This window comes from Anomaloglossus baeobatrachus, chromosome 4 (genome assembly GCF_048569485.1).
Source record: "Anomaloglossus baeobatrachus isolate aAnoBae1 chromosome 4, aAnoBae1.hap1, whole genome shotgun sequence".
Taxonomy (NCBI): Eukaryota; Metazoa; Chordata; class Amphibia; order Anura; family Aromobatidae; genus Anomaloglossus; species Anomaloglossus baeobatrachus.
This window is the reverse complement of record NC_134356.1, coordinates 110,126,793-110,198,881: the sequence shown is the minus strand read 5'-3', so window position 1 is coordinate 110,198,881 and position 72,089 is coordinate 110,126,793. Positions and strand designations below refer to the sequence as shown.

Here is a 72,089-nt window from a genome sequence, read left to right as displayed (position 1 = left end):
ACTATGTGTGCGGTACCGAAGGGTAAGGTGTAGAATGGTCGGCGAGACTCCTCTGTTGTTGGTTCGGTCAGAAGTTTTCCCTCTATTAACAGGTGTGTGTATGGTAATAAACATTGAGGTCTAGACTAGAGATGAGCAATGTTCGATTTGAACCATTCGGCAATTTCAAATTCGAGTGATGTTGGGCGGTGTTCGAGTCATTCGACGAACTCGAACGATTTGCTTCAAGTTCGGCCGTTCGAGTTACTGTTCAATAACGGCTTGATCAGCAAAAGCGTGGCTTTTTATAGTAAGGCTATGTGCGCACGTTGTGTATCTGCATGCGTACTGCGTCCCCAGCACAATCCCTCTCTCTCTTTCCTACTCACCGATCAGCTGCATGGCTGTCACAAAGCTCCGGCGGCTTTTCCTCTTTTGAAAATGGCTGCCGCTCATTATTCAATCTGGTATTATCTGCTTTCCCCGCCCACCGGCGCCCATGATTGGTTGCAGTCCCCACACTGAGTGACGGCTGTCTCACTGCAACCAATCACAGCCACCGGCGGGCAGCTCTATATCGTGCAGTAAAATAAATAAATAAATAATTAAAAAAAGAAAAAACCTGCGGTTCCCCCCAATTTTTATACCAGCCAAGATAAAGCCACACGGCTGGAGGCTGGTATTGTCAGGATGGGGAGCGCCACATTATGGGGAGCCCACCACCCTAACAATATCAGCCAGCAGCCGCCCGGAATTGCCGCATCCATTAGATGCGACAGTCCCGGGACTCTACCCGGCTCATCCCGAATTGCCCTAGTGCGGTGGCAATCGGGGTAATAAGGTTAGGTTAATCATGACAGACGTCTCCCCGAGATACCTTCCATGATTAACGTGTAAGTGAAAGTAAATAAACACACACAACGAAAAATCCTTTATTTGGAATAAAAGACAAAAAGAAAAAACTCATTTACCACTTTAATCCCCAAACACCCATCCAGGTCCAAAGTAATCCACACAACGCTTTCAGCTCTGCTACATGAAGCTGACGGAGCGCCGTAGAACACGACAGCTCTGTGTCAGCTCCACGCAACAACTGACGTGAGCCACACTGTCACCGGAGACTTCACCCAGGTAGTGCCTACGTGTCTCTCTCTCCTCTCTCTCTCGCTTTCTCTCTCTCTCTTTTTCTCTTTCTCTTATTCTCTCTCTCTCTTTTTCTCTCTTTTTCTCTCTCTCTTTTTCTCTCTTTTTCTCTCACTTTTTCTTTCTTTTTCTCTCTCTTTTTCTCTTTCTCTCTCTTTCTCTCTTTTTCTCTCTCTCTTTTTCTCTCTCTCTTTCTCTCTCTCTCTCTCTTTTTCTCTCTTTTTCTCTATTTCTCTCTCTCTCTTTCTCTCTCTTTTTCTCTCTTTTTCTCTCTCTCTCTTTTTCTCTCTCTCTTTTTTTCTCTCTCTCTTTTTCTCTCTCTCTCTTTTTCTCTCTTTTTCTCTCTCTCTTTTTCTCTCTTTATCCCTATCTCTCTTTTTCCCTCTTTATACCTCTCTCTCTTTTTCTCTCTTTCTCTCTCTTTCTTTTTCTCTCTTTTTCCCTCTCTCTTCTGTTTGTAGCTGAATAATCCACTTCTGGATTCTCTACTGCAATACAGAGGTCAAGATTACCAAATCTTCCTATGCTTTTCATTAGAAGCTGTGGTTCAATGGGTAGAGCTACTGCCTAAGGAAAAATTAGTTCACAAGTTCGAGTCCCGGCCGTCCTGGTAAAGAATTTAATTTACTTTTAATTTTTAAATTATAATTATTATTTATTTATAATTATAATTTAATTTAATTATGCACTGAGAGGAGGAGCCGGACATCAACTGTGAGCCGCAGGATACACCTCTAAAATCAGAGTAGTTCACGGAATGAGACTGCATTGCTCTCTCCTCTCTCCTCTCTTTTCTCTCTCTCTTCTCTCTCTCCTCTCTCTCTCTCTTCTCTCTCTCTCTTCTCTCCTCTTCTCTCCTCTTCTCTCTCTCTTCACTCTCCTTTCTCTCCTCTCTCTTCTCTCTCTCTCTCTCCCTCTCTCTTCTCTCTCCTCTGTCTCTTCTGTCTCTCTTCTGTCTCTCTTCTCTCTCTCTTCTCTCTTTCCTCTCTCTCTCCTCCCTCTCCTCTCTCTCTCTTTCTCTCTCTTTTTCTCTCTTTTTCTCTCTCTCTCTTTCTCTCTCTTTTTCTCTCTCTCTTTTTCTCTCTTTTTTTCTCTCTCTCTTTTTCTCTCTTTTTCTCTCTCTCTCTTTTTCTCTCTTTATCCCTATCTCTCTTTTTCTCTCTTTATACCTCTCTCTCTTTTTCTCTCTTTCTCTCTCTTTCTTTTTCTCTCTTTTTCCCTCTCTCTCCTCTTTGTAGCTGAATAATCCACTTCTGGATTCTCTACTGCAATACAGAGGTCAAGATTACCAAATCTTCCTATGCTTTTCATTAGAGGCAGTGGCTCAATGCGTAGAGCTACTGCCTAAGGAAACATTAGTTCACGAGTTTGAGTCCCGGCCATCCCGGTAAAGAATTTAATTTAATTTACTTGTAATTTTAAATTATAATTATTATTTATTTATAATTATAATTTAATTTAATTATGCACTGAGAGGAGGAGCCGGACATCAACTGTGAGCTGCAGGACACACCTCTAAAATCAGAGCAGTTCACGGAATGAGACTGCATTGCTCTCTCCTCTCTCCTCTCTTTTCTCTCTCTCTTCTCTCTCTCCTCTCTCTCTCTCTTCTCTCTCTCTCTTCTCTCCTCTCCTCTTCTCTCTCTCTTCACTCTCCTTTCTCTCCTCTCTCTTCTCTCTCTCTCTCCCTCTTCTCTCTCCTCTGTCTCTTCTGTCTATCTTCTGTCTCTCTTCTCTCTCTCTCTTCTCTCTCTCCTCTCTATCTCTCTCCTTCTCTCTCTTCTCTTTTCTCTCTCTTCTCTCTCTCTTCTCTCTCTCTTTTCTCTCTCTCAGACCTGGCAGAATCAGCTGACACTATAAGTCGAGCGGTGAGGCCGGCTTTTTACCGCCCGGCCGGCTGAACTATCAGCTGATCTTGTTGGACAGGAGTCTGCACAGAAGTGTGTAGTTTTTTTTTTTTTTGCACTGATGCATCAGCTGATTGTATAAATGCCATTTATACAATCAGCTGCTATGTCATGTAATTCAGGCCCTTGAATCTGACACATCATCTGATCGCAACAGGCAGTTTGGTAGGTCGTCAGTTGGTTTGGAAGGGGAAACAAGTACGTGTGTACAGCTCTCTCAGCCATCGATAGCACCAACGTTGGATGAAGGCAACATCATGTCTACGCCTGCACTTTCCTCACAAACCTGCATTTTTCCAGGGACACCCTACTCACCACCGTCTCCACACAGCAGCCAGATCTCTGTCCCTCAGATGTGGACAAATAAAAGGCCATTTCCTGTGACCCATGACAAAGCTAAGAGGTTGACTTTATCCCTCTGTCAGCTCTTGGCTACCGAAATGCTGCCTTTCCGCCTGGTGGACACACAGGATTTTAGAGACCTTATGTCTGTCGCTGTGCCCCAGTACCAGATGCCCAGTCGCCACTACTTCTCTAAGAAAGGTGTGCCTGCGCTACACCAGCATGTCGCACACAACATCACCGCTTCCTTGAGAAACTCTGTGTGTGAACGGGTGCATTTCACCACCAGTGGACCAGTAAGCATGGACATGTCGCTGACTGGGCACAGGGTAACTATGGTTATAGATGGTGAAGGGTCTGCTGCACAAGTCTTGCCGTCCCCACGACTTGGGCGTCAATCCTCTGACTGTGCAAGTTCCTCCACTGCTTCTGCCTCCTCAACCTCGTCTGGGTCCTCCACCTCCGCCCCAAGCCTGCCTGGTCAGGCCACCAGCGTTGGAACTGCGCAGAAGGAATCACGCACCCCTCATTACAATGCTGGCAGCAGAGCGCAATGGCATCAGGCGGTCTTTGAAATGTCTTTGAACTATGAGTCACACAGCGGCTGAGTTGTGGGCAGCTCTGGAGACTGAGTTTGGTAAATGGTTGTCTCCACTCAACCTACAGCCTGGTAAGGCCGTGTGCGACAATTCTGCAAACCTGGGTGCGGCCCTTCGCCTGGGCAAGGTGACACACGTGCCTTGTATGGCTCACGTGTTGAACCTTGTTGTCCAGCAATTTTTAACACACTATACTGGCCTAGATGGACTTCTGAACAGGGCACGAAAACTGTCTGCTCACTTCCACCGTTCAACCGCCGCAGCTGAGCGACTTGCATCGCTCCAGAAGTCTTTCGGCCTGCCGGTCATCGCCTGAAATGCAATGTGCCGACACACTGGAATTCGACTTTCCACATGTTACAGCGACTGTGGCAGCACCGCCGAGCCCTGGTGCAATACGTCATGACATATAGCCTGGGCCAACGAGATGCAGAGGTGGGGAGGATCACCCTGATTGAGTGGTCTCAGATCAAGGACCTATGCACCCTTCTGCACAGTTTCGACATGGCGACGAATATGTTTAGCGCTGACAATGCCATTATCAGCATGACAATTCTAGTCATTTACATGCTGGAGCACACGCTAAACACTATTCATTTACATGCTGGAGCACACGCTAAACACTATTATGTTTAGCGCTGACAATGCCATTATCAGCATGACAATTCTAGTCATTTACATGCTGGAGCACACGCTAAACACTATTCAGACTCAGGGGGTGGGACAACAGGAAGGGGAGGAACTACAGGAGGATTCATATGCGCAAGAGACAACAATATCACCAAGGACCAGATGTTCATCATCACCAATGCGGCAGGCATGGGACCATGTGGGACAGTGATCAACAAGGGCGCATGGTAGCAGGCGAAATGTTGAGTGAGGTGCAGGAGAACATGAAGAAATGGAGGACAAACTGTCCATGGACATGGAAGACTCAGCGGATGAGGGAGACCTTGGTCAAATTTCAGTTGAAAGAGGTTGGGGGGAGATGTCAGAGGAAGAAAGAACGGTTAGCACCTCTATGCCTCAAACACAGCGTGGACTTGGTCTGCATGGCTGCGCCAGACACATGAGCGCCTTCTTGCTGCACTACCTCCAACATGACCCTCGTATTGTCAAAATTAGAAGGAATGATGAGTGCCACACTATTAGATCCCCGGTACAAGTCCAAATTTTGTGACATGATTCCAGCCATAGAAAGGGACACACGTATGCAGGAGTATCAGCAAAAGCTGTTACTCGATCTTAACTCGGCTTTTCCACAAAACACCCGTGGTGCACGGAGTGAATCTCCCAGGAGTATCTCCAAATGAACATCGATGCCATGACTTTGCAACTGGAGCCTTGCTCATTTTGGGCTTCAAGTCTTGAAAAATGGCCAGAGCTCTCCACTTACGCCTTGGAGATCTTGTCGTGTCCAGCTGCCAGCGTTGTCTCTGAACGTGTCTTCAGTGCTGCTGGGTGTGTGCTGACAGATAAGCGCACGCGCCTGTCCAGTGACAATGTGGACAGACTAACGTTCATCAAAATGAACAAGTCATGGATCCACAAGGAATTTACTACCCCTGTGTCATCCTGGGGAGAGTAAATGCTTGTGTATTTTGAATGTGCTTTATGCTAATCTACCTGTGACGTGTACAACTGGGGCACAAGTGCTGCCACTGAAGGGGTGGGTGTCTGTGTGGCCCAATTTTTGGAAAAAAGGGAGACTCCGCTTGGAGTAACCCTTAATGTGTTTTTTAAAAAGGAGCCAAGATGAACAAGTCATGGTTCAGCAAAGACTTTGCTACCTACCCCGGTGTCATCCTGGGGATGGTTAAGGATGGCGTATTTTGAATGTGCTTGATGTAAATCTACCTGTGAAGTGTACAACTGGGGCACAAGTGCTGCCACTGAAGGGGTGGGTGTCTGTGTGGCCCAATTTTTGGAAAAAAGGGAGACTCCGCTTGGAGTAACGCTTCCTTGCTGTGTTTTTAAAAAGGAGCCAAGATGAACAAGTCATGGTTCAGCAGAGACTTTGCTACCTACCCCCGGTGTCATCCTGGGATCAGTTAAGGATGGCGTATTTTTGAATGTGCTTGATGCAAATCTACCTGTGAAGTGTACAACTGGGGCACAAGTGCTGCCACTGAAGGGGTGGGTGTCTGTGTGGCCCAATTTTTTTTTAAAAAAGGGAGACTCCGCTTGGAGTAACCCTTGCTGTGTTTTTAAAAAGGAGCCAAGATGAACAAGTAATGGTTCAGCAAAGACTTTGCTACCTACCCCGGTGTCATCCTGGGGACAGTTAAGGATGGCATATTTTGAATGTGCTTGATGTAAATCTACCTGTGAAGTGTACAACTGGGGCACAAGTGCTGCCACTGAAGGGGTGGGTGTCTGTGTGGCCCAATTTTTGGAAAAAAGGGAGACTCTGCTTCGAGTAACCCTTGCTTGCTGTGATTTTTAAAAAGGAGCCAAGATGAACAAGTCATGGTTCAGCAAAGACTTAGTTACCTACCCCGGTGTCATCCTGGGGACGGTTAAGGATGGCGCATTTTTGAATGTGCTTGATGAAAATCTACCTGTGAAGTGTACAACTGGGGCACAACTGCTGCCACTGAAGGAGTGGGTGTCTGTGTGGCCCAACTTTTGGAAAAAAGGGAGACTCCGCTTGGAATAACTCTTGCTTGCTGTGTTTTTAAAAAGGAGCCAAGATGAACAAGTCATGGTTCAGCAAAGACTTTGCTACCTACCCCGGTGTCATCCTGGGGATGGTTAAGAATGGCGTATTTTAGAATGTGCTTGATGCAAATCTACCTGTGAAGTGTACAACTGGGGCACAAGTGCTGCCACTGAAGGGGTGGGTGTCTGTGTGGCCCAATTTTTGGAAAAAAGGGAGACTCCGCTTGGAGTAACCCTTGCTTGCTGTGTTTTTAAAAAGGAGCCAAGATGAACAAGTCATGGTTCAGCAAAGACTTTGCTACCTACCCCGGTGTCATCCTGGGGACGGTTAGGGATGGCGTATTTTTGAATGTGCTTGATGAAAATCTACCTGTGAAGTGTACAACTGGGGCACAAGTGCTGCCACTGAAGGGGTGAGTGTCTGTGTGGCCCACTTTTTGGAAAAAAGGGAGACTCCGCTTGGAGTAACCCTTGCTTGCTGTGTTTTTAAAAATGATCCAAGATGAACAGATCTGGGATCAGTAAAGACTTTGCTACCAACCCCGGTGTCATCCTGGGGACAGTTAAGGATGGCGTATTTTTGAATGTGCTTGATGCAAATCTAGCTGTGAAGTGTACAACTGGGGCACAAGTGCTGCCACTGAAGGGGTGGGTGTCTGTGTGGCCCAATTTTTGGAAAAAAGGGAGACTCCGCTTGGAGTAACCCTTGCTGAGTTTTTAAAAAGGAGCCAAGATGAAAAAGTCATGGTTCAGCAAAGACTTTGCTACCTACCCCGGTGTCATCCTGGGGACGGTTAAGGATAGCGTATTTTTAAATGTGCTTGATGCAAATCTACCTGTGAAGTGTACAACTGGGGCACAAGTGCTGCCACTGAAGGGGTGGGTGTCTGTGTGGCCCAATTTTTTTTAAAAAGGGAGACTCCGCTTGGAGTAACTCTTGCTGTGTTTTTAAAAAGGAACCAAGATCAACAAGTCATGGTTCAGCAAAGACTTTGCTACCTACCCCGGTGTCATTCTGGGGACAGTTAAGGATGGCGTATTTTTGAATGTGCTTGATGCAAATCTACCTGTGAAGTGTACAACTGGGGCACAAGTGCTGCCACTGAAGGGGTGGGTGTCTGTGTGGCCCAATTTTTAGAAAAAAGGGAGACTCCGCTTGGAGTAACCCTTGCTGTGTTTTTAAAACGGAGCCAAGATGAACAAGTCACGGTTCAGCAAATACTTTGCTACCTACCCCGGTGTCATCCTGGGGACGGTTAAGGATGGCGTATTTTTGAATGTGCTTGATGCAAATCTACCTGTGAAGTGTACAACTGGGGCACAAGTGCTGCCACTGAAGGGGTGGGTGTCTGTGTGGCACAATTTTTTTAAAAAAGGGAGACTCCGCTTGGAGTCACTTTGCGGTGTTTTAGATGATTTTAGAAGGGCATGCCATGCCTATATCTGTGTCTCGTCCTCTTTATCCTCGTAACGCTGTTTTGTTTTCGCATGAGAATTTGTTCTTGTCACTTTCCCATGTGTTTGTGTTGTGTTGTGAGTTGTTTGTCACCTTTTGGACACCTTTGAGGGTGTTTTCTAGGTGTTTTTATGTGTTTGTGATTGCCTCCCATTGTTTCCTATGGGGTTCGAGTGGTTCGCCAAACCGAATTTTAAAGAGACCTCCGTTCGGCGAACCGAACTCGAGCCGAACCATGACCGGTTCGCTCATCTCTAGTTTTTTGCTGCGCTTTTTCTTATCTATGAAGATCCATATTAGAGATCTTTAGCTGAGTCTAAAATCCATTCACTCCTCCAGGTTAATTGGCCGGTGGAGAATTTTTAGGCTTATTTCCGGCGCTGGTCTGTGGACACTCAGTGGAATGACCCTGCACTCAAAAAAACAGTTGTTTTCATGTTGTGTCCGAGAGGCTTAAGGAGGCATTGGTAATGTATAAAAATCTGCTGTCTCTTGAGTGCGCCATGTCTCTTGTAATCTGTATAGATCACATTTCTGACAGGAGCCTCATAATACCAAGACTCTCTGGGAAAGTGTTACTGTTCCAACATTACCTCCCGAGGCCTCACCCGAGCCCATGAAGCATGGAGGGATGTCCCATGAGAGAAGGAACTCCTTTACTCCTAAAAGGGAAGGAGTTTGTTTTTATTATTATAAAAAGGGACATTTTATTAGCATGAAGGAAAAACTTATTCAGCTAACTCCAATGACTGCGCTCCAGGACTTGTGCATGCGGTCCAGAATGAGAAGTCAGGAGAAGAGGGAGGAAGGACCCAGCACCAAGTCATAGGTGCTTGACGCGTTTCGGACTAGATAAATAAAAACACATTATGATTAAGGACTGTGTTTTTATTTATCTAGTCTGAAACGCGTCAAGCACCTATGCTTTGGCGTTCATCATGGAACTTTTTGTAATATAGTTTTTAAATGACCAAACAAAGTTTTGGATTTTATTACATTGGAATTGGTGCTGGGTCCTTCCTCCCTCTTGTCCTGACTCCTGACATTTTATTAGCACCTGTCTCTTGATGCTCAAGAAAAATCGGCGGTCAGAAAAGTCATATATCCAGGTGTGTTACATCTTGTGGCTCTCCTGAGGCAAGGACTGAGGCAGTCTCCCATTCCTTGCCTGCCACGAGCACTCCTGCTCAGCAGCGCCGAAGGTCTGCCAGACTGCGCAGTGTGCAGGAGATACCTTCTCAGAGAGGCAGCAGAAGGGTGACACCTAGTGGTTCTCCTGTTACAGGGAGTGAAGCGGTCTCCCATTCCTGGCCTGCCGCAGACTGTCCTGCTCAGCGGCCCCGAAGGTCTGCGAGGCTGCGCAATGTGCAGAGGTTTACTGCTCAGGGAAGCAGTGAGATTCCCGTTATCTCTCCACATTGTGAGACCGAGGATCCCGCCTCTATTTCCCAGAGGCAGGAGGGTGAGCATGTGCAATGCGTGGTGGGTCCTGATTCGCTCACTGACGTCACATGGCTTGATGACAAAGCTGGTGACGTGGTGAATCCTGACTGGCCAGTCTGGGACGTCGTGGACCCTGATTGGGTCAAGTCCGTCATCTCTGCCTCGCGCCCGCCCTCGGGTGGAGCTGCACCTCCTTAAAAGCTCCCCCTGCCATCATGGCGGCGCGCGACCGTCCTTCTATGTTTGGATGTCTGGCAGCGTGCTGCCACGCCACTGCTCAGGCATTACTGTCTCTTGTGGGCTTGGCCCTTGATGCTACGGCAGTACCTCGTTTGCAGGCCGTGTTCCTGCCTTGCTGCTCCGGCAGTACCCCCGTCAACAGGCCGTGTTCCTGTCCCAGGTGAGCTCCTCAAGTCTCCATTGGACTCACCTGGTTATTGAAAGCACACGTGCGTGGGCACCTCTGTGCTACCCTCGTGCCATATTCTCGTGACTTCCACTGGCACACGTGCGTGGGCATCTCTGTGCTTCCCCGTGCAACAGGTACACCGAGCCGTGAGATCTGTGCCATACAACCCTCACGGGTTAGGGCAGATCGGTGTACATAGATCGTCTGTGACATTCCAGACGATCGCTAGCAGCAACCCGCTCACTCTTCACCCACCATAGCGGCGGTCCCTTACACCGCACAGTGGACCTTGACCGGCGGAAGCAGTCCATTTCCCATCTTGGCACGCTTCCCCGGGTCCCCCTCGTAACATTACGGTCGCGCCAAAGGTCTGGCTATGGCTGAAGAGCAGCAGCAGTTGCTGCGTTATGTGCAGCAGTTGGAGTCACGATTGGCAGCAGTGGAGCAGTCTTCCTCCGATAAGACTACTCTGACGACAGTCGCCACCCAGGCGGCTACCCAGGCTGTGCTATTGGGCGGAAGGTCTCCTCTCCTTGCGCTTCCAGAGCGCTTTAGCGGCAACAGCTCTGAGTGCCGTGGTTTTATAAACCAGGTTACCACCTACTTAGAGCTGTCCGCGACTCTTTACGCTACCGAGAAGGCGAAGGTAGCCTTCGTCCAGTCCCTGCTCACAGCGAGAGCGCTGAAGTGGTCCACGCCGTTGTGGGAGCGCGGAGATCGTGTGGTGAATAACTTAGCAGCTTATCTTGGGGCCATGAGAATGGTGTTCCTCGGGCCTCAAGTCACCCACGATTCCGCGCTGCACCTCCTACGACTTCGGCAAGGGTCTGCTTCAGTTGGGGACTTTGCTGTACACTTTAGGACACTGGCCGCAGAGCTGGACTGGCCGGATAAGGTCCTTGTCCCTGTGTTTTGGGAGGGCCTGGCAGGGTTTGTCAAAGACGCACTGGCCACACGTGAGGTGCCTGCCACTTTAGAGTCCTTGATTCAGGTTGCCTCTCGCATAGACATCCGCCAGGCGGAGCGAAGGCTCGACGTCTCTTCAGCACCCACGCCTTCTCGGCCTAAAAAGCGCCTGACTCCCGTCTTCCATCAGACAGGTCCCTCAGCCAGTCCTGTAGGCGACTCCGTGGAGTCAATGGAGGTGTCCAAGGTGGTCTCCTCTGCCCCAGGTTCTCGGTCTTGTGTCATCTGCTTTTCCTGTGGGCAGAGGGGACACATAGCTACCCTATGTCCCAAACCGTCGGGAAAAGACAGCGTCTAGTTTCTATCAGAGGGGGGACTCTAGACGCTACTTCTCCCTCTAGGTTGACTATCAGCGCCCAGTTGCAGTTCGGCACTACTCTCTTCTCTGCCCTGGCTTGCTTGGACTCAGGCGCTGAAGGCACTTTCATCTCGACCTCCCTGGCAACCCGATACTCAGTTCCCCTGGTTCTGTTGCCCAAGCCACTCAGGGTCCGGGTAGTCGACGGGTCCATACTACTCGATCCTATCACCCAGATCACCATCCCTCTCAGGATGGATGTACCACCGGGACACCATGAGCAGGTGTCCTTCCTGGTGCTTCCAGGGGGGACGGATGAGATCCTACTGGGCCTTCCCTGGTTGAGACAGCATGCTCCTATACTCAACTGGGCAACAGGGGAGATCTCATCCTGGGCAGGATCCTGTAGAGAGCACCTCGTGACTACCGAACCACCCGCTACCATTAGGTCGGTTGGGTCCTCAGGGAATACTGAGGGGCCGGGTTTACCGACACCTTATGAGGCCTACAGGGATGTCTTTTCCAAAAGGGCCGCAGATACTCTTCCTCCCCACCGGCCATATGATTGCCGAATAGACCTGAAGCCAGGCTCCGAGCCCCCTAGGGGCAGAGTGTATCCACTCTCTGCTCCAGAGACGGAGGCTATGTCCAAATATATTCAGGACAGCCTGGCGAAGGGGTTCATTCGCAAGTCTATTTCACCGGCTGGTGCAGGGTTCTTTTTTGTGCAGAAGAAGGAAGGGGATCTGCGCCCCTGTATCGATTACAGGGGATTAAATGCAATCACAATCAAGAACAAATACCCTTTGCCCCTCATTACTGAGCTATTTGATCGATTCCGCGGGGCAAAGGTCTTCACAAAGCTGGATCTACACGGGGCGTATAATCTAGTGCGAGTCCGAAAGGGCGATGAGTGGAAGACCGCCTTTAACACCAGGGACGGTAACTACGAGTATCTAGTAATGCCCTTCGGACTCTGCAATGCCCCCGCCGTATTTCAAGACTTTGTGAATGACATTTTCCGGGATTTGTATCTTTCCGTGGTTGCATACCTGGATGACATTCTTATCTTCTCCCCCGATCTTACCACCCATCGGAGGGATGTCATCCGAGTACTTAAGAGGCTCCGCACCCATTCGTTATATGCTAAGCTGGAAAAGTGCGTTTTTGAACAGGAATCCTTGCCGTTCCTGGGGTACATAGTGTCCAGTCAGGGGTTAGCAATGGATCCGGGGAAGTTGGAGACAGTGATGAACTGGCCTGAGCCCCGCTCGCTGAAGGCGATCCAGCGATTCTTGGGGTTTATCAATTATTATCGCCAGTTCATTCCCAACTTCTCGACGGTGGCAGCACCCATCATTGCCCTTACCCGCAAGGGCGCTAATCCCAAAGCATGGACACGGGAAACGGTAGAGGCATTTCACACTCTCAAAACTCACTTCTCCAGAGCTCCCATCCTTCATCGTCCAGACATCTCCAAACCCTTCCTACTGGAGGTAGACGCCTCTTCGGTCGGTGCAGGTGCAGTCCTGTACCAGAAAAACGAACGAGGAAGGAAACATCCGTGTTTCTTTTTCTCCAAGACCTTTTCTCCGGCCGAGAGGAACTACTCCATAGGAGATAGGGAGTTACTGGCGATGAAACTAGCATTCCAGGAATGGCGGCATCTCCTGGAGGGTGCGAAGCATCCATTTGAGGTTTTTTCTGACCACAAAAACCTCACATACCTCCAGACAGCACAACGCCTGAACCCAAGGCAGGCCCGTTGGTCTTTATTCTTCTCCCGGTTCCGCTTTATTATCCGCCACCTGGCCGGTGAGAAGAACGTACGGGCCGATGCCTTGTCACGTTGTATGGTTGTGTTGGAGGAGGACGAGGAGGAGCCTCGTCTTATACTACCCCCGGACAGCTTGAGGATGGTCACTCCCACTTCTTTGGACCAGGTGCCACCTGGCAAAACCCTCGTTCCCCCTGAACTACGGAACGAGGTGCTATCGTGGGCCCATGCCTCCAAGGTCGGGGGTCACTTCGGGGTCAAAAGGACCAGAGACCTGGTGACCAGGCATTATTGGTGGCCGAGACTACCCCAGGACATACAGGAATATGTGGGAGCCTGTATGTCGTGTGCTCGGAATAAGCCGTCCCGGCAGAGACCGGCAGGTCTTCTTCACCCACTGCCAGTGCCGGATCGTCCCTGGGAAGTGGTGGGGATGGACTTCCTGGGAGATCTGCCCAAGTCAGCAGGGCACAGGGTCGTATAGGTCATCATGGACCACTTCTCTAAAATGGTCCACTTGGTGCCTCTCCCACGACTCCCGACGTCACGTGCTCTCGCCACCTTGTTCATTCGGCATGTATTTAGGTTGCATGGCATGCCTGACAAGGTGGTGAGCGACCGGGGTCCCCAGTTCGCGTCTCGCTTCTGGAGAGAGCTCTGTAAGCTCCTGCAGATAGAGCTGAACATCTCCTCCGCATACCATCCCGAGACCAATGGACTAGTGGAGAGGACTAATCAGACCTTGGTAACTTACCTCCGCCATTTTATATCCGCGCACCACGACAACTGGGCTAACCTCCTTCCTTGGGCCGAATTTGCCATTAACAATTCGGTCCATGAATCCTCTGGCCAGACTCCGTTCCTACTCAATAACGGACAACATCCCAGAATCCCGGTTCCGATGCCCATTACGTCACCCGATACTAGAGTGGAGGATTGGGCGACCAAGGCCCGGGAGATCTGGGATGACACCCAAGAGGCTCTTAAAAGGGCTAAAGACCGGATGGTGACAACGGCTGATGTTCGCCGCCGCCCTGCACCATCCTTCGCCACTGGTGACCTAGTATGGCTGTCCTCTAAGAATGTTAACCTACGGGTACAGGCAGCCAAATTCGCCCCTAGGTATCTGGGTCCGTTTAAAGTACTACAGCAGGTAAACCCGGTGGCATATCGACTCCAGCTCCCTCCACGCTGGGCTATAGCCAACACCTTTCACGTGTCCCTCCTGAAACCCGTACGACTTAATAAATTCTCGGGGTCCCTGCCGGCTCAAACCGACTCCCCGTCCGACGACCCTGAGGTGGCAAAACTTGTGGAGACAAAAGTCATACAGGGCAAAAGGTACTACCTCGTGGAGTGGGCCGGCCGTGGTCCGGAGCATAGATCCTGGGAGTTGGAGGATCATATCCGCGCCCCGGGTTTGATAGCGGCCTTCGAGCACGGACAGGGGGGGCCTAGACGGGGGGGTAATGTTACATCTCGTGGCTCTCCTGAGGCAAGGACTGAGGCAGTCTCCCATTCCTTGCCTGCCACGAGCACTCCTGCTCAGCAGCGCCGAAGGTCTGCCAGACTGCGCAGTGTGCAGGAGATACCTTCTCAGAGAGGCAGCAGAAGGGTGACACCTAGTGGTTCTCCTGTTACAGGGAGTGAAGCGGTCTCCCATTCCTGGCCTGCCGCAGACTCTCCTGCTCAGCGGCCCCGAAGGTCTGCGAGGCTGCGCAATGTGCAGAGGTTTACTGCTCAGGGAAGCAGTGAGATTCCCGTTATCTCTCCACATTGTGAGACCGAGGATCCCGCCTCTATTTCCCAGAGGCAGGAGGGTGAGCATGTACAATGCGTGGTGGGTCCTGATTCGCTCACTGACGTCACACGGCTTGATGACAAAGCTGGTGACGTGGTGAATCCTGACTGGCCAGGCTGGGACGTCGTGGACCCTGATTGGGTCAAGTCCGTCATCTCCGCCTCGCGCCCGCCCTCGGGTGGAGCTGCACCTCCTTAAAAGCTCCCCCTGCCATCATGGCGGCGCGCGACCGTCCTTCTATGTTTGGATGTCTGGCAGCGTGCTGCCACGCCACTGCTCAGGCATTACTGTCTCTTGTGGGCTTGGCCCTTGCTGCTCCGGCAGTACCCCCGTCAACAGGCCGTGTTCCTGTCCCAGGTGAGCTCCTCAAGTCTCCATTGGACTCACCTGGTTATTGAAAGCACACGTGCGTGGGCACCTCTGTGCTACCCTCGTGCCATATTCTCGTGACTTCCACTGGCACACGTGCGTGGGCACCTCTGTGCTTCCCCGTGCAACAGGTACACCGAGCCGTGAGATCTGTGCCATACAACCCTCACGGGTTAGGGCAGATCGGTGTACATAGATCGTCTGTGACATTCCAGACGATCGCTAGCAGCAACCCGCTCACTCTTCACCCACCATAGCGGCGGTCCCTTACACCGCACAGTGGACCTTGACCGGCGGAAGCAGTCCATTTCCCATCTTGGCACGCTTCCCCGGGTCCCCCTCGTAACACAGGTGGGTTGGGGATTTCAATCTGGGCCTACATATTTCCTCCATGATGGTGTCTCAGTGTATAATGCCCGCCAGGGTTAAAATAAGGGGCCAGGACATCCGTATAAAGGTATTTCTAGATTGTGATTCTGGGGCAAACATAATTGTCTAACAGTTTGTTTTTTTTCAAGAGTGTCATATATCTCCTAACATTGTTCATATGCTCATTTTCCAAATAATGAAGGCTATCATGAGGGTGAAATAAGGTAAACTGCAATTCTCTAAAGATGTCATTAAGATCATTTTGAAATAGAAAAAAAAAATCCTCTGTCCTTGTCTAAATACAAAAAAAAAAAAATCAATGTATCACTGTCTCACAAACTGGAAGAGGCTGCATGAGGTTTCATCAGGAGTTTTTCCAGAACCAGGGATTAAGATAGAAACCTCTAACATATGTGATCAGAGCACAGGATAAATGTGAACTTAGCCTTTTACTGATTTTTGAGAATCAGAATAATAAACGGTATTTCAAGATATTTTTGTTTTTACGCCAAATCCTGTGTGTTATGCCCGCTTTACACGCTTCAATAAATCTTTCAATCCGTCGTCGGGGTCAAGTTGTAAGTGACGCACATCCGGCATCGTTCGTGACGTATTTGTGTGTGACACCTACGTGCAATCAAGATTGAACGCAAATCCGGTGATCGCATACACGTCGTTTATTCCTCATACATTGGACGTTTTGTTGTACGAACCTAGTCAATTGAAACGTGTGACATCCCTCATACGATTTTGATGTCTGAGGCTATGTGCGCAGGTGTGCGCTCTGCACCGCAGCTTAAAAAAGGTCCGCTTCAGAGCGCAGCTGAAAAGCTGCGTTTTGAAGCACCTCACAATGTCTGTCATTCACTAATCTCTGTCAGTCGGTCACTATCTCTGTCCCTCTCTCTCTGTCCATGTCAGTCTATCCCTCTTACACCCTCTCTCATACTCACCGATCCCCGATCCCCGGCGCGGCGCTGCACGGCATTCACACTGCTCCGGCGGCTTTTACTATTTTGAAAAAGCCCATTAAACAATCTCGTATTCCCTGCTTTCCCCGCCCACTGGCACCTATGATTGGTTGCAGTGAGACACGCCGCCACGGTGAGTGACAGGTGTCTCACTGCACCCAATCACAGCAGCCGGTGGGCGTGTCTATACTGTGCAGTGAAATAAATAATTAAAAAAACACGGCGTGCGGTCCCCCCCAATTTTAAAACCAGCCAGATAAAGCCATACAGCTGAAGGCTGGTATTCTCAGGATGGGGAGCTCCACGTTATGGGAAGCCCCCCAGCCTAACAATATCAGCCAGCAGCCGCCCAGAATTGTCGCATACATTAGATGCGACAGTTCTGGGACTGTACCCGTCTCTTCCCGATTTGCCCTGGTGCGTTGGCAAATCGGGGTAATAAGGAGTTAATGGCAGCCCATAGTTGCCAATAAGTCCTAGATTAATCATGTCAGGCGTCTCCCCGAGATACCTTCCATGATTAATCTGTAAGTGACAGTAAATAAACACACACACACCCGAAAAAATCCTTTATTAGAAATAAAAAACACAAACATATACCCTGGTTCACCACTTTAATAAGCCCGAAAAAGCCCTCCATGTCCGGCGTAATCCACAGACCTCCAGCGTCGCATCCAGCTCTGCTGCATGAAGGTGACAGGAGCTGCAGAAGACACCGCCGCTCCTGTCAGCTCCACGCAGCAAATGAGGTGAGTAGCGCGATTAGCTGAGCTGTCACTGAGGTTACCCGCGGCCACCGCTGTATCCAGTGACAGCGGGTAACTTTAGTGACAGCTCAGCTTATCGCGCGGCTGTCTTCAGTTGCTGCGTGGAGGTGACAGGAGCGGCGGTGTCTTCAGCAGCTCCTGTCACCTTCATGCAGCAGAGCTGGATGTGACGCTGGAGGTCCGTGGATTACGCCGGACATGGAGGGCTTTTCCGGGCTTATTAAAGTGGTGAACCAGGGTATATGTTTGTGTTTTTTATTTCTAATAAAGGATTTTTTCGTGTGTGTGTGTTTATTTACTGTCACATACAGATTAATCATAGAAGGAATCTCAGGGAGATGCCTGACATGATTAATCTAGGATTTAGTGGCAGCTATGGGCTGCCATTAACTCCTTATTACCCCGATTTGCCAACGCACCAGGGCAAATCGGGAAGAGCCGGGTACAGTCCCAGAACTGTCGCATCTAATTTATGCGGCAATTCTGGGCGGCTGCTAGCTGATATTTTTAGGCTGGGGGGCTCCCCATAACGTGGAGCTCCCCATCCTGAGAATACCAGCCTTCAGCCGTATGGCTTTATCTGGCTGGATTTAAAATTGGGGGGGACCGCTCGCTGTTTTTTTTTAATTATTTAATTATTTATTTCACTACACAGTATAGACACGCCCACCGGCTGCTGTGATTGGGTGCAGTGAGACACCTGTCACTCAGCGTGGGGGTGTGTCTCACTGCAACCAATCATAGGCGCCGGTGGGCGGGGAAAGCAGGGAATACGAGATTGTTTAATGAGCGTCCGGCTTTTTCAAAATAGTAAAAGCCGCCGGAGCAGTGTGAATGCCGTGCAGCGCCGCGCCGGGGATCGGTGAGTATATGAGAGAGGGCTGCTCAATTCAGTTACTCAGGAGCTTAGCGGTCACCGGTGAGTCCTTCACTGGTGACCGCTAATCAGGACGCGGCACAGACAGAGCCGCGGTATGACAATGAAGTCGGGTTAAGTTAATCCGAGTTCATTCTGATCGTGCGGCTTTGTCTGTGTCTGCTGTCATCTGCCATTCAGCTCTGCTACATGGCTGTCTGTGTTTGCTGTTAGTGGCCATGTAGCAGAGCTGAATGGCAGATGACATAGTAAAAACGCATCCCTACTAGTGTTGAGCGAGTATGCTTGTCACTACTCGGTACTCGCACGAGTATCACTGTACTCGGGCTACTCGGCGGGGACCGAGTAATTTCACGATACTCGTGCTGTACTCGTGGTCTTCATGTTGGCGCTCTTTTTAGAGCCAGCCCTTATGCAGGGATTGGCTGGCAGACCAATGCAATGCCACAGCCCTGTTGTGGAATTGCAGTGATTGGCCGGCCCTCACAGAATGACCGTGCCTTTAGCCCGACACTTCCCCGCTCGGCTACGGCCCCTCCCGCACTCCACTCCGCGTGTATATTTCTATGCACGCTTACACACACACACGCACGTTTTTTTTATTAATTTACAGTTTTATGGTTTCTACATGCTGCCGGTGGTCATTTCACAAAAATACTCGGGTCTCCCATAGGATAACATTGGGCTCGTTGCTCGGGCTGAGTACACGAGTATCTTGGGAGGCTCGGCCCGAGCCTCGAGCACCCGAGCTTTTTAGTACTCGCTCATCACTAATCCCTACACATTACACACGCTTGGCAAGTCAATAAATAAAAAAAAGGGTGCCCAATGCATACGTCACAGAACACATGATCTAAAGGATCGCACACAAAATTGATCAATCTAACATAGACTACTAACGCACGTGTGACAGCAAATGAACGACCTATATGCGATCTGATTAAATCGCATATGCGACCTGGGTGTGTCACATCACATATGAGATTGCACACCTAATTGTAAGATGTAAAGCTGGCTTTAAGCGGGCTTTACACGCTACAACAAATCTAACGATGTGTCGGCGGGGTCACGTCGTAAGTGATGCACATCCGGCATCGTTAGTGTTGTTGTAGCATGTGACAGCTACGTGCGATTGCGATTGAATGGTAAAACCGTTCATCGCATGCACGTCGTTCAAAACCTAAAAATTGAACATCGGATTGTTCAATGTTCCCGAGGCAGCACAAATCGCAGTGTGTGACACCCCGGGAATGATGAACAGATCTTACCTGCGTCCCGCAGCTCCCGCCAGCAATGCAGAAGGAAGGAGGTGGGTGGGATGTTACGTCCCGCTCATCTCCGCCCCTCCGCTTCTATTGGCCGGCTGCCGTGTGACGTCGCTGTGACGCCGAACGTCCCTCCCACTCCAAGAAGTGGACGTTCGCCGCCCACAGCGAGGTCGTATGGAAGGGTAAGAAAATGTGACAGCAATTAATCGTTTGTGCGACACGGTCAACAAATTGAACTTGTCGCACATACAATGGGGGCGGGTCACATCGCATACGGTATCGTATGCAGAATTGAAAGGTGTAAAGCAGGCTTTAGAAGTGATCATCCTCCAAATTTATTCTTGGGGTCAGAATGAATTCAATAATTCAAGATTTGTGCCATTTTTTCTGAATGTTTTACTACTTTTGCACACTACAAACCTCAAAATTTTGTTAATATATTCTGTCAACTATATCAATTTTTCAGCTGACAGAGCTGTAATAAAAATGTTTTTTTTTTGTGGGATAAGTTAACATTTTAATTCAAACTATTTTGGGGAACATAACATTTTATAATTGCTTTTTACTCATATTTTTCAGACTTTTTCTGTTATTGGATAATAATGTGACATTTTTATAGTTCTCGTCATTATAATTCTGTATATATTTTTTGTTTCTGCGCAATAGTTATATTTTTTGGTGTTGAAATACTTTTTCCAAACTTTTATGCTTTTTTAATTTTTTTTATATTTTATTTAACTTTTATTTTAACATTTACTTGGACCTTCTAGGAGTCTCGAATATGTTTTACTTTATACACTGTTCTCAAACACAATAGTGTTCCTGTATTGAAGTGTATGAGATCTTTCGGTGTAAGGCCCTGTGCGCACGCTGTGGATTTTGCAGCGGATTTGCCGCAGAATTGCTGCAAAAAATGTGTCTACCATTGCTGCAGTCATTCCTCAGCAAATCCTATGGGTTTTAAAAAATGCTGTGCGCACACTCCGTTTTTTTATACCCGCGGATTTACCCGTGGATTTTCCGCTGCGGAATTAATAAGCATGTCACTTCTTTTCCGCAGGTACCTGCGGTTTTTGCCATAGATAATGGTAAAAACCGCGGGGACCAAGTCACGGAAAATCCACGGTAAATCCGTGGTAAATCCGCGGCAAACCGCGGCAAAAACACGGGTGTGGTTTTACCGCGGTTTTTACCACGGGTGCGGGATTCAACACATCAGACTCTCTCCTACCTTGACAAACTTCAAAAGTAACCTGAAGACCCACCTCTTCCGACAAGCCTACAACCTACCGTAACCCTCAGTCTGATAGAGCACCGCACAATCAGCTCTATCCTAACCTACTGTATCCTCACCTATCCCTTGTAGACTGTGAGCCCTCGCGGGCAGGGACCTCTATCCTCCTGTACCTGTCTGTGTCTTGTATTGTTTATGATTATTGTACCTGTCCCTATTATGTATACCCCTTTCACATGTAAAGCGCCATGGAATTGATGGCACTATAATAATAATAATAATAATAATAAAAATTCTTTCAGAGGGTCTGTTTTTTCTCAACAAAAATGCACTTTCTAGTGTGCACATAGCCTTAGGGTAAGTACATTTTACTCATGCTGCCATTGTCAAACACATATGCTTTGAGGCCACTGTCATGATGGATGCCGAGGTATAAGAACCCATCAACTCTTCTCTTATCTCCTCTTCCCACAATTGCATACAAGATTTCTTCTGTGCGTCCACCATACTCTGGAATGCTCACCCCAGCAGATCAGACTCTCGCCTACTGTGGAAAGCTTCAAAAGTAACTTGAAGACCCACCTCTTCCGACAATCCAACAACCTACAATATCCCGCAGACCAGTACACCACTGCTCTGTCCTTATCTACTGTATCCTCACCCATCCCTTGTAGACTGTGAGCCCTCACGGGCAGGGTCCTCTCTCCTCCAGTACCAGTCTGTTTTGTATTGTTAATGATTGTTGTACTAGTTTTTATGTATACCCTTTTTACTTGTAAAGCGCCATGGGATAAATGGTGCAGTAATAATAATAATAATAATAATAATATTCTGTATCAATGGCAGAAATGAGTATATAAAGTTGAATTTCTCTCAATTTGTATCCCCCATCAAATTTTTGGAGCAAATTTTCAGAACCTCGCAAATTAGAGTTTTAAATGATCCGCAAATCTCTTTTAAATGGTATGCAATACTTTACAGTGGCATTATGTATAGGAAAGCACAGTTTACTGCACTCTCCCATACAGTTAAACAGGTACTTATGCGGTGCCCCTGAGACACCAGGTTGCCACAGGGTAATGCATCTCCTGGAGGTGTGATACCCATCCTGGATTCTAAGGTCTCCTGTGCCGGTAAACGCCACTAACAGCACACAAAGACACACTAGTTCCCCCTGGGCCTGACAGGGTAACTGAGCTAGAGTAGGATTACAGGGATCGTTAGTCACTTTATGGGCACCTCTCATTGTGACGCCCTGGCAAAACCAGGTAGTCACACAAATAGGCCCCCGCATAACACCATCCCACACAGGGTTACACGCAGCCGACCTGAAACCCTAGTCACCCTTCCCCAGGATAGGAAAGGCCCACCAGTGGGCGGGACCAGGCGGATGAAGAACGCCCACCTAGGAGTCTGGAGAACCTGGGGTGGGAAAAAGCAGTAGTCTGAGTAGAGTTCGGAGTTGAAGTGTAGGAGGAGAGGAGTGGAGTAGTGAGGAGGTGAAGCTCAAGTTCAGAAAGGAAAGGCGTCGGGTTGGAGCCCCGGCGTGCTGGCTAGGTGGCAGACGGTGGTGAGTGTCAAACAGGAGATGGGAAGACGGCTGCCGGAGATCCGAGGTGGACCGGGACAGGGTTGGAGCCGCCGGTACCGACACCGGAGAACCGACCCGGAAACCGTGCACAGAGGGGATACTTGGACCCTGAAGCCAGGACCGGAACTAACGGCCTAGCTAATTAACCAATTGAGGGCAGGATTACAGGTCCTGTCCCAACCAAAGTCCCAAAAGCAGACAACAGCCCACCGCTGGGGATAGGGCATCTGCCAGGGCCCGGTAGATCCCAAGGGTCAGCGTCAGCGGGCACGGCTCCCACCCGTAGTTCTGGGAGCGGGCTTCCGTGTTCCATACCGGAGAGCCAAAAGAGAACTCACAGTAGTGCAGAGGCAAGTGACACAGACCATCAGCCCGGGTGTGGGACCTGAACACACCCGACCGTGGCAGCCGGCCACCAGCACCTTGGTTTACCATTGGACTTGTGTGATTCATTTAATTGTGAGTAAACTAACATCCTCCGGTCTGACCGGGCGCGCCGCCCCTGCAGTCACCATCCTCAGTAGAGAGACACTGGGCCCCGGGGCTTCCATCCCTACCCACGGAGGGGTTAACATCCAGCTGCCATCCCATCGCCCCCGGGTGCCCCATAATAGCAGCAGTGGTGCTACATTTCACCACACACCGTGGGTAGCGTCACAGACAGTTTTCAACAACACCCGTACAAATACGTCCCCTGTTATTTGAAGTGTCCGCGTGACCCCGGGGTCCGGTAGAATCCCTCGAGCCACATTGCGGATCCGGATCCGAGCAGCAACGGCTGCTGGCGTGGGGCGGCACAAATGTGTTTTGTAATCTTCAGTTAGTATATGGCACCCCTTGTGATGAAATATATTGTATATATAAATATATACAGTATATATAATGGTCCATTTGCAATGTACAGTCTAGTGTTCTTTGAACATATATTATTTATGAATGTTTGCAAATTTCTTTAAGCTGTGTCAATCTTTTACTTTTCTTTTTACTTAGTATATCCATGCTGGAAAATTAATTAGATAAAAAGTACACACAACACATGTATGAAGGTAAATGCATTCTTTTATTAACAACAAAGTGACACAATCGAAAATAAAGATAAACCGAGAATTGAGAACAAAGAGCTTTGCTTTCATGAAATCAGGAAAGAAGAAATGAAATGTAAGTGAAGAACTAATAATAATGTATCACTTTCTTGTCTCGTGAGCAGTGAGCAATAGAGTGCCTGAAAGAAAATATGAAGAATATTACAAATTAGTATTTAGAGAATAGTAAAAATTAGTATTAATAAACCAATATAAAGTATATTGTATACAAAACATAGCAAATTATTCTAGTAAAACCTTGATTGAAAAAGTTGGTAAATGAAATATGTCAGATAAGTATAAGATGTTTGTCCAACAATGTTTATTTTAGTGGGCCAATGGGAATCTTCCATTCGAATAAAGGAACAAAAGATCAGACAAGCTGAATTCCAATATGTCTGATCACTTTTTTCTGATACATACTGTAACTGGAAAATCAGGAAGCCATAGAGATTAGATCAATGACTAGTCTTATTGTAAGAAGCAGCTCCAGATGACTTCTGTCAAATGTGTATGGTCAGTTTTAAGATGGGTATTGTCATAAGACACCTTTCTCTTGCAGACACAAATGGCCCGATTCATCGTTTGTGGGGGGTTTATGTCACTTTGTGCATGTTGCTCATAAATATTTTAGAAAGTAAAAAATGATCTTATAATTTCTTTTCTATTTATACATTTTTTCAACACCTTAGTGCAAAACGTAGGACGTTTTGGAAAATGTCACAGATATTGCGCAACACTTTTTGATCTACTTTGCTCATTCCAGAGTAGGACTGGAGTACATTTGTGACAATATTTGTGATTTTTTGAAAAGTTGCAAATAATGAATTAAAGTGGACAAATCACCAGGATTTTCATATATAATCTAAAGCTAGTGCTATAATGGCACTATCATGCTGATTCTATACATACCTTTAGTAGTGAGATCGGATGTATTCTTTCTGAACTATATATAGGTAAGTAAAGTTTGTGAAATACAGTGTCATTTCATAATAGGGGTAATGGAATATCTAATAGGGGGGGCGAGTTTTGCTAGTTATTCCCGTCCCTGTCTGCCTACCTGTCCTTCCACCCCATATCCTTCCTCCCTCCCTCCTCAGCCCTGTAATAACAGAGACAGGGGTGGGAATAACTGGCGAAACCCGACCCACATAGTAGATATTCTGTTGCACCTCTCATCAAGTAACAATCTATTTCACAAACTTTACTTGCCTATCTTTCAGAAAATATACATTCGATCTCACAACTAAAGGTATGTATAGAATCAGCATGATAGTGCCAGTATAGCGCTGGCTTTAGGTTATATAGGAAAATCCTGGTGGTTGGTCCTCTTTAAGCAAAAAAATCTGGAAACATTAAACTAAGCCCACATAAGCTAATAAGAAAATACAGTCAAATACATAAAATAGACTTCAAAAAACACACAGATGTAATGGTGAATTTAGTGCAAACAAAAGAAGACCCCAAATACCAAAAACTTGACAAAAAACAGTCATAAATGCAGTTATGAGTCAGGCCTATATTGAATGAAGTTTGGGCCATGGTGAGATTAGGTAGTTTGAATGACTTTTATGATTAATTCCAGCCTTAACCTAGATTAACTCATTTGTGTGAGTGTTGCTATCCAAGAGAAATGGACAGGTTTTTTTTTTCCTAAGGTGTCGTCCTAATTGCATTTGTTTTTTTCTCTTTTGTTTGTTTCTTTTTTTTTATTTGATAGGTGTGCTTGCTTTCAAGCCAATAAAAAAAATCTTTTAGAAGAGTACAGTTTTAGTTCAAGTTTATCACTAAGGAACAGACACATGCAAAACGGAAGTAAATCAGAAAGCCTTCCGATTTGCATCCATGTCCCACAGATCCCCATAGATTTGTATGGCCGAGATTGATCTGCACATCAGATCAGAACAAGACATGCTCTGAGTCTAATGGATCCCACTCTCAGCTCCATGATTTTAATGGCTGTGTAAATACATTGATTTTATTCTATGGGTCTACTTTCTACCCTTGAAAAAAATAGCATATAATATATATATAATAGCATATACAGGGAAGAATACATACACACATTCAATTGGCCAGTCAAGCCAACTGAGATTCATAAGGACATGGATGCAAATCGGAAAGCTTCTATTTTGCATGTGTGTCTCACAGATCTGATGTTTTGTGGTAAACTTTAAAAAAAAAGACTTTCCAAGTTTTTTTTATTGGCTTTTAAAAAAGTACACCTTAAGTGAAAAAAAGACAAGGGGAAAAACATAATATAAACGGCATCGGGGACTACTCTGCATGAGATACTAGTCAGACGGTGGGTCCCTGGTTGATTCTTACTACCACTGATAATGATTGATAGGACTCTCTCTACACAATGCATGCAGGGAGAGACCTGTCATTGAAGGGGAGCAAATTGGAAGAAGCTGTGAGTAACAAGATGTCCGATTAGTCTGCCGTGCCGCTCGGTCAGTGGTGGATTTTTAAGTGTTTTTCCTCCAACATGCAATAGTGTTTCAGAGTTAAACATATATGGCTGAAATCATACATCCTCAGTCTGATACCTGATGCCCGTTGATGGTCTATAAGTTTCATGTGGGCCAGCCCTTTATTTTTTGATATTCCCATATTGTTTATTATATGTGTTTCCACAGGCAGTGCAATCTGATGCCATTTCCTCTTTAGGTATAGCGTTGTCTCCTCTATAGTCATCAGTTTGGAGCATAGTCTGATGTCATCTCCCTTTATAGTGTTGCCTCATTTTGAAACGCTCCTCCCCAACGGTATGTGACATTGGCTTTTCCCTTCCTGCACTTTGCATACCTTTGACCCTCGACAAAGCAACAGGCAAAACGTGCATTGGGCTGTAGCATACATGCAGTGAGGGTCTGTATTTTATTCTGTTTAGTGTTATTATGTGGGGATTTTCCAACATACAATGCCTTGAAAAAGTATTCATACCCTGTGAACGTGTCAACATTTTTTATCATTACACCCACAAATTTAAATGTATTTTATTGGGATTTTATGTTATATACCAACATAAAGTAGAAGATATTTGTGAAGTGTAAAGGAAATGATACATGGATTACTAAATATTAATTGTGACATACATTTGTATTAAGCTCTCTGTATTCTGATACCCCAAAATAAAGTCCTGGGAAACCAATTATATTATTGTATTGCCATTCATATGACAGTATGATAACACAGGTACAACATGGCCCTTTTGACTGTTAGAAAATGTGCAGTGGCCATTTGCCCAATTGTATGAACTCTTGATTTCTTCACAGTTTACACACAAAGTGGAAGTTTACACATCTGCTAATCTTCAGGTTCCCTATGATAATGAGCTTTTTTCTGGCAGTAAAAATGTAGCAGAAAACTGAATATAGGTTTTTGTTTGCGTTAGTTTACTTTATAATCTTAAAATTTTAAATACATAAATATGAAAACCTACTTATTACTATGATATTTGTCATTTTATATGGCTTTAAACTGTGAATTGTTGAGAATATGTTTTTTTTTATTTCATTTCCATGCACTTTTTAAGATTATTATAAACATTAAAAAGCTTAAATCTATGCTATAAATTACCTGTAGTTAGCCTTTCTTGTTTGCAGGTCTAGCTCCACCTCCAACAGAATGTAGAACACCACCAGCCAAACCACTAGCCATACCTGTAGCAGAACCTATAGCACCATGAGCTACACTACCAACAGCTCCACCCAAACCACCAACTGCATTAGCAACACCTCCTCCCAAACCACCAGCTGCACCTGCAGCAGAACCTAAAACATTACCAGCAGTATTAGTTATATGACCAACAGCTCCACCCAAACCACCAGCTAGATTACCAAAAACTCCACCCAAACCACCAGCTACTCCACCTGTAATTCCCCCAGCAATATTGGTCACTCCACCAAAGACATTACCAACAGCATTGCCAATACCACCAATGACATTACCAACTAAATGGGCAAATCCACCAAATAAATGTCCTACAAGTTTCATTGCACCTCCAAGAGTTCCAACCTGTAAAAAGAAAAGTATGTGCAATAAATAAAAAGAAGCAGTCCATATTTCACCTTATTTTGTAAAGGTATTTAATTTGTTTTATTTTGTGCTTTCACTTGATTGTATGTTTTCTTTTTTTTCTTAAGATGATACTGTGGAAAAAAAGAGCGCAATAGGGTCTCACCCATTGGGGATATCGGACAAACAAGGATTCCGGTACACTCACCTTTTCAGGTTGTGAAAGTCACAACCCCTATGAAGAGCATCCAGTGGTTGTATCAGCCGCACCCCCGAGATGTAGAGCAAGATATATGACGGAGAACGAAATCGCGTATATACCGCGCTTATACTCAATGGTATATTAGTATGGTTCCTTTATTGTTCGTACAGGTCTACGCGTTTCAGAGACATCCGTCTCCTTCCTCAGTACATCAAAGGAACAATATTTCATATTACATTCTGTTTTTTCTTGCACCAGTACAGAGTAGTCAATCAGTGCTGGGGTGTGGTCACATCTGCCGCTCACTATGCACAGAGCAGTGACTAAAGCCATGCCAGATGAACCCCCATGCACTAAAAGCCCGAGGCTAATGGTTGGAATAAAGGATCCCGGCAGCGGTCACATGGCCTCAGAATGCTTTTATCCAGCCGATTCACCCCATATTTGAAAGCTGATAGCATTTTTTTCACACTACAGATTCCCTTTAAATCCCTTTATTTCGGGCTAAAAATTATTTTTTCAATTAGATTCTATTGTAAATTTTTATTGTTTTAGTTTTTATAGGCTCTAACAGGAAAGTCTGTAACACTTTTTTTATGTATTTTTTTGGAGCTGATTTATACGTACAGACTAATGATAAGCAAGCACTACCATGCTCTGGTGCTCAGTACCCATAAAAGCAGTTGGACGCTCCGATGGGCTCTACCTGTGTACCAAGTATAATGGAAGTCAATGGGAAAATTGAGCATTTTTCCTGAAGATTTTCCAGAAAAAGTTTGAGTTCTCCATTGACTTCCATTATATTCAAAACACAAGTCAAGCCTGTTTCAACCGCCAACTGGTAGTGCTCGCTCATCAATACTACAGAAAAGGTAAAAAATTGTACGTACAGGGAAACTGAGTCTGTAAATGCAAAATGGTGTAATATTTAGAATGTATTCCAATTGCAAAGATAATCCTTAGCCCAAAATAAATGCATTTAATGAAAAAAAGAACCCTGAAAATATGGCCATCCCCTTTAATTGCACTTCTGAGCTGTTCAGCAGTTATTTTTAAAGTATCAACTCTCATACAACTTTTTTGTGTAATGCATTCCTTCTTGTATGTGTGTGTCGCCATTTACAGGGTGTCTCACTTTTTATTTTGTGCAGTATGTAATATTGGGGACACAAAAGGAATCTGTCAGCAGATTTTTTCTATTTAATCTGAGAGCAGCCTATTACTGGGACAAAGTTTCTAGGGATGTGCCACTTGTTTAGCAGGTTGCTCCAGTTTTCATGCTGCCAGACTAGATCTCACTTGTAAGCCAGTCCGGATAAACTGTGTAACCCTGCCTCCACCGCTAGAAACAGCTTGATTACAGTGCAATGTACACAGGAAGCTGTCAGTGATGTGGGCGGGGTTTACACAACTCAGGATTCTGACAACTGCTGGATTCACAGCAGAAAAACAGGGATTGCCTCACAACTAGACCAAGCAGTTCAGTAAGTGACATATCCCTGCAATTAGGCTCTCTGCCCCTACATCATGTTGCTGTCAGATTACATAGCAAATAACTGCTGACAGATTCTCTTTAACGAAATGTATTTTTGTTAGTAAAAAACTAACATTTATCTTTCTGACCGGTCGTGTGAACTTTAAGTACAAGAAGATGCAAGAATTCTAAAATGATGCAAATATTGTGCCTAAATATCTAACGAGCATGAAAACACTCGAAGAGGAATTGGAGTAAATTTGAGACAAATTTAGTGAATTTTTAAAAAGTCATGATTGGTGAATTTGTTGAAAACATTTGGAAACTCTAAACTCCACCCCCAATGGCCAATATAAGAAAACAAACAGGCAAAACATATAAAATGATATTTAAAAAGGCACAAATTAAAAAAAAGCATTAGATGCAAATGAAAACCAACCAAAAACAAGCATAAATGCATTAATTATTTGGTCTCTGTCTTTTTGAAGGATCTACTGTGACGGTCAGGGCATTTGTTCAGAAGTTATCACATACAGAGATAACATCAAAGACATTAGACTAATGAAATGATGGTGTATGTTTTGCTGCAATAGTGTTGTTTGTGTTTTGATATAGCAAAGTAGTGTGTCTCAATCTAACAAAAGTGTGTGTGTCAATGTAGCAGAGGAATTTTTATGTTTGTTGTGATATAGCAATGTCATTTTTCAGTTTCGGAGCTCAATCCGGTGACCTCTTGCTGCAAGGTCAGTTTCCTTCTCTGATGTATTCTCGTGTATCTGTCCAACTGCTGATGGTTCTTTTATCTTTGCTTTTCTTCCCTTGGTCTGCTGTATTCAGGTGTTTCTCACTTTCCTATTTTGTCACTTTCTATCCCATTTTGGGTGAAGCTATTTATATTTACCTTTGCAGCTGCCTTCTTTGCTGGCTATATTTTCATGTGTATAGGTGGTTGGAGTTCCTGGTCCTCAACTATGAGTTAATCTTGCATGGTAAAACCTATTTGTTTTTTCTACAGAGAATCTGTTAGTTACTCACCTACCGACATCCCTTCTTTTTCTATTCATTTGGTTGTCTGTGAGATTTCATATATTTTTTTGTATTCTGTTTATTTCCACTCAGTTTATGTGTTAGTTTCTCACCCTAGGTACTCGTGTCTCCCGACATGCTTCTCTCTCCCTTTATTAGGATTGTGTCACAACCTCACCTTTGGTTCCTCAGGAGATATGAGGAACCTCTCGACGGCCATTCAATTAGCCTAGTTTGAGGAGGTGTTGCTAGTTATGTGGTTAGGGTCTTTCCTAGTCTGTACAGGAGCCAATTTGGTGCACATGTTGCATTTTACCTAGTTAGTCCTTTGTCTCATCTGTTATCCATGTGAGTATGTGCCCCCGTTCATAACAAGCATATTAGTGTGCATTTTGTGTGTTAAAGAAGTAGAGTTTTGTGTGCTAATATACCACAGTTATGTGTATTTTGATGTAGCAAAGTTGTGTATGTTGATGTAGCAGAGTTCTGTGGGTTGATGTATGAGAGTTGTGTGTATGCTAATGTAGTAGAGTTGTGTATATGTTGATGTAGCATAGTTTTGTGTTGATATAGCAGAGCTGTGTGTGTTGATAAAGCATAATTGTGTGTGTTGTTGTAGCAGCATGATGCGTGTTAACGTAGGAGAGTTTGTTGATGTAGTAGTGTGGTGTGTTTTCTTGATGTAGCAACATTATGTGTTGATATAAAAAGCTGTGTGTTTTGATGTAGCAACGTTGTGTGTTGTTGCAGCACTATTGTGTGTGTGGATGTAGCAGAGGTAGGTGTGTGTGTGTGTGTGTGTGTAAATGTGGCAGGGTTGTGTTGATGGGGTTATGTTATTCATTGTATAAGGGCATGCAGTGTGTGTGTGTGTGTGTGTATATATATAAGTACTATGTGTATGTGTGTGTGTGTGTGTGTGTGTGTAAATGTGGCAAGATTGGGTTAATGGGGTTACGTTATTCATTGTATAGGGGCATGCAGTGTGTGTGTGGCGCCCCTGAGGCTTCCGTCCCCACAGGACATTGCACCCCATCCAGCGGTGTGATGCCCCATTCTCGGTGAGGAAAGGAGTGAACACCGGTCCTCTGGTAAATCCACACTACACCCATTGCTAGGAACACACTGGGACCAGGGATAGTGGCAGTTACCCTCCCATGCTGCATGCTGGGAGGGGCCGTAAGACCCATCCCTGCTCCTATAGGGTAGATCAGAGCAACTGGGGAGGTGGGAGGAGCCACAAGAGTGGAGACACAGAAAGGAAGGTCTAGTGGAGTTAGTTGAAGAGAGAGTGTGGGGAAGGAGGAGGAGGCCTGCAGGAGGCAGGCAAGGAGGAGAAGTGAAAGGAAAGAAAGCTCCAAGTCAGTCAGGGGCTGAAAAGAAGAAAGAGACGCTTCCTGGTGAAGATCCTGGGACTCAGAGGGTCCAGGTGACACCAAGCAGAGAACAGAAGGGGTCCCAGGGCCACGGGTAGCTGTAGAGCTGCGGTGGCCTGTTCCACAGGAACATCGGTGGAGGGATCAAGCTGCAACAGGGGACGGTCCCTAGAAACCGGAGGAGTGCAAAATCATCTCCAAACAGTAAAAACCGAGGCCCAGGGAATGTTGTAAACTCCCCGGGCCACAGCCCACAGCAGAACTTCTAGAAAAGGGGTAATCAGCCGACAGGTGACCCCCCAGCCTGGAGGCTGTTGTGGAGGCCGAGCCAGGTTTATCCTACAAAGGCAAGGTTTAAGGAGACAGCTGAAGACAGAGACACTTAAGAGAAGGGTACCGGGTTTTGCTCCAAGAATCACCCAGAAACGGCGGAGGTCCCTGACAGTGGTCCCAGCAGTCCAAGGGTTCCTGCCGGCCTTGACAAGAATTGTGAGTAAAGAACTTGAAACTGCACCCTTGGAGTTGCCTCTGTTATTTCACCTGCATAGACACTCACAAGCACCAACTGTGCCCCGGGGCACCGCTCCACCTGTGGGGAGCAGTACCACCCTTGCTGCCATATCATCACCCCGGAGGCCTCACACAGCAGCGGCGGCTTAATAGCCGCATACCACAGGTGGCGTCACGAACACAAACTTTATTCATCAAGCCATTTTAATACTGACACCCACCAGGGCCACGGAGCCGGGCCCAGCCACCACTGACGATCCCCGGACTAGTCCGGCCCGGCACCGGGTGTCCCATAGCCCTGGGGTGGGCGAGTCATGTGTGTATATATAATTGTACTGTGTGTGTGTGTGTGTGTGTGTGTGTGTGTGCGTGCGCGTGTGTGTGTGTGTAAATGTGGCAAGATTGTGTTGATGGGGTTATGTTATTCTTTGGGGCATGCAGTGTGTGTGGGCCATATGGCTGTTGGGACAACATACAGTGTGTGAGGAAATATTCTATGGAGATATCATACCTGGTGTAGGGGATTGTACTATGGAGCATCCTGCTGTGTGTGTGGGAATAAACTATTTCGTCATCATATTGTGTTGGTAAATTTACTATAGCGCTGTGGAATATGTTAGCACTATATAAATAAAAAATATTATTATTATAGGGGCGAATACTGTGTGCTGAAAAATTTACTTTGAAAATATCATACTGTGTCCAGAGGGAATATACTGTGGGAATCAATATAACGGGTACCATACTGTGTGTCAACAGGAGCAATATTACTGGACACATATAATGGACTGGCCTGGTTCGATTTCTATTTAGCGTAAGCTAAAAATTGACCTGAATGCTGTAGTTTGTGTTTGTTTTTGTTACCAATCAAAGTTGGGAGGTGTGGTGTATGGAGGACTTTAGGACAAGTTCAACAGATCATGAGGAAAGCAAGCAATGATTACAAGAACTGCTCAAGAACTCCACAACTGGGGTTCAGGGTCTTTTGATTTAGAAGGACTGATAACAGCAGCTTTGGATCAGGACTCAGGAGCTGACAGGGAAAGGAATAGGATTAGCAGCACTATCTCACTGCTCTGTAGAAATTAATGAGGTGTACAGAGGTGTCTATGATTGAGGGGCTAATTATTATACCCTAGCCTTGAATATAGCTACTACTCATGTTCCGCAACTCTCTGGTAGTTTGTATCCTTCACTATAAGCTAGAAACAATGGAAATGATGGGAAGGGAAAGTTAATGGCTTATTTTCATGCTGGGTAGTTAACTAATATGAGAATATTAACATGATGGCTATGTAATGAAATGGGTAATCACTTATTATATGCCATACTGTATTATTTACTTGGATTTATGAATACATTTCTAATAATAATGTTTAACCAAATAATGTAAAAAACATTGACTTACTACTTGATGCACTGACACAATGACGACATCCAAATCCACATTGACTCCTTTCAAGTCAACTTTCTGTTGATAAAATAAATAATACGTGTTTTAAAATAATAACCTCCTAAGGACGCAAGAATTAATGGGTTTAAGATCTTTTTATTTTCATTCAAGATGTGCTTCAGCAGCTGTGTGTCTAAGCAGCTTTATCCTATTCCATCAGAACGGATATCTGTCCTAACTAAATAATGAATCCTAGAGAGGGAAGACCTCACCAAGGAAGCATCTCTTGCATGTCCATATTATTTAATGAAGCATAATTCCAATGGGGGTGTTAATATCATAGAGAGTAGTGATGAGCGAACCTGAGACTCGAGGTTTGAGGTTCGTGTTCGAGTGAGTGACGAGTACGGACCACTCAAGCATGCAGCGTTGTGCTTTGGTATGAGTGATGCAGACCTGTGCAAGCTGCGTGCAGGGTTCGATCAGCTCTCATTTTGGGTAATAGCGTGATTAGATGTAGTGTACCCATACAAAGCACAGCCAAAAATAGAAAATATAACCACCACCCACCCTGGCCCAGACGTGTTTTGCTAATGGCCCATAACCAAAACACTTCCAGAGCAGGGTAGGCCGGGTTTTTATTTTTATTTTTTTGGGGGGGGGGAGTTTGTGTGTGTACACTACATCTGATCACGCTGATATTACCCCAAATGTGAGCCAATCAAACACTGCACGCTGATCGCACAGGGCTGTGCATCCATACTTGTCACTCGCTCAATCCCGAACCTCGAATCTTGAGCCTCAGGTTTGCTCATCTCTAATAGAGAGGTTTTTTAAGATGTAAATCCACAAATTCTGTTAGTTTTTTAAGTGGTGTTACTGACATGCAAACCAGTAGTCCTGGTGTCAGGTCTGGTGGTTCTGCACCTGAGCGGGTCCATCTCGCTCCTACACATGCTCTGGCTCCCCAATGGGTCACCCATAACCCTTCGCAGGCCATAAGGGGTGGGGTGTTGCAGTCAGGGTGACAAAGCTTGCACGAGTGCCCGCTCTGACCAAGCACATCGTACTCTGGGAGTCATTGGGAGGCGGGACGCCGCTGCTCCCAGCTATGGTGTCACTTAGGGTCCCCAGGACGCTGGGTCCCCTGGTGTGAGTTGTTGCCAGTGGATACGGGATGCTGTATCCGGTGACACAGTCAGCTGGTGGGAGGTTCCCTCCATTCCGCTAACCTCCCCTCCTTCCAGTGTTCTGTGGACAGAGGGTGGGGAATAGGCTTTGCCTCAGAGTCACAGAAGCTCTGGGAGGCAGATTTAAACCTGCATCTGCCTTCCTTAGTTGCTGATTGTGGTGTGGGTGGTTAGGTTGGTTTGCCTGTGATTTTCCTTTTGCTTCTCCTGCTGTGGGTTATAGCTTCTCTTTGGTTATAACTGGGTTTAGTTTTCTCTTTAGTTTCTGCTGTGTATCAACCTTTAGTTTTGTTAGCTGGATTTTGGTTTCTGCTGTGGTATCAGCCTTATGTTTTGTTTCCTTTTCTATTAGGTTATTTTGTTGGTGTGCTTTTCCCTCCTGCCGCTGTGTTTCCGATCGCCAGCTGCTGCACTGTTTGCTGCCTGGGAAGGGCTCTGTTAAAGTCCCCCCTCGGCAGGACCGGCAGGCGGGTGAAGTATATCCCCGGCCCTTAAGGGTGTGCGGCAGTGCGACGGCTAGCGCCTAGTGTGACCGACACATTGCAGTTGCTAGCGTGCAGCGGATCTGGTCCCACCATCACGCATTACACTTGGTCAAAATTTCATGTCAGACAGACTTAAAAATGTTATTATGCCAAACAATAGAGATACACTTACCAATACGCCACATACAGACTGCATAAAGACATTCAATTTTCCTTGTTGTCTCAAATGCACGGTAAATGTCTCACAGTTTCCTGTCTGAAAATGAAGAAAATGTCGTTGAGAAATAAAATAAAAATGAAGAAATAAACAAAGTGGATAGAAGAAAGACAATATAATGTAATATGTTTCACTTGGCTTTGACAAGATATCAAACATGTCGTGTGCTGATTTTTAGGAAATATTTCAATGGAATAGGTAAACTTTTTATTATGTGGCCTCTTTTAAAGTTCAGAACACAGGGATTTCTTTTATTTTACCGTCATTTCATTCCAAAAGTAATTTTTTTCTATCACTCTATGCATATGAGGATTTTATTTTTTTTTATGGATAAATTGTAATTTTCATTACTATCTTTCCATGGTACAATTTCTACAATCCTTGAAGCCCAAGTAGGGTTCTGCCCGGTGGCGTGGCTAAAATATCACTGATTAGGTGGATTAAAGGGTTACAATATGCTTTATTAGTTTATTATATAAAACAAATTGATAATCATTCCACCATGCTAATATTCTTGTCTATCTACCCAATTATTGAAGGAAAAAAACCTGAAAATAATTGTTTATCCTCAGACTGAAGAAATTACTTAGGTACTTGGTAATAAGTTCACAAACAATGTAAAGACATCAGATTATTGTATTTTATCCATTGATGATTTATGTTTCCATTAATCATTGATATATCTTTTTTTATTACAATAAAATACACCATTTATAATAGTAAAGGTCTTCAACCTCAATCCGTCATTCATGGAGATATGATGTGTGATTTGTGTTTCCTCCATTATTTTGAGCTGTGCGTGTCTATAGGAGTAACTCTATAATATATACATACCATATATATATATACACACACACACTGCTCAAAACAATGGAGGAAACACAAATCGCATATCCTATTTCCATGAGTGAAGGGTTGAAGTTCATATATACATGAACACCATGGTATCTCCTACCTGGAGTGCAATGAGAAGTGATCCACCTAGTCTTCCGAGGTTCTAAAAAGAAATCACAAATGATGTTGTTATAACTGTTCTTCATGAGTATTTTTTGTTCATTTATATGCAGATCTTATAAAGAGTGAGATATTGGAGAAGATCCGAACGAAGATCCGATATTGGAGAAGATCCGACTGTGTTGAGGCAGGCGCTACATACAGAGTTGGGGAGAATAGCATGAGATTATGTTTCTAACAGTGAACTTTTCAACATATTTCATCACTCTAGTAAAGGGTCCAAACTGTTTGGTTGTAGAATATTTGTCTGATTATGTACATAATTTTGTATTCTCTAAAATTTCTACATTTTTGATTGTGTAGTATTTTTCATTTCTGCGCTATAAATTTATACATCCTTCCAGTATGGTGCCATGTTGTACTATGCTGTACTACTCTTTCAACTGATTTATGGCCACATACCAATTTAAAGTTGAATGTAAATGGTAAATAAGATCCTCTAAAAGCAAAGTAGTGCAACATTTGCAATGATTATATAAATTGTGCTTAGCTCAAAATACATATATTAATGTAAAAAAAAAATCCTCCCCAAAGGTGGCCAAGCCCTAAATAGTTGGGGTCATGGCCTATTAGCCATTTAACTACAATTGTACACCCCTGACAGCAGTATTTTAATGAATGGCACGCTGATGCTTGCATATACCGGCTCTCATTGGTGCATTATGATTCACTCGTAGGATTTAACAAAGGAAAGAATGCTGTCAATGGTATGAGTCTCATCCTAAATATTTCCCATATTGAATCCCATCATATCCTATTTAGTTTTCTTTTCTTAGATGTCAAAAAGACATTTGCCTGGATCAATCATACATATCTTTTTTTTCCCTCTACTATGTTGGTTTCTCTGGTCTTATCTTAACTCCTTAATGACTGCCGATATGATTTTATCAACGAAGGTCATTAAATTGCCTTAATCCTCATTGCTGCTTTTTATGGCACTGAGGAGTGGATAGCATCACCCTGTGGGTGACAGCTGTGCATGAAAGCTGATATCCACAGTCATAGGCCCCCTCCAGATATAGAACAGATATAGAATATGCCAAATAACCCCTTAAATACCATTATCAATTGTGACAACAGTGGTATAGAAGAAGTTACAAGTGGTTATAAGACCCCCATTGGGAGGATCAGCCTCACAATTGTACTCGTGGCCGCCAATCACTGCTATGGTACCGTTATGTCACCTAATGACCCCAGGGTACGATGGCCTGTAAGATCCTGCTATGAGCTGTGACTACAGGCACAGTCAGTGAATCACTGACAGGTCTTATGTCCTGCTATACAGCAATGCATGAGACACTTGATCAAACTAAAAATAATCATGCACCACTGTGGAACTAAGTAAAAAAGTAAAAAACTTTAAATAAAATGTGTAAAAAAAAAAAAGTAAAAACAAAACACAAAAAACACACAAAATTTGGTTTTACCACTAAAAAGGCAGCTTTTGTGTGAACACAAAAATAAACAAATAGAATACACTATTACTACAGCTGCATCTACAACAAGATGATGTATAAAACTGTCATATTATTTATTCTGTATGGCGATTACCATAAAAAAAATGTAAACACGCCAAAATGGCATTTTTTCATCATATTGAAACACAAAAAAGTGAATAAAAAGCAATAAAAAAGTCATATGTAAAACAAATTGTAGAAATGAAAACGCCAAACTGTCCTGTAAAAAAAGCCATAATATATCACATTTGGAAAAAAAATAAAAAGTTACAGCTCTCAGAATATGGAGATGAATAAGCAAATTAATTTTTGTAAAATATAGTTTTTAATATGTAAAAATAGCAAAGCATAAAATAAACCTGTATAAATCTGCTATCATTGTAACTATACTGACTCGAAGAACAAATAAGTCTTATCTGTTTTAACGTATAGTGAACTGTGCCCCCCAAAAAATAAAACAAGACAATTGCTATTTTTTGTTCATGCTTCAACTGAAAAATCTGATTAAAAAGCTTTTAAAAAATGTTTTGTGCATCAACATGATACCAACAAATCTGAAACTCGTTGCACAAAAAATAAGCCCTTATACAGCCTGTTTGCCAAAAAACAGAAAAGTTACAGCTCTCAGAATATTGTGATGGAAAAACAATTTAAAAATATATGAATCTGGTATCGCTGTAACTGCACCAAGACAAAGAATGTATCCATCTTTTTACTAATACCGCATCGAGAACTGCACAAAAATAAAAATAAAAATTAGAACTATTCTTCTACTGCTGTCCATTTCTTCATTCTACCTCCCTAAAATAGCGCTTATGTCGGGGTCTCGGTGTAAAACCTAAAAAACTCAATTCAGACCAAACCCCCGTTGAAACAACTCGCTCTAATGAGGCAGATCAAGACACTTTGAACTCCGTCTCATCTCTTATGCTTCGAAGTCCCATCATTTTAGGAGTGTTTTCAGAGCACAAATGTGGAATGACCACAGTTCATTGCACGCCTAAAATGATGGAACCAGCAAAACAGATGCCAAACGGAATCCAAACTGTCTCCATCTGCCTCATTATAGTGAGTGGTTCCATCAGGTGTTTTGTCTGAATCACATTTTTGCGGAATTCGCTTGGACACCCAAATGTAAGTGCTCAATATAGAACTCCAGAATGTGATCTCGCCGTTTTACTGAAAGTGATCAAAATATGTTATGTAGCTAAAATGTTATCAATAAAACCCCTAACTTATTATCCTGCACAAACCCAGCCCCCAGTCAGGTCTGTCATCTGTCACTGGAAGTACTGGGAACTCCCACATTATTAGTAGAAGGCCAGGGCCACACGGTGACTACTGCGATCCTCGCATGACACTCTGCTCACGCTGGCAGCATATAGGAATAACGTTTGGAACACCATTCTAAGTCCGAACTGGGTGCAAAAACCTAAAAAAACATCACTATGGGGAGATAAGGTATGCACACCAGTGACTATGTAAGGGGAATACATGAAATAGCAGAAACTGCTGTGTGAATACTGACTTGAAAAATCCAATAGCTATATGCAAGAGTGAAAATGTGAAAAATAGAATCTGCATTACTGCCATGAACATATGAATCAAGAGAAATTTAGCTACTGAATTGATCAATGCAATAGAGCCCCAACACTACGCCAAAGTATTTCTCTACGTTGGGGTCCCTAGCTTGTGTGTGTCCTCTCATGCAGTTAAAAAACCTACCGTGTATGGGAAGCTGAGACCCAGGCTATTAATGCGTATGATATGGATTGGCAATAGGTGTGGTTGGGGAGGGTTCACAAACGAAAAAATACTAACCCAGTTCGGACTTAGAATGGTGTTCCAAACGTTATTCCTTATTTGTTAGTAGTTTTTCGTTTGTGAACCCTCCCCAACAACACCTATTGCCAATCCATATCATCCGCATAAATAGCCTGGGTCTCAGCTTCCCATACACGGTAAGTTTTTTAACTGCATGAGAGGACACACACAAGCTAGGGACCCCAACGTAGAGAAATACTTTGGCGTAGTGTTGGGGCTCTATTGCATTGATCAATTCAGTAGCTAAATTTCTCTTGATTCATATGTTCATGGCAGTAATGCAGATTCCATTTTTCACATTTTCACTCTTGCATATAGCTATTGGATTTTTCAAGTCAGTATTCACACAGCAGTTTCTGCTATTTCATGTATTCCCCTTACATAGTCACTGGTGTGCATACCTTATCTCCCCATAGTGATGTTTTTTTAGGTTTTTGCACCCAGTTCGGACTTAGAATGGTGTTCCAAACGTTATTCCTTATTTTTTTGAGTGTCATCCGAGTGTCACTGCGATTGAGGTCCGATCGTGCGATTGGACCACAGCTGTGGGGGGTGGGCCAATGCTGCGGAGGGGAGCGTCGGCGTTGAGGAGGAGAGAAAGGGATTTATTTCCCTCTCTCCTCCGTAGCTGGCTATTGCCATTCTCGTTCTACACTCGCATTACACCAGTGTACTGCGAGTGCAGTGCGATCTTTCTCTCGCCCCATAGACTTGAATGGGTGTGAAAGAAAGAGGAGCGCATTGCACCCGCAGCATGTTGCGACTATTTTCTCGGTCCGATTAGGGCTGAGAAAATATTTGCTTATGGGTGCTGGCGCATAGGTTAATATTGATCCGAGTGGAATGGGATGTTTTATCGCATTCCACTTGCTCTGATTTTCATGCCGTGTGTCTTAGGCCGAACAAAGACTCTGGAAAAGCGATATGGCTCCCAGCTCTGAAATAAAATTCAGTGAAGTCTGTGCTCCCAATTCTAAATGTTTCCTTCCTTCTGAATCCCCTAAACTACAGTAAGTGACCACATGTTTGGCATTATTGTATGGGGAGAGCGCAGTTAACAATTTACGAGATGCATATCTCCAAAATCACAAGCTGGGCTCAATGTATGGGGGCGTTACAATATATGGAGGCACTATGTACAGGCACTAAACTGGCATATTTGCAATTTTCCAGAAAAATAGAGTGGCATGGATACTACAAAGTAGTCACTGCAGCCATAGGTAAATTTATTGAGAGCTGCAATTTGTACAATAGGGTCACTTTTGTTTTTTTCCGGCAAATGTCGGCCGCAAACTATTCTAGCAAAATCTGTGCTCTAAAATCCAAATAACACTCCTTTCTGCTTTGACCTGCCATGGTGCCAAACAGTCGTTTCTGATGACATATCATATCATATGATGATGGCATCACCAAATTCAGGAGAAATTGCACAACAAATTAAGTAGCAATGTCTCAGTAAGACAATTTTAACCAAGAGCTGGGACTCCAGAAAACAATGCATCTAAAAATATAGCCAGCATTGAGGCACTGGAGCTGTAAGTATAACTTTCCAAAATGTGATTGGGCAAACCAAACGAGAAAGTGCACATATCTGTGCAAAAGAGAAACAGGAAGGCAAAGCATGAGAAGTAAAGACAAGACAGGAGATTGTTCAACAGTCTTACCAACACAAAACAGGCTGTGGTCCAACCAAGAGGTAAATTGACCAACAACCAGAGGTCACCGGTTTGAACCCTGGAGCAGACATGACAGTAGAACTTAATTTTGACCACACTGCCCTTTCCTTTTGGATGTTATGGGGTGTTTTTAATCTTTGCCTTTAATGGTTCTGAGTGTGTGAGTGTTTTATATATATATATATATATATATATATATATATATATGTATATATAGATATATATATATATATATATAGATATATATATATATATATATATATATATATATATATGTATATATATATATATATATATATATATATATATATATATATCTATATATATATATATATATATATGTATATATTGTAATGCAAAAATGTATATATATATATATATATATATATATATTTATTTATTTTTTTTATTTATATTTGATGTGGAGTGATTCAATGTCTGGCTTTTTCTGCACTCCAACCCTCGCCATGTTCATTAGCCTCTTGTGGTCACCTGCTGATCTTGTGTAGGTTTTTAAGAAGCCCAGGAGGATGCAGTTTAGAGTAGGACCCAGCAGAGGAGGGTGCCGTGAAGTGGCGCTGGGCTAGTATTATAATGCCCATTCTAGCATTCTAAATACCTCCAATTTCTTTTTTAGGTAGTGTATTTTTATGCTATTGCAGAGTGCGACTGTTTTTTTTTCCATTTATATATATATATATATATATATACATATATATATATATATATATATATATATACATACATACTGTATATTAGTAATGCAATCATATTTGATTTTCTTTCTATTTGATATATTTATTCAGTTTTTTACATAGGTTCTAAGAATAATATCTATGTTTTCTCTGAAAGCTTGTGAGTCCCTACAGGGACAGTAATGATGTCATCTGTGAAACTAATGCTCTTATATAAATAAATAAATACATGTATTTATATACAGTATATGTGAAAAAAACACTGATGTAACTTTGCCACAATTATCCAAAACTTCTTTTTTTTCAAGAAAAATAATAACATCTGAATGAGGCCTAACCATATCCTAAACACTTTTCCTGGGTATGAATTTTCATGAAATCACATGCAGTTTGCATGAGCAGTTAAAAGCAGGTGATATTCTACACACACAAAAAAAAACATTTCTGCTACTTCAGAGCTTGGTCATAAGGGAGTTGTCCAGGCCAGCAATGGAGATTTATGACTGTGAGGCTATGTGCCCATGGGAGCTCGCTCCTGCGGATTTTGCCGCAGGGAACTTGTGGATTTATCTAGATTTTCCAGATAAATCCACAGGTTTTAGCAAGTACAGACACTCCCCATGTTACCCTATGGGACATGGGGATTGTGTGTCCATGCTGCGGTATGTGCGGCTGCGGAGTATGCTGCGGATGTCCCACAGCCGCACATAACGGCATGTCAATTATTTCTTTGGCATTCCCGCCTCTCCACTATGAAGAGACCGTGCAGGACTTCCGAAGGTAAGTCGCATGAATGTCCGCAGGTTTTCCGCAGATATTTCGCTGGGATTCCACAGCTATGGATAGCTGCGGATTCCGGAGAGCTGCTGCGGGAAACCTGCAGACATACCTGCGGATATATCCGCAGGTACAAACTCCCGTGGGCAAATAGCCTGAGAGTTCACAAGTCTGCAGTCACATGGAGTAACTGTAGACTTGAACCCCAAGCTTGGACAACCCCTTCAATTACTTATCTAAGAACTGCTAGGCCATGTGACTAGTATGTCTAACCTTTAGTGATTTGATTTTAACCAGCTTCAATGTCTAGGCTTAAAAGGGATCTGCCACGAAGTTTTCCCCATATAAACTACAGCCACCACCTGTACGCCCATCAGACCAAATTGCTCCATAGGTCGGTATAAAAAGTCTTTATGACATTATGCATATCGGCTTGGGAACATATATACAGCATTCTGGAATACTTCATATAAGGGTATATACTTTATATAGGGAAAACTTGGTGACAGGTTCCCTTTAAGGTCTCTTTCACATGTTCGTGAAAAACCATGCACGTTTTTCACGGACGTGTCAGAGGTGCGTTTTGCCCTCCGTGAGCTTTGTTTATGGCCTACGTGTGTTCTCCGAGTGCTATCCGTGATAACACACGGAGAATGGGAACTTTCTGCTCACCTGTCCATGGCGTCGCTGTCCGTGGTGCTGATCTTCGGTCTCCGGTCCTGCCGACTCCCCACTGCTGCTGCTTCCGGCCGCAGTGAAAGGAATATTCAATGAGCATAATGAGCAGCGGTCGGAAGCAAGTGACAGCAGCGGCAGACACAGGAGGGCTGGAGAAGGTGAGTAAGGTTTTTTTTTTTTTTATCAAACAGGTGTGTTTTTCCAGCGCGTTTCACACGGAACACCTCCGTGTGGTCCGTTTGCATTCCGTGTGACACCTGTGATGCCGGAGAAAAAAAGGACTTGTTGACATGTGGAGCACACGGACACACGTAGGTTCCACACGTACACAGGGTCCATGGCAGAACACGCACGTGAGCACAGACCCATTTATTTTAATGGGTCTACGTGTGCCCGTGTCTCCAGTACGTGAGGAAAAGGACCAAACACATACCGGAGACAAGGACATGTGAAAGAGGCCTAAGGCTGCTGCTCTAATTATAGATTACTTACAAGCATTTACACTTGCTAAATATATAAAAACGCTGTTTAAAAGGGGCTTTAGGGATGATAATAAATATCAAATTCCATGGGACAGCATTATACTGAGCTTCATAATATATGTTCTTATTATTTCTTACCAGTCGGGAAATAAGATCTTGATATGAGCATTTTGAATCTTGAGTCAGTATTCTCTAAAATAAAAATAAAATCCATTTCATTAAAACTTTCACCTTCCAATTGCAGTATTGATAAGTTATTATTTGTATTTGATTGATAAATTGATGTGAACTTTTGTATATTTAGAACAGTATGTAAGAATCCTTGCTAAATTTTAACTGACTATGTGTGATAAAAAAATATTGTTTTAATTTCTATATAAATGTTTTAATTTTATTTTTAATCTATAATTACATGTGATATAAGCACCCCATATCAGTTGACATGCCACTGGTGAGTTGTCCGTCAACTTAAATTCTTCTTTTCTGATGTGGTTCTCCAAATGCAGTCTCATGTGCAGCTCTGCACAACCCATTGTTCTCTGACCGTTCAGCGGGTTCAGAGTCTAATCCTATTACACTTAGTAATCTTGGTCCTTTCTTATAGGTTAGTGTAAAATCAATATGACTCAGAATGAAAAGTCTCCAGTGTATTTAATAGACCTCTCCCCTCTGCCTCCTGCTTGTAAAAGCTGAACTAAGAAACCTATATATCACAAGCAGTAGGCGGGGGAGCAGTTTGAAGTTGTATCAGGACACACTGTACCCTTAGCACAGAGCACTCATAGCACAGAAAGGACAAAGTGAATGAGCTTAATTGATAAGAGAGGTGTTTGAGAGCTGTTGAGAGAGTTTTGATAGTTGGAGCAGTGTTACGGGGGGCTGTCTGATAATAACTGAAAGGAGTATCAGACAGTCAGGGTCCACCGTGCAAAGACTTTGCTGCAGACTATGGCAGAGTGCAATACCTCTGTTAACTCACAGAAGGATATAATAAGTAAGTAAAGCAATTCCTCCCTTACTTGGAGGGTGTGTGGAATGATCTCTGTTAATAATCACAGAGACAAAGGCAATGTGTGCGAAATGGCACCTACCTAGGTCCGCTCTTCTAGTGGTGCAAAAGAGACGAACAGCAGCGTAAGCCGCACAAAGCTCCTACCTGCGTTCGCTCCACTAGTGTGCGAGGACACGAACCACTAGATATGGCACCTGCCTAGGTCCGCTCTTCTAGTGGTGCAAAAGAGACGAACAGCAGCGTAAGCCGCACAAAGCTCCTACCTCTGTTCGCTCCCCTAGTGTGCGAGGATACGAACAACTGCCAGACGCAGTATAAGGAACGTTACCCTAGCGGCAACGTCCACCTACGAGTAGAATCACAAGGCCCAGCCAGACCATGTGCCTCAGGCACCTGCCTATGTCCGCTCCCCTAAGAGGTAAGGATACGGACAGCAGCCGAAGCTGTAAGGTATAAGAACGCTACCCTGCCAGTAGCGCTCACCTAGCATAGACAGAGGAATGCCTAGAGGAACGCGCACAGAGCGTCTACTCATATGCATGAACCAAGAGGACTGAGCACCATGCGGCGTGTGTCAGGGTCTTATATAGACTCTGTGCCTCATCCAAGATGGAGGACACCAGAGCCAATCCGCTGCCAGAACGACAGGAGTGACGTCATGCTGGCCTATCACCGAGCAAGACGTCACAAGCACATGACCAGCGACCAATCGGCATAGAAGGTGTCAGAGACATGTGACCTCGTGTCAGCGATGATGTCACCCGCACATGTGCAATGGCTCCAAGATTGGACTTAGTCTCCGGCGCTCGCACATGTGCAGTAGCAAGAAATCTGGACTTAGTCTCCAGCGCTCGCACATGTGCAGTAGCAAGAAATCTGGACTTAGTCTCCAGCGCTCGCACATGTGCAGTAGCAAGAAATCTGGACTTAGTCTCCAGCGCTCGCACATGTGCAGTAGCAAGAAATCTGGACATAGTCTCCAGTGCTCGCAGCAACCATAACAGTACCTCCCCCTCAAGGGCCCCCCTCCCGGCGACGCAGGTAATCGGCAACTAAGTCGGGAGCATGGACAGCCTCCTCAGGCTCCCAAGAGCGATGTTCCGGGCCATAGCCCTCCCAATCTATCAAGAAGAACCTGCGCCCTCTAACCATCTTAGAACCAACTATGGCTCGTACCTCATAGCTAGAGCGAGAGGAATCAGAGGCAGGAGAGTGCACTTCACGAGCGTGAGGTAAAATAGCCGGCTTTAGCAGTGAGACATGGAATTTGTCATGAATCCTAAGATGGACAGGTAACTTCAATTGATAGACTACAGGATTTACCTGTCGAAGAACCTCATAAGGACCCAGGAAGCGAGGAGCAAATTTGACAGAGCTCACTCTAAGTCTCACGTGTTTTGCAGAGAGCCACACAAAGTCCCCTGGAGAAAAGACAGGAGCCGGGCGACGAAACCGATCGGACACCGTCTTCATACGGTCCTTAGCTGCTTGGATCGACTCTTGAGTCCGATCCCAAACCTCTCTGGCATTAGTTGCCCAGTCGGCCACAAGAGGAGGAGGTGCAGCAGCGGGAAACGGTACTGGTACCCTAGGGTGTTGCCCATTATTGAGTACGAACGGTGTCTGCCCAGTGGCCTCAGCCAGCGAATTGTTAAGGGCAAATTCTGCCCAGGGTAGGAGGGAGGACCAGTTATCGTGGTTCTCAGCAACAAAGGTATATAATCATAGATTGATTGGTACGTTCAACCAAACCATTAGTCTCCGGATGGTATGCCGAAGAGAGATTCAACTCAATTTGCAGAAGGCTACAAAGATCTCGCCAGAAACGGGAAGTAAATTGCGGGCCTCTATCACAAATGATACGATCTGGCATCCCGTGAAGCCTAAAGACATGCTTGAGGAATAGTTTGGCTAGTACCCTGGAAGATGGGATTCTCGATAACGGTACGAGATGAACCATCCGGGAGAAATGGTCCGTAATGACCCACACAAATCTATGTCCCTGTGAACATGGAAGATCACCCACAAAGTCCATGCCTACCACCTCCCATGGTCTATCTGGCACTGGTAAAGGATGCAAGAGCCCAGCCGGTCTCTGCCGTAATGGACGGTTGCGAGCACACGAGTAGCAGGAACCGACATATCTCTTGACGTGGCTGGCTAAGTGTGGCCACCAATACCACCTCTCCAGTAACTCTCGTGTCCGCCTAATACCAAAATGCCCACCCACCTTTGAGGTGTGGGCCCATGACAGTATATCATTCTGTCGATCAGGCGGAACAAAGGTCTTGCCCGGTGGGATTTGGTCTAACGTCACAGGGGAGAGCGTATGAAAAACCCTGGAGGGAAGGATAAGACGAGGTTCGTCAATCTCTTCCTGGGTAGAAAGCATAGAGCGAGACAGGGCGTCTGCCTTGTTATTCTTACTCCCAAACAGATAGTTGATGGAGAAGTGAAAGCGGGAGAAAAACAAGGACCAGCGGGCTTGGCGAGGATTCAGACGCTGAGCGGTTTGTAAGTACGTCAGATTCTTATGGTCTGTATAGACCTGGAAAGGATGTTTCGCTCCTTCCAGCAAGTGACGCCACTCCTCCAAGGCTAATCTCAAGGCGAGCAGTTCCCTATCCCCAATGGTATAGTTTCTCTCTGCTGGTGAAAAGGTTTTAGCAAAGAAGAAACACGGCCTTTTTCTACCTGCACCGTTCTTTTGATACAAGACCGCACCAGCACCCACTGAAGAGGCATCAACCTCTAAAAGGAAGGGCTTATTCTCATCGGGTCTTTGAAGAACGGGAGCAGTTGAAAAGTGTCTTTTTACTGCCTCAAAAGCCTGAGATGTCTCAGTAGACCAGGCTTTGGGATTAGCACCTTTCTTAGTCAAGGCCACCAAAGGGGCCACCAAAGTAGAAAAATGGGGTATGAACTGCCTGTAATAATTTATGAATCCTAAGAAGCGTTGCACCGCCTTCAAGGAATGAGGTTCGGACCATTGCAGGACAGCAGAGAGCTTCGCAGGATCCATAGCCAGACCCTCTTGTGAGATAATGTAACCCAAAAAAGGCAATGAGGACTGCTCGAATACACATTTCTCGAGTTTAGCAAACAATGAGTGCTCCCTTAAACGGGAAAGGACACGAACGACATCCTGACGATGAGTCTCCAGATCAGGAGAAAAAATCAGGATGTCGTCCAGATACACCACTACTGAGGATAACAGTAAATCCCTGAACACATCGTTTACGAAGTCCTGAAATACTGCGGGTGCATTACATAACCCAAAAGGCATGACGAGGTATTCATAGTGACCGTCTCGGGTGTTAAAAGCGGTCTTCCATTCGTCACCCTTTCGAATTCGTACCAAGTTATACGCACCCCGCAGATCCAACTTCGTAAAAACTTGAGCTCCTCTCAGTCTGTCAAAGAGCTCCGAAATTAAAGGTAATGGGTATTTGTTCTTTATTGTGATTGCGTTGAGACCCCTGTAATCTATGCAGGGACGCAAATCACCCTCTTTCTTCCGAACAAAGAAAAACCCAGCTCCCGCGGGAGAGACAGACTTACGAATGAACCCCTTCTCTAAACTCTCTCTTATATAGGTCGACATGGCCTCCGACTCAGGTATCGACAGGGGGTAAACCCTGCCTTTAGGTGGAACCGAACCTGGGATAAGGTCTATGGCATAAGAACTAGTGGATAACGAACCCTGAGATAGATCTAACAGTCTCAGGGCCGCATCATGGGTAACCTGCGGACCCATGAATACCGCCTTAAGAGCATCAAGAAAGTCTTGATGTCTCAGAGTAACCACATCAGAGCGCTCCCATAGGGGAGTCGCCCATTCTAAGGCTTTGTCCTGAAGTAAGGAGATGATAAAGCCTACTCTGGACCTCTCCGTAGAGAAGCGAGAAGAGTTGACCTCTACGTGTATCTGACACTGACTAATGAAACCACGACATGATCTGGCATCGCCAGAATATCTGTTTGGCAGAGCAAGTCGAGGATCATGTGCAGATGTCACCATGGTCTGAGGTTTATCCTCTATACTCTTGAGCCGTGACTCAAGTACTTGTATGTAACGGTGTAACTGCTGATATTCTGCCATAACTGCCAGACCCTTGGCTCAGTCCTAATGTTACGGGGGGCTGTCTGATAATAACTGAAAGGAGTATCAGACAGTCAGGGTCCACCGTGCAAAGACTTTGCTGCAGACTATGGCAGAGTGCAATACCTCTGTTAACTCACAGAAGGATATAATAAGTAAGTAAAGCAATTCCTCCCTTACTTGGAGGGTGTGTGGAATGATCTCTGTTAATAATCACAGAGACAAAGGCAATGTGTGCGAAATGGCACCTACCTAGGTCCGCTCTTCTAGTGGTGCAAAAGAGACGAACAGCAGCGTAAGCCGCACAAAGCTCCTACCTGCGTTCGCTCCACTAGTGTGCGAGGACACGAACCACTAGATATGGCACCTGCCTAGGTCCGCTCTTCTAGTGGTGCAAAAGAGACGAACAGCAGCGTAAGCCGCACAAAGCTCCTACCTCTGTTCGCTCCCCTAGTGTGCGAGGATACGAACAACTGCCAGACGCAGTATAAGGAACGTTACCCTAGCGGCAACGTCCACCTACGAGTAGAATCACAAGGCCCAGCCAGACCATGTGCCTCAGGCACCTGCCTATGTCCGCTCCCCTAAGAGGTAAGGATACGGACAGCAGCCGAAGCTGTAAGGTATAAGAACGCTACCCTGCCAGTAGCGCTCACCTAGCATAGACAGAGGAATGCCTAGAGGAACGCGCACAGAGCGTCTACTCATATGCATGAACCAAGAGGACTGAGCACCATGCGGCGTGTGTCAGGGTCTTATATAGACTCTGTGCCTCATCCAAGATGGAGGACACCAGAGCCAATCCGCTGCCAGAACGACAGGAGTGACGTCATGCTGGCCTATCACCGAGCAAGACGTCACAAGCACATGACCAGCGACCAATCGGCATAGAAGGTGTCAGAGACATGTGACCTCGTGTCAGCGATGATGTCACCCGCACATGTGCAATGGCTCCAAGATTGGACTTAGTCTCCGGCGCTCGCACATGTGCAGTAGCAAGAAATCTGGACTTAGTCTCCAGCGCTCGCACATGTGCAGTAGCAAGAAATCTGGACTTAGTCTCCAGCGCTCGCACATGTGCAGTAGCAAGAAATCTGGACTTAGTCTCCAGCGCTCGCACATGTGCAGTAGCAAGAAATCTGGACTTAGTCTCCAGCGCTCGCACATGTGCAGTAGCAAGAAATCTGGACATAGTCTCCAGTGCTCGCAGCAACCGTAACAAGCAGTATCTAATGGTATATGTGCACGCTGCAGATTAAGTGGCAGAAAATGCACCAAAAAATACATGCATGTTTGGAGCTTTTTTATGCATTTTCGGTGCGTTTTTTTTGGTGCATTTTTGCCATGTGTCTTTTTGTTAATATGTGCATGGAAGGGCTAAAAAAACACAGGAAAAAATGCACCCGCAATTGATATGCTGCAGATTTTCTCTGCACCCAAAACTGTAAGGAAAGAAGCAATGTGTGCACAGCACTTCATCACTGCACTATTGTATACGCTTCCTTCCCGACTACAACCAACCCACTAAGATTTTACTTTTTTCCCACGGATTCCCCTTCCAATGAACATGACACCTTCTTGGATAAATTGGCCAAATCGGCCATTTATTAAACAAACATAACAATAAATAAATAGCATAACTTTGTTTATGCGAGGAGGGTTCTTGGAGCTCCAAAATCTGGCGGACATTCCCATAGTAGTAATGAACCATCCGGCGTTGCCCCCAGCCGCGACCACCAACTCGGGGACACCTCTTAGCAGGAAACCATTTCCATAAGGCTGGACTCACACTAGCGGATGGCATCCGATGCCAGAGCATCGGATGCGATGTGCTAATGACCCCTGGCTCAGGCTCTGCTGCGAGCGTGAGCTGAGTGTCATGCGACTGTGAAGCTGAGGGCAGGCACTGCGGAGGAGATGGAGGAGTTAATCCTCCCATCTTCTCCATTGTCAGCCTGTGTGTATATCGCACTGTACTTGGATAACATCCGAGTGCAGTCCAGTGTTTCTCTCGCACCCATTCACGAATCTGGATGAGAAAAGCTGACCAACTGCTCTCCCTCATTGACTATCATTGGTCAGAGTGCAATGTGAGATTTTCTCGCATTTCACTCGTCTGTTTTTCACGCTCGTGTGAGCAAACCATAACACCAACTCCCAGGGGACCCCACCCTGAAGAGCCCCAAAGACTGCCATATAATTACCATTTCAAGAGGAAAAAAGGAGGGAGTTACCATTCACCTGATGTATAACTCCCCACCACCATTTTACCACCAACTCCAAGAACCCATCTCCCTACCGCTAGCAAAAATGACACCGAACAGTTTATGAACATGCAACACTACTACCTAACAACCCACACCCCAATTCAATACAGGGCAGGACCTTTTCTAGTGGCCACACGCACCGCTCTGGTAGTCCGTCCCCACCCTCCCTACAAAACTTAACCACCCCCTAACTTTTACACCAACCCCCCTAAACTTTTGACCCCCCCCTGAAAAACCACACTTTACTTTCCTCCTAAAAGTTGGTTCATGCAGCGTCACAGCGAAGTCAATCAGCGGGCCACCAATAAAAGCGGAGGGGCGGAGAGCAGCCGCATTCATGGCACTCCCACCTCGTTGCTGGAGGACGCAGTAACGCTGTTGTTCATCATTCCCGGGGTATCACACGTAGCGATGTGTGCTGCCTCAGAAATGACGAACAACCTGCATCCAGCACGAGCAACGATATTTGAAAATGAACAACGTGTCAACGATCAATGATTTGGTGAGTATTTCTGATCGTTAGCGGTTGCTCGTAGGTGTCACACGCAACGACGTCGCTAATGAGGCCGGATGTACGTCAAGAATTCTGTGACCCCATCGATAACTTGTTAGCGATGTTGTGGCGTGTAAAGCAGCCTTAAGTTCTGAACTTCTGGTCATACTTAAAGTTGCAGATACTGGTGTCTATAATGAAAGAATTCAAAATGTATGACTGAAACAGCTGAGATGAAAAAAAAACACAGCTAGAATATTGATGAGTTATCATTACATATGCAAAACATTGATTATATGCTACTTTAAATTGCTTACCAATATAAAGCAGATATCATGTACATAGGCCTTGTGCAGGCACAATAGCTCAGCTTCACTACATCTGTGGCAGTTCTAGAAAACAAGAGAAAAAAGAGAAAAAGAACATTAATTTTAGAGATCATGTGCATCAGAGTTAGGATGACGGGATAGTTAAGAAATCAGCTATAACAACGGTTATGTACACGGGACAAAATGGACTAGGTCAGAACATGAAATGAAGGGAATTTTGTTACTTACCGTAAATTCCTTTTCTTCTAGCTCTTATTGGGAGACCCAGACGATTGGGGTATAGCTACTGCCCTCTGGAGGCCACACAAAGCACTACATTAAAAGTGCAAGGCCCCTCCCCCTCTGGCTATACCCCCCCCGTGGTATCACGGGTTCTCCAGTTTTAGTGCCAAAGCAAGAAGGAGGAAGCCAATAACTGGTTTAAACAAATTAACTCCGAATAACATCGGAGAACTGAAAAACCGTTCAACATGAACAACATGTGTACCCGCAAACAACAAAAAAACATCCCGAAGGACAACAGGGCGGGTGCTGGGTCTCCCAATAAGAGCTAGAAGAAAAGGAATTTACGGTAAGTAACAAAATTCCCTTCTTCTTCAGCGCTCTATTGGGAGACCCAGACGATTGGGACGTCCAAAAGCTGTCCCTGGGTGGGTAAAGAAATACCTCATGTTAGAGCTGCAAAACAGCCCTCCCCTACGGGGGTGTCACTGCCGCCTGCAGGACTCTTCTACCTAAGCTGGCATCCGCCGAAGCATAGGTATGCACCTGATAATGCTTGGTGAAAGTGTGCAGACTGGACCAGGTAGCTGCCTGGCACACCTGTTGAGCCGAAGCCTGGTGACGTAATGCCCAGGACGCACCCACGGCTCTGGTTGAGTGGGCTTTTAGCCCTGAAGGAACCGGAAGCCCCGCAGAACGGTAGGCCTCTAGAATTGGTTCTTTGATCCATCGAGCCAGGGTGGCTTTAGAAGCCTGCAATCCCTTGCGCGGACCAGCGACAAGGACAAAAAGTGCATCGGCACGGCGCATGGGCGCCGTGCGGGAAATGTAGATTCTGAGTGCTCTCACCAGATCTAGCAAACGTAAGTCCTTTTCATACCGGTGAACCGGATGAGGACAAAAAGAAGGCAAGGATATATCCTGATTAAGATGAAAAGAGGATACGACCTTAGGGAGAAACTCCGGAATAGGGCGCAGCACTACCTTGTCCTGGTGGAACACCAGGAAAGGAGCCTTGGATGACAGAGCTGCCAGCTCAGACACTCGCCGAAGCGATGTGATCGCAACAAGAAACGCCACTTTCTGTGACAGCCGAGAAAAGGAAACTTCCTTCAGAGGCTCGAAGGGCGGCTTCTGGAGAGCAACTAGTACCCTGTTCAGATCCCATGGATCTAACGGCCGCTTGTACGGGGGCACAATATGACAGACCCCCTGCAGGAACGTGCGCACCTTAGAAAGACGTGCTAGACGCTTCTGAAAAAACACGGATAGTGCCGAAACTTGCCCTTTAAGGGAGCTGAGCGACAAGCCCTTTTCTAACCCCGATTGCAGGAAGGAAAGAAACTTGGGCAATGCAAATGGCCAGGGAGACACTCCCTGAGCAGAGCACCAGGATAAGAAAATCTTCCACGTTCTGTGGTAGATCCTAGCCGAATTCGACTTTCTAGCTTGTCTCATTGTGGCAACGACTCCTTGAGATAATCCTGCAGATGCTAGGATCCAGGACTCAATGGCCACACAGTCAGGTTCAGGGCCGCAGAATTCTGATGGAAAAACGGCCCTTGGGACAGTAAGTCTGGTCGGTCTGGCAGTGACCACGGTCGACCGATCGTGAGATGCCACAGATCCGGATACCACGACCTCCTCGGCCAGTCTGGAGCGACGAGTATGATGCGGCTGCACTCGGATCTGATCTTGCGTAGCACTCTGGGCAAGAGCGCCAGAGGCGGAAACACGTATGGGAGCTGAAACTGCGACCAATCTTGAACCAAGGCGTCTGCCGCCAGAGCTCTTTGATCGCGCGACCTCGCCATGAATGCCGGGACCTTGTTGTTGTGCCGGGATGCCATTAGGTCGACGTCCGGCACTCCCCAGCGGCGACAGATTTCCTGAAACACGTCCGGGTGAAGGGACCATTCCCCTGCGTCCATGCCCTGGCGACTGAGGAAGTCTGCTTCCCAGTTTTCTACGCCTGGGATGTGAACCGCGGATATGGTGGATGCTCTGTCCTCCACCCACATTAGAATGCGCCGGACTTCTTGGAAGGCTTGCCGACTGCGCGTCCCTCCTTGGTGGTTGATGTATGCCACCGCTGTGGAGTTGTCCGATTGGATTCGGATCTGCTTTCCTTCCAGCCACTGTTGGAAGGCCAGTAGAGCAAGATACACTGCTCTGATCTCCAGAACATTGATCTGAAGGATGGACTCCTGCGGAGTCCACGTCCCCTGAGCCCTGTGGTGGAGAAACACTGCTCCCCACCCTGACAGACTCGCATCTGTCGTGACTACTGCCCAGGATGGGGGCAGGAAGGATCTTCCCTGAGACAATGAGGTGGGAAGGAGCCACCATTGTAGGGAGTCCTTGGCCATCTGGGAAAGCGAGACTTTCCTGTCCAGGGACGTTGACTTCCCGTCCCATTGGCGGAGAATGTCCCATTGAAGTGGGCGCAGATGAAACTGCGCAAAGGGAACTGCTTCCATGGCTGCCACCATCTTCCCTAGGAAATGCATGAGGCGCCGCAAGGGATGCAACTGGCCCTGCAGAAGAGATTGCACCCCTGTCTGTAGGGACCGCTGCTTGTTCAGCGGAAGCTTCACTATCGCTGCTAGAGTATGAAACTCCATGCCAAGATACGTTAGTGATTGAGTCGGTGATAGGATCGACTTTGGAAAGTTGATGATCCACCCGAAAGACTGTAGGGTCTCCAGCGTAGCATTCAGGCTGTGCTGACATGCCTCTTGAGAGGGAGCTTTGACCAATAAATCGTCTAGGTAAGGGATCACCGAGTGTCGCTGAGAGTGCAAGACTGCTACCACCGCCGCCATGACCTTGGTGAAGACCCGTGGGGCTGTCGCCAGACCAAATGGCAGAGCTACGAACTGAAAATGGTCGTCTCCTATCACAAAACGTAGAAAACGTTGATGTTCTGTAGCAATTGGCACGTGGAGATAAGCATCTTTGATGTCTATTGAGGCAAGGAAGTCTCCTCTGGACATTGAGGCAATGACAGAACGCAGGGTTTCCATCCGGAACTTCCTGGCGTGCACATGTTTGTTGAGCCGTTTTAGGTCCAGAACAGGACGGAACGAGCCGTCCTTTTTTGGAACCACAAAGAGATTGGAGTAAAACCCTTGCCCTTGTTCCTGAGGAGGGACTGGGATCACCACTCCTTCCGCTCTTAGGGAGCCCACCGCCTGCAGCAGAGCATCTGCTCGGTCTGGATGTGGGGAGGTTCTGAAGAACCGAGCTGGAGGACGAGAATTGAACTCGATTCTGTACCCGCGAGACAAAATGTCCGTCACCCACCGGTCTTTGACCTGTGACATCCAAATGCCGGAAAAGCGGGAGAGCCTGCCCCCGACCGGCGATGCGGAGGGAGGGGGCTGGAAGTCATGAGGTAGCCGCTTTGGAAGCGGTACCTCCATTTGCTTTCTTGGGGCGCGTGTGAGCCCGCCACGAATCTGAGTTTCTTTGCGTCCTCTGAGTCCCTTTGTACGAGGTAAATGGTGTCTTGCCCGAACCTCGAAAGGACTGAAACCTCTGCTGCCACTTTTTCTGCTGAGGTTTGGTTCTTCTGGGTTGTGGTAAAGAGGAGTCTTTACCCTTAGACTGCTTAATGATATCAGCCAATGGCTCGCCAAACAGTCTATCTCTAGATAAAGGCAAACTGGTTAAACATTTTTTGGAACCAGCATCTGCTTTCCAGTCCTTTAACCACAAGGCTCTGCGCAAAACTACCGAATTGGCGGACGCCATTGAGGTGCGACTGGTAGATTCTAGGACCGCATTGATAGCGTAAGACGCAAACGCCGACATCTGCGTGGTAAGGTGCGCCACTTGCGGCACTGCTGGATGTATGATAGCATCCACTTTTGCTAAGCCAGCTGAAATAGCCTGGAGTGCCCATACGGCTGCGAATGCCGGAGCAAACGACGCGCCGATAGCTTCATAGACAGATTTTAACCAAAGGTCCATCTGTCTGTCATTGGCATCTTTAAGTGAAGCGCCATCCTCCACTGCAACTATGGACCTAGCTGCGAGTTTGGAAATCGGGGGGTCTACCTTTGGACACTGTGTCCAGCGCTTGACCACCTCAGGGGGGAAAGGGAAACGCGTATCTTTAGATCGTTTAGAGAAACGCCTTTCTGGGTGAGCGTCGTGCTTCTGGATTGATTCTCTGAAGTCAGCGTGATCCAACAAAGCACTCAATTTACGCTTGGGATAAAGGAAACGAAACTTCTCCTGCTCCGCAGCCGCCTCTTCTGCTGAAGGGGCTGGGGGAGAAATATCCAACAGCCTATTGATGGCTGAGATAAGGTCGTTTACCATGGCATCCCCATCAGGGGTATCCAGGTTGAGAGGGGTTCCAGGAATGGATTCCTGATCACTCTCATCAGACACATCACAGGGAGACTGATTGCGCTGAGACCCTGAGCAGTGTGATGACGTCGAGGGTCTTTCCCAGCGAGCTCGCTTAGGGTGGCTGGGGCTATCATCTGACTCATAATCCTCGGCCTGTGAAGCCGGGGACTCCCCTGTGGGCTGGATTAATTCCAAGTGAGGGGGACCTGAGGACAGAGGCCTCGCCGTGCCCAAAGACTGAGCCCCATGCATAGATTGCAAGGTTTCAAGGATTTTTGCCATAGAGACAGACATATTATCAGCAAAAACTGCAAAGTCTGTCCCTGTCACCGGGGCAGGACTTACAGGCGTCTCAGCCTGGGTCACTCTCCCTCCTGACTCCGGCTGGCGAAGCAGCACCGGGTCGGAGCATTGCACACAATGGGGGTCATCGGAGCCTGCTGGTAGATTAGCCCCACATGCAGCACACGCAGTATACACAGCCCTAGCCTTGGCAGCCTTGCGTTTTGAGGATGGCATGTTGTTGCTTCCACAGAGTGATCTGGGAGATGCAGCCAGAAGCGACCTTACAGTGCAAGAAATACAATATCTCTATATCCTACACAGTACACCAATACACCGTGAGGCACTAGAGGGACCAGCACAGAAAAAACGCTTACCGCCCGCTTAAAAAGCGGGTGTGTGGTCGCCAGATAGCCCCTAGTCCAGGTCTCCCAGAGCCTTGCGTCCTTCCTCCAGCCAGACTGCATGTAATGGCTGCCGGCGTCCTGAGAGAGAAGGGGGGCGGGCCCTGGGCGTTCCTGGCTAAGAGCGGGAAGCCTGCTTCCCTCTGTGCCTAGTGTGAGGGCTGGAGCATGTAAATCAGGCTCCAGCCCTCGTCGCTGCTAGCGAACAGCGTCTCTCCCCTACCCTGAATGACAGGGTGGGGACGGGAACGAATCGGAGCTGCCGGCGTCCTAGGCCCAAAAAGCCGGGGACTCAATTTATAACCGCCGCCGCCGTAAAAGCGCGGACGGCGGATCCCCGGCGCACCACAAGTCACAGCAGCGCCGCCCGGTCCAGAGGGGGTCGGCGCTGCGTTCCCATACACAAACAATCCCCCAGTAATCTGTAGGGACACTAGCTCCAACGTTGCGGTCCCCGGCGCACTACAACACCCAGCCAGCCCGGAGTGTGTCTGTGCCTGCCGGGGACACAGAGTACCTGTATGATGCAGGGCCATGTCCCTGATCGTACTCCTGCTCCGTCTCCATCAGGTTCTAATGGGTCTGTGGATGGAGCCCGGCGTCAGAGCTGAGAGGCCGGCAGGATCCCACTTCCACAGAGCCCTACCAGGGGATGTGGAAGGAAAACAGCATGTCAGGCTCCAGCCCTGTACCAGCAATAGGTACCTCAACCTTACAACACCATCCAGGGGTGAGAAGGGAGCATGCTGGGGACACTATATGTGTCCTCTTTTCTTCCATCCGATATAGTCAGCAGCTGCTGCTGACTAAAATCTGTGGAGCTATGCATGGAATGTCTGACCTCCTTCGCACACAAAGCTAAAACTGGAGAACCCGTGATACCACGGGGGGGTATAGCCAGAGGGGGAGGGGCCTTGCACTTTTAATGTAGTGCTTTGTGTGGCCTCCAGAGGGCAGTAGCTATACCCCAATCGTCTGGGTCTCCCAATAGAGCGCTGAAGAAATATTTTTTTCTGATCTTTGCCATTTTTGTCAGGTAAATGGCTAAAAATGTGGGCTTAAAGAAGCATTCCCATCCATTTTTCTTAAATATCTGCATATAATGTAGTGGGAGTGTATTAATACTCTCATCTACCATTGCTCTCTCAGTGTCCAGGGCTGTTCTGCTCCTCTTCTCAGTGACGTCACTGCTTTCCAGGTTCTCCGGTGTCCAGTGCAGTTCTGCTCCTCTTCTCAGTGACATCACTGCAATTGAGACTAGTTGACTCACTCTATGCTGTATGTGTGATCAAGAAATCTCTTTTACAATGAAAGCCTATGGAGCCTCACTTTGACGCCCCATAGACTTAAATTGTAAAAGCCACTTCCAGGTCACGTAGAGCGCATTGTAATCCATAGAGTCTGAAGAACGGTGACATCATTGAGAAGAATAGAGTAATGGTGCTGGACACTGGATAGGATAGTGATAGTGAGAATCTTAATATACTTACATTATATTACATGTACATTTACATATTTAATCAATCAAAAATTAGATGGGACTGGGGACTGCTTCTTTAATGTTCATTTAGTATTTTGCATCTGCTGTAGGCCAGACACATGATATTAAAAAGAAAGGAATAATGTTGGTTTTCTTGAGACACATAGAAAATATTTATTTTTATATTATTTAGTTTAACTTCAATGAGACAAGATATGGTCAAATAATAACAGTCTAAAAGAGCAATGGCTAATTTTTAATCTTCTTATGTATTATCTATGATTAGTTTCCTTTAATATTGTCACTTAATCAGAATAAATCCAACAAATTAAATTATCATATTTCTCAGATAGATGCAGGCTACTTATCCAAGATTTTTTTTTTATTACAAGGTAAAAAACTAAGGGTATTGAGCATACGATCACAACCCAATGTGTCCTGGGCGCAGCAGGTCCTGACCTGCAGGAGACCGCAGCTGCTCATGCCCATGATCAGGGTTTGGGCAGTTTCGGTCTCTCACTGTGCTCTCCTTGTGGAGAATACTTGTGTCTCCACAGCAAAGAATTGACATGCTGTGGCTCAGGAAGCCTCACCACAGGTCAGTTTTCACTGTGGGAAAAACAAGCACAGTGAGCATGGGATTTCTAGACATCCCACCCACTGTGATTGTACTGTGCAACGCAATGTTTTGGACACAGCAAAAACACACTGCATCCAAAACGCTGTGAACCCTGATCATGGATACGCAGCATGTCAATGCTCAAGTACCTGCATGTTCTACCCAGCGCCATCTCAGAGCCATCACATTCAGTTGCTCCACGTCAAGAAGCTTTTCAAGGCTGCTCTGACAACAGGGTGTGCCTGCTGATGTTTTGCTGATTGACAGATGGCTCCTCACAGTTAGCCACGCCCCATCAACAGAGTAAGCGGAAAATAAGCTGCTGGTTTGTCTACGTAACATCAGAGGAAGCTGCTGAATCACTATCCGAAAGAGATGAGCGCAGGCCTTACCTTGCAGGTTAGTTCTTAGGCCCATAGTAAAAAAAAATTATCTCAAATGAAACCTTTAAATAGCGTGTTACTTTCATCACTGAACGTGAAAAAGCTTTAGGAATTCATAAATGGATTTTTTGTAGAAAATTAAAGAGTGTAAAGGGGGTGTTACACGCAGCGATATCGCTAGCGATATCGCTGGTGAAAGCACCTGCCCCGGTCATTTGTGCGTCATGGGCAAATTGTTGACCGTGGCGCACAATATCGTTAGGAGCGTCACATGGACTTACCGGCCTAGCGACGTCGCTGTTGCTGGCGAACCGCCTCCTTTCTAAGGGGGCGGTTCGTGCAGCATCACAGCGGCGTCACTAAGCGGCCGCCCAATAGAAACGGAGGGGCGGAGATGAGCGGGACGTAACATCCCACCCACCTCCTTCCTTTCCGCATTACCGGCGGCCGCAGGTAAGCTGCAGTTCATCGTTCCCGAGGTGTCACAAGTAGCGATGTGTGCTTCCTCGGGAACGACGAACAACCTGTGTGCTCAACAATCAACGATTTTTTTATAAAGGAACGACGTGCCAACGATGGACGATAAGGTGAGTATTTTCCATCGTTATTGGTCGTTCCTTGCTGTCACACGCAATGACGTCGCAAACGAATCCGTGACCCCGGCGATATATCGTTAGATACGTCGCTGCCTGTGACGGGGCCTTAATTCAATCCTGTAATAAATTATAGGTTAGATATAAATGTGCATCAATATAAATATTTTATATATTTAATACCTCTATAGCATTCCACCTGTTCATAGCCAATGTCAGCAAGTGGGCATGAGAATTACCTTCAATTGCCTGCATAACAAGAAAATGTACTGTTATAATAATGAAAAAGAATCATTTTCTGTTTTTCTTTTCATTATATCAAAAACATCAAGCTAAAGGGTTGAACTTGATGGACATTTGTCTTTTTTAAAGATTATTAACTATCTAACTATCTGTCCTGGTCCATGTATTTGCCCTCTATTGTTTGTCTGCCTCTGTCCCGTTCCATGTACCCTAACCCCAGTACATTACCTGTTTGTCCAGCTTCTGACCTTGCTTTGTTTGTGACTTTGGTTCCAACGCTCCCTCCTGCTTCATACGTGAGATTCTGGCTCTGACCCCTGGCAAACAACCTGACTACTCTTTGGTTATCCCTTTTGTGACCTGATTTGACCTCTTCCTGCTGACTCTGCTCATTGACTATTCTACTGGCCTCTTATGGCTGTATTGCTAACTGCACTGTGAAGAATTCACTCCAGCCCCAGTGCATACACTAGCATTTTATGACAGTAACGATGTAAATGGGGTAGTACAAGATAAACACATATATAGCTCCTTTTTCCCAGAACATCTCCCTGATTTTTCACAGGTTGTATATGGTATTGCAGCTCCATTCACTTATATTAGGCTGAACTCAATGGCGTAGTATGGGCAGTCGGTGAGAGCAAGGAGTTGTTGCACCCTGTGTAACAGCTTATGTAGGCACAAAATTTTACCCAACTACATCTTCTGCTTGTCTACACTTTGATGTGATAATGCATCTGAATCTATCTAGAGGTGTTTATGTTTAGTGCAACAATGGAGAAAAGTGTGTTATTGGCTCATGTGCTCAACATAGTCAGCAACCAAAATGACAATGCTCAGCAGGCTTGGACTGACCCACCGGCAAATAGGGGACTCCTCTAGTGTTCCCTACTAAATTTCTGACACTGACAAGAGGTAAAAAGCTCCTACCCTGGCATAGCTATTCACTGCTGTGCTAATCTGCATTCATAGGGGCATACACCTTCCTTTTCCTGCTGCGCTCACTCTAGGTGTTGGAGCTAGACTGACACCTATGCTGGAGAAGTGCTGATGAAGGGAGTGCAACGCTATGGCTGCAGGTTAGCATAGCAGTGAATAGCTGTGCAAGATGATAACTCTCCTGTAAAGGTGCCAATCTGATCAACTTCCTTATCCCCCAATCTCACTCCCACCTGATGCAATGAGACTGCAGGTGGGCCGGTCAGTGAGGTTACCAAATTAGCCAAATGCTGTGCAGTCTGCACCCTCACTCGTCTCTGTGCCTTAGAGTAGGGGCTTGGTGAGGCTGGAATGTGATTGGTGCTGGGTCATTGTAGTCCCAGAAAAGGCCCGATTCATCATTTGTGGGTTTTTTTAAGTTACTTTACTTTTCGGCTTGTGGTTTTCACTGATATTATTTGCGTCAAATTCATGAAAATGACACATGCGATTTTTGAATTTTGTGGAAAGCTCAAAATTGTCTTTTCCTTTGTCTTCAGTTGGTTTTGTGACTTTTTGGTAGGAAAAGTTGAATGTTTTTCAAAATGTACTAAAGAATGTGCCAAAATACCTGGCATTTAGCATATTATTTCAGGGGAGGACTAGAGTAGAATTGTGAATAGTGTTGAATGAGTAGTTAACTATTTGTACTCGCTATGATGTTAGTGAGTAGTCTGCTACTCGCATATTCGTTACGAGTAGTGGGCACAATGTAAGTCATGAAGAATACTCGCTAAGTAGTGAGTAACCCAAAAGTCATACTATTCACTACTTGCATGAAAAGTACGGCTTTCGAGTTACTCACTACTTAGCAAGTATTTTCCATTAACTTACATTGCACCTGCTACTCATAAGGAATATGCAAGTAGAGGACAGTACTCGCTAACAGCATAGCTATCATGAATAGTCAACTTCTCGTTCAACACTAGTTGTGCAACAAAGTTGCGTTTCATGAATCTGTTTAAAACATTTAGAAATTCCGCAACATAAACCCAATGAAACAACCAAAGACAAATTTAAAAAAGTGAAAATTGAGAGATAACTTTGTCGCAAATCAAAAAGTCACTAACTAAAAGGTAGTCATGGCCCCAAAAAAATGGCAGAATTACTATGATGAATCAGGTCCATGGTGTTTTTGGTTTGTTTTATTATTTTATTATGTGAAAGAAACAAAAAGTTTTACAGTAACAGCAAAATGGATGAGATCTATAAAATCTCATTCACGTGATGTGGGTTTTTTTCTTCCAGTTGTGCTTATTAAAAACATCACTTGTCAATATTTTCAGTGATTTTACGGCATCATGAAAGTAATTTTCCAGGCAGAATAGGTAACTAGACGACATTGATTTGAACTGCCACTAATTTGGGTTTAATGACTCGTCTGACCATCAGGGCTTTCATCGATTACCTATTTAAACGGTAGGAGCCTATTGATCACCAAAATGCACTACACAATATACGCAAAATAAATATTCCTTACCAGCATTTTCCTTGTTCCAAAATTTGCATTACCGGTCACTGAAAATTAACAAAAAGTGAACATTCTGTATGAGTGAGCAGATCTACATTGACATTTTAGGAGGTCATACTTTTGTCTACCCAACAACATTACAATATTAACATGGTCATTGGATTGAGCGGTATTTCATCAGGGAGTAAGAATCATGCAGATCTCAAATATGGTCTGAGTTTTCATTTTGTTTTTAATAAGTTTCATCAGAGTTTGGTGTAAAGGCTTTTACCGTCAAAGTTTCATCTGATCTGATCTTCATCTGACGTTTCCTCACTGGTCTGATGAAGCGTGCTATCTGATACGCGAAACACGCGTTACCCTTCCTAGGGGGGACCCCAGACCTTCTTCTGCACTTCTGCTACTTTATCTTTCTGTATTTCGATAAAAAGTTTTTGGTATGCTATTACTAGGGCTGAGCTAGGGCTGAGCTGATCCGAACTGTAAAAGTCCGGATCCACGCGGTTTCAACTATATTTGGGTGCCGGACTCGGACGCGGGTCTTATTACACTATCTGTTAACTTGTGTAATCTGTAATAACTTATTACATTATCTGTGAACTTCTACCATAGTAGCCTGTTTGCATGTTTTATGTAAATTCTACTGGTTGCTTTACCTACTAGTTATCTTGGCTTTGTGATATGGAATTGTTCATCCATTACCTTTATTCTTTTATGTATATACCTTAGTGCCAGGAGTCTGTTGTCATTGTACTACCCCTTAATGTATTATTGATCTGTCTTTTTAATACAAAAAAAAAAAATCACTCAATAAATCTTTATAAATTGTTTTGCAATATAATCCACCTTATCCTCTGGCTTCTATGATCTTTTGATATGTATAAAAAATGATGAAGGATTCCAAGCTTCTACTATCAAACAGTCCGTGAATAATGGACCACACATGGATGACATCCAAGTGCAGCCCATTTTTTTTCACTGATCCATTGTCAAGTTTGATCCATGACTTGAATAAAAATCTTACATGTCTTCTTGGTCTGCAAAAATACACTGCCATCTGATGGGAAAAATATGGATAGAACTCATATGTAAAATTACTGATGACTCAGTGGTTACCACTACAGTATTGCGGTGCAGGGGTCCTGGGTTCATAGCCCACCAAGGACATCATCTGCAAGGAGTTTGTATGTTCTCCCTGTGTTTGTGGGGGTTTCCTCCAGCTTCCTCCCACACTCCAAAGACATACTGATAGGGAATGTTGATTGTGAGCCCCAATGGGGACAGGGATGATAATGTCTGTACAGGGCTGTAGAATTAATGGCGCTAAATAAGTTACATAACAAATGAATAAGACTTAAGTAAATGGCTGCAGTAAATCACATGTGGAGCCTGTAAGTGAATGAAGCTAATAAACAGTTTGAGGCCTAAATGTATAAATATAGATTAGAAGCTAGGATTAACACACTGAGACACAATTTACTAAAAAATTTCATGTGGAAATAAGTTCAAATATGGAGAGAAAAAGGTTAATAAACCATGCTGCTGTAGAAAAGAGGATCCATGTAGAAGGAATGATTTTATATGTCTACTCGTTTCAAAGTCTTATGGCTTCTTCCTCAGGACAAATCATATATGATTTAATTGACCTGAGGAAGAAGCCATAAAGGCTTTGAAACACGTAGACAAATAAAATGATTCCTTTTACATGGATCCTCCTTTCTACGGCAGCACGGTTGATTAACCCTTTTCTCTCCATATTTGAACTGCATCTCCATGTGGGTTTTGCTGCAGCCATATTTACACCATTACAGTGGTTGTGACACTCACAACCACGCGAGGTGAGTCTACCCTTAGTGCACCTTTGCTGACAGTGTTGTAGGATAAGACCCTATTTGCGCTTACTGTCTCTTCCAGCATTTTTAACCAACGTGGAGATAAGTAAAAGACTTCTGATAATCGTCTGTGTCCATGCAGAGGTGTGTAATATGTTCACCCTGTAATGTATTTTTCTGACACATTAATGAAATGGATATCAATGTATTGTTTGTGTTTATGGAATAGAAGTGGAAATTCCCACATTAAATATTTCTACCATGTGCTCAATCTGCACTTATGAACTGTCTACAAATCGAAATAACTTAAGCGGGCTTTATACGCTACGATATATCAAACGAAATGTCGTCGGGGTCACGTCGTTAGTGACGCACATCCGGCATCCTTAGAGATATCGTAGCGTGTGACAGCTACGAGCGTCTGGTAACGAGCAAAAATACTCACCTTATCGTTGCTCGTTGACACGTCACTCATTTTCTAAAAATCGCACATCCTTCTGCGCGCCGGTTGTTCATCGTTCCCGGGGCAGCACATGTCGCTCCCTGTGATACCCCAGGAACGATGAACTGCAGCTTACCTGCGTCCCGCCGCCAATGCAGAAAAAATATGGACGTCACACAGACTATCCCTATGCTGTATGATTTTTATACATATACAATACCATTCTTTAGTATAGAACACGGTAAATGGTGCTGTAAATGATTGTAAAATAATAGTTACTGAGAAAAAAAACACAATGCATACAGATGGCATAGTCCTGTTTTATAGATCGCCCACTCGCATAGCTCTTGCATAACATGGCACACTCATGACACTCGTCCCACTTTTCTGCGGGAAAATTGGACCAATTTTTTTATACACAGATGTGCGTGAACGTACCTGCGGATATATTCGCAGGTATGGCCGCATTTTTCCCGCAGCTGCCCACCGGCATCCGCAGCTATTTTTAGCTGCGATTTTCCAGCGGAATAGCTGCGGGAAACATGCGGACTTTCACGCGATTTACCTGCGGACGTCCCGTCCTCTATCTCCATAGCGGAGGGCCGGGATCTCCGCAAGTAAATCCGCATGAATAATTGATATGCAGTTAGGTGCGGCTGAGGGATTCCGCAGCCGCATTTTCCGCAGCGTGGACACAGACACTCCCCAAGTCCCATAGGGTAACATGGAGAGTGCCTGTACATGCTAGAACCTGCGGATTTATCTGGAAAATCCAGAAAAATCCGCAGGTTTTCCGCGGCAAACTCCGCAGCAAAAAGCTCCCGTGGGCACATGGCCTTATTCTCATTTCCTGATAAACAAGAGTCCTATTGGCTAGGGCCAAATAATCACATGAATTGCTTTTTTTTTACTGAGTAGTATATTCTTCTATGTGAGAAGTTGTCATATTTTATCTTACTGGATGAGGAGAGAACAAGGACACTAGGGTCTAATCTGTGACACAAGGTGCAACCTAAATATATGGTTTTGCTCACTTGGGAGGATTGTGCCGGACACAACCACTGAAGTATAGCTGCTGCAGCCCCGGTATCGAGGATATTTAAAGTAGCAGAATGGAGAGGAAGGGGTTAAAAGGCGCACTGCTGTGCAATAAAGATGAATACTGGATCTTTCATATGTGACTTTTTTTATTGTGTTTTGGAGAAACACTCCACCAGGATCACCACATTACAGAGTACCATATGTAAATGTGTGGATCCTGATGAAGGAGTGTTACTCCGAAATGCGTTGAATAAAGTCACATATCAAAGACCCAGTATTCATCTTTATTGCACAGCAGCGCGCCTGTTAACCACATTCCACTTCATTCTGCATATTTTATTTTACATATGCATTTTCTTTTAAAGGGAATCTGTCAGCAAGCAGATATTTGCTATGTAATCTGAGGGGGCAACATGAGGCATGGGCTGATACACTGATTTCAGGGATGTGTCAGCTGTGTGCTGTTGTTTCAATGCAATAAGTGTTTTATCAACAGGAAATTATCACTAAGTTCAGTGTGAGACTGAGTCTGCAGTACTGATCAGCAGCTGTCAATATACAATGTACACAGGACCTGCTAATAAGCACTGTGGGTGGGGTTAACTTTCTGAGCTTTGTTACATTTTACAATTAAAACCTCTGATTGTATTACAACTGCTGCATCCAGTAATCTAAGTGATACATCGTTGTAATCAGGGTCTCTTTTCCTACATCATGCTTCTCTCAGGTGAGGTAACAAAAACCTGGTGACATATTCCCTTTAAAGTGGCTCTTTACACACAGCTTTGATGTCAGCATTAGCTGGAGGTAATCTCTTTACCCTATTTAACTATACATCTGCATGCACCATATGATCACAAGCAGAGTCCTCTCTACAATTAGATCTTGAATAAATAAATATTTGATTTTGTTTTATACACCCCATAATGACTACAGTATATAATACCTTTATGTGTTTGACAAGAAAAAAATAGCAGTCTCTAGGCCGCAGGTTAAAATGACTTAGAATTGATTTTCTTAAAGTGCAATATAAAGTCTTACCAAGGCAGATGCCCAGGAGCAGGAAGGCCAATGCAATCTTCATGGCTGAGATTATTGGTTACAGGTTTCTAAGATGAATACCAAACCAAATATCTGAAGATCTTTCCTTCCACAGCTCCAATTATATACTGTGATATTGTCACTGTGGATTAGTAGCTCCTCCTGTTTACATTGTCAACTGCTTGGCATAAAATCAAAATTAGTAATTACAAGTGTATGATTTGCTCCAAATGTAGCATTGCGGATCTATTTGTCAGCGATTGGAAGATTACCATGTTTCCTGTGTGTATCTACCGTACTTTAATGGGTGAATTGCATCCCTGGACTTTTTGCCATACTGACTTTAAAGTTATACTGTTGCAATAATATATATATGTATATGTATATGTATATATATATATATATATATATATATATATATATATACAGTACCGACCCAAGGTTTGGACACACCTTCTCATTAAACGAGTTTTCTTTATTTTCATGACTCTGAAAATTGTAGATTCACATTAAAGGCATCAAAACTATGAATTAATACATGTGGAATGAAATACTTAACAAAAAAGTGTGAAACAACTGAAAATATGTCTTATATTCTAGGTTCTTCAAAGTAGCCACCTTGTGCTTTGATTACTGCTTTGCACACTCTTGGCATTCTCTTGATGAGCTTCAAGAGGTAGTCACCGGAAATGATTTTCACTTCACAGGCGTGCCCTGTCAGGTTTAATAAGTGGGATCTCTTGCCTTTTAAAGGTGTTGGGACCATCAGTTATGTTGCCCAGAGGTCTGGTGGATACACAGCTGATAGTCCTACTGAATAGACTGTTACAATTTGTATTATGGCAAGAAAAAAAGCAGCTAAGTAAAGAAAAATGAGTGGCCATTATTACTTTAAGATATGAAGGTCAGTCAGTCTGAAAAATTAGGAAAACTTTGAAAGTGTCCCCAAGTGCAGTGGCAAAAACCATCAATCGCTACAAAGAAACTAGCTCACATGAGGACCACCCCAGGAAAGGAAGACCAAGAGTCACCTCTGCTTCGGAGGATAAGTTTATCTGAGTCACCAGCCTCAGAAATCGCAGGTTAACAGCAGCTCAGATTAGAGACCAGGTCAATGCCACACAGAGTTCTAGCAGCAGACACATCTCTAGAACAACTATTAAGAGAAGACTATGTGCAGCAGGCATTCATGATAAAATAGCTGCTAGGAAACCACTGCTAAGGACAGGCAACAAGCAGAAGAGATTTGTTTGGGCTACAGAACACAAGGAATGGACATTAGGTCAGTGGAAATTTGTGTTTTGGTCTGATGAGTCCAAATTTGAGATCTTTGGCTCCAACCACCGTGTTTTTGTGTGACGCAGAAAAGGTGAACGGATGGACTCTACATGCCTGGTTCCCACCGTGAAGCATGGAGGAGAAGGTGTGATGGTGTGGGGGTGCTTTGCTGGTGACACTGTTGGGGATTTATTCAAAATTGAAGGAATACTGAACCAGCATGGCTACTACAGCATCTTGCAGCGACATGCTATTCTATCCGGTTTGCGTTTAGTTGGACCATCATTTATTTTTCAACAGGACAATGACCCCAAACACACCTCCAGGTTGTGTAAGGGCTATTTGACTAAGAAGGAGAGTGATGGGGTGCTATGCCAGATGACCTGGCCTCCACAGTCACCAAACTTTAACCCAATTGAGATGGTTAGGGGTGAGCTGGATCGCAGAGTGAAGGTAAAAGGGCCAACAAGTGCTAAGCATCTCTGGGAACTCCTTCAAGACTGTTGGAAGACCATTTCCAGTGACTACCTCTTGAATCTCATCAAGAGAATGCCAAGAGTGTGCAAAGCAGTAATCAAAGCAAAAGGTGGCTACTTTGAAGAACCTAGAATATAAGTTGTTTGACACTTTTTTGTTAAGTATTTCATTCCACATGTGTTAATTCATAGTTTTGATGCCTTCAGTGTGAATCTACAATTTTCAGTCATGAAAATAAAGAACTCTTTGAATGAGAAGGTGTGTCCAAACTTCTTTTGGTCTGTACTGTGTATATATATATATATATATATATATATATATATATATATACAGTTAGGTCCAGAAATATTTGGACAGTGACACAAGTTTTGTTATTTTAGCTGTTTACAAAAACATGTTCAGAAATACAATTATATATAATATGGGCTGAAAGTGCACACTCCCAGCTGCAATATGAGAGTTTTCACATCCAAATCAGGGAAAGGGTTTAGGAATCATAGCTCTGTAATGCATAGCCTCCTCTTTTTCAAGGGACCAAAAGTAATTGGACAAGGGACTCTAAGGGCTGCAATTAACTCTGAAGGCGTCTCCCTCGTTAACCTGTAATCAATGAAGTAGTTAAAAGGTCTGGGGTTGATTACAGGTGTGTGGTTTTGCATTTGGAAGTTGTTGCTGTGACCAGACAACATGCGGTCTAAGGAACTCTCAATTGAGGTGAAGCAGAACATCCTGAGGCTGAAAAAAAAGAAAAAATCCATCAGAGAGATAGCAGACATGGTTGGAGTAGCAAAATCAACAGTCGGGTACATTCTGAGAAAAAAGGAATTGACTGGTGAGCTTGAGAACTCAAAAAGGCCTGGGTGTCCACGGATGACAACAGTGGTGGATGAGCGCCGCATACTTTCTTTGGTGAAGAAGAACCCGTTCACAACATCAACTGAAGTCCAGAACACTCTCAGTGAAGTAGGTGTATCTGTCTCTAAGTCAACAGTAAAGAGAAGACTCCATGAAAGTAAATACAAAGGGTTCACATCTAGATGCAAACCATTCATCAATTCCAAAAATAGACAGGCCAGAGTTAAATTTGCTGAAAAACACCTCATGAAGCCAGCTCAGTTCTGGAAAAGTATTCTATGGACAGATGAGACAAAGATCAACCTGTACCAGAATGATGGGAAGAAAAAAGTTTGGAGAAGAAAGGGAACGGCACATGATCCAAGGCACACAACATCCTCTGTAAAACATGGTGGAGGCAACGTGATGGCATGGGCATGCATGGCTTTCAATGGCACTGGGTCACTTGTGTTTATTGATGACATAACAGCAGACAAGAGTAGCCGGATGAATTCTGAAGTGTACCGGGATATACTTTCAGCCCAGATTCAGCCAAATGCCGCAAAGTTGATCGGACGGCGCTTCATAGTACAGATGGACAATGACCCCAAGCATACAGCCAAAGCTACCCAGGAGTTCATGAGTGCAAAAAAGTGGAACATTCTGCAATGGCCAAGTCAATCACCAGATCTTAACCCAATTGAGCATACATTTCACTTGCTCAAATCCAGACTTAAGACGGAAAGACCCACAAACAAGCAAGACCTGAAGGCTGCGGCTGTAAAGGCCTGGCAAAGCATTAAGAAGGAGGAAACCCAGCGTTTGGTGATGTCCATGGGTTCCAGACTTAAGGCAGTGATTGCCTCCAAAGGATTCGCAACAAAATATTGAAAATAAAAATATTTTGTTTGGGTTTGGTTTATTTGTCCAATTACTTTTGAACTCCTAAAATGTGGAGTGTTTTTAAAGAAATGTCTACAATTCCTACAATTTCTATCAGATATTTTTGTTCAAACCTTCAAATTAAACGTTACAATCTGCACTTGAATTCTGTTGTAGAGATTTCATTTCAAATCCAATGTGGTGGCATGCAGAGCCCAACTCGCAAAAATTGTGTCACTGTCCAAATATTTCTGGACCTAACTGTATATATATATATATATATATATATATATATATATATATATATATATATATATGTATGTATATATATATAGCATTTCTTATTTACTCATTCTTTATAAAAAAAAAATTGAAGTGAACTTTTGACTAACTTATATAGTGCCTTCAAAAGTATTCCTGCCAAATGAATTTTTCTATTTTTTTTTACATTACACTCACAAACTTATTAGGATCTTATCTGATATACCAACATTAAGCAGCATATTTTTGAAGTGTAAAGGAAATAACATGTGGTTTCTAAATATTTGAAAAATATAAATTTGAAAATTGTGACATGCATTTGTATTCAGCCCCCCTAGCCAATACTTTGGATGACCACCTTTCGCTGTAATTACTGCAGCAGTCTTTTGCGGTATGTCTCTACCAGCTTTCCACATTTAGAGGTTGACATTTTTGCTCATTCTTCTTTGCAAAATAGCTCTAACTCACTGAGATTGGATGAAGGCATCTGTGAACAGCAATTTTCAAGTCTGGACTGTGACTGGGCCATTCACACATACTGTATGACCGTGCTTTGATCTATACCTTTTTCTTTGTAGCTTTGGCAGTATGTTTAGGGTCATCATCCTGCTGGAAGGGGAACATACAACAAAGTCTAAACTTCAGCTTGTAACAGGTTTCCCTCCAGAATTACCCTGTATTTAGCTCCATCCATTTTCTTATCATCTATGCTCAGCTTTCCTATCCCTGCTGAAAAAAATTCCCAAACATCATTATGCTGCCACTACCATGTCTGATGGTGGGGATGGGGTTTTCAGGGTGATGTGCAGTGTTAAGACCCATCACACACAGAGATAAATCTTTGGCAGATCTGTGGTTGCAGTAAAATCATGGACATATTGTTCCATTTGTACACAGCCACAAATCTGGCACTGATTGTCCACAATTTCACTGCAACCACAGATCTGCCGCAG

General features: G+C 45.0%; 1 protein-coding gene across 2 annotated transcripts; it reads right to left on the bottom strand.

The window, feature by feature from the left end:
- Positions 1-23,308: 23,308 nt before the first annotated feature.
- Positions 23,309-60,605, bottom strand: LOC142301275 (uncharacterized). 2 transcript variants are annotated; one of them, XM_075342300.1, is made up of 8 exons: positions 60,540-60,605; positions 52,000-52,074; positions 43,947-44,000; positions 36,161-36,202; positions 35,161-35,244; positions 33,329-33,391; positions 26,895-27,332; positions 23,309-23,449 (listed from the first exon to the last, which is right to left on the bottom strand). In XM_075342300.1, the coding sequence occupies exons 1-7, from the start codon at positions 60,561-60,563 to the stop codon at positions 26,901-26,903; spliced, it is 774 nt and encodes a 257-aa protein (XP_075198415.1). In that variant the 5' UTR covers positions 60,564-60,605; the 3' UTR covers positions 23,309-23,449; positions 26,895-26,900. The 2 variants fall into 2 exon arrangements, with proteins under 2 accessions (XP_075198415.1, XP_075198416.1); XM_075342301.1 differs by having other exon boundaries at positions 27,266-27,332.
- Between the last annotated feature and the right edge of the window lie 11,484 nt (positions 60,606-72,089).

Bases quoted from the DNA above. Each gene is read 5' to 3' on its own strand.
- LOC142301275 (XM_075342300.1), bottom strand. From the start codon at position 60,563: ATGAACAGGTGGAATGCTATAGAG. The intron at 36,203-43,946 runs GTAAGAAATAAT...ATTTCTTTTTAG, and splicing joins AAGATCTTATTTCCCGACTG to AACCTCGGAAGACTAGGTGG. The intron at 35,245-36,160 runs GTAGGAGATACC...CTTCATTTTCAG, and splicing joins CACTTCTCATTGCACTCCAG to ACAGGAAACTGTGAGACATT.